This window comes from Takifugu flavidus, chromosome 2, assembly GCF_003711565.1.
Source record: "Takifugu flavidus isolate HTHZ2018 chromosome 2, ASM371156v2, whole genome shotgun sequence".
Taxonomy (NCBI): Eukaryota; Metazoa; Chordata; class Actinopteri; order Tetraodontiformes; family Tetraodontidae; genus Takifugu; species Takifugu flavidus.
Genome location: NC_079521.1, coordinates 1,483,446 through 1,555,534, shown reverse-complemented (window position 1 = coordinate 1,555,534; position 72,089 = coordinate 1,483,446). Strand labels below are relative to the sequence as shown.

The 72,089-nt window shown below is 44.5% G+C and overlaps 1 protein-coding gene and 1 long non-coding RNA gene across 2 annotated transcripts; one reads left to right on the top strand and one right to left on the bottom strand.

Moving 5' to 3' along the window:
* Positions 1-14,704: 14,704 nt before the first annotated feature.
* Positions 14,705-31,397, bottom strand: LOC130521777 (uncharacterized). Its single transcript, XR_008949444.1, has 5 exons — positions 31,262-31,397; positions 31,041-31,111; positions 20,934-21,086; positions 20,451-20,613; positions 14,705-15,326 (listed from the first exon to the last, which is right to left on the bottom strand). It is a non-coding gene; the product is annotated as an uncharacterized LOC130521777 (long non-coding RNA).
* A 527-nt stretch (positions 31,398-31,924) lies between these two features.
* tshz3b (teashirt zinc finger homeobox 3b) lies at positions 31,925-58,249 on the top strand. The gene is made up of 3 exons (XM_057025566.1): positions 31,925-32,066; positions 32,503-32,997; positions 53,114-58,249. The coding sequence occupies exons 2-3, from the start codon at positions 32,958-32,960 to the stop codon at positions 56,686-56,688; spliced, it is 3,615 nt and encodes a 1,204-aa protein (XP_056881546.1). The 5' UTR covers positions 31,925-32,066; positions 32,503-32,957; the 3' UTR covers positions 56,689-58,249.
* Positions 58,250-72,089: the final 13,840 nt, after the last annotated feature.

Below are 72,089 nucleotides of genomic sequence, written 5' to 3'. Positions count from 1 at the left end.
GGAAATCATGGAGATGAGAGCAGAGGCCGAAGTAGGAAAACAGGCCACAAATGACCAACATAAATAGGTTTTTAAAGTTGGTCCGTACAGTCTGACGCTGGAGATGCAGCCAGCCTCACCCTGAGACATAGACAGTTGACCTTAGACAGTTTTTGCTCATTTTCCTCATACTTCAAAAATCATCCTGGTACATGATTCGATCTGATCTGGTCTGATTTTTTGGGGGGAATTTGGGGTCCTACTGAAAGTGGCCACAGACATCAGGGAATAATATTTCCTTTAAAGTGTCAACATGGTCTGCCACAAAGGTTTGGTCAGTGGGACGTGTCAAAGTAAGACTCGCATGGATGGCAGGATCTGAGGATTCCCAGCAGAACGTTGTCCGAAACATCACCCCTCCTTCAACAGTGGCCCCTCACCCAGCAAATAACGTGGTATCAAAGAAATGGCGATTGGGCACAGCAGCACACCGAGGTCCGGTTCTGTTGCTCTCGGACCCACTGTTGGTGCCATCAGCGGTAAGTAAGTTCTTCAGCTGATTTGGAGATGCTCCCACCCAGTCGTCCAGCCTCCAGAGTTGGGGAAATCCTTCTATTTCCCTTGTTTTGCCTACTTCAGATCAACGGTATTCTTCGATTAAACCTTCATAATGTTATGTTCATATAAACGTGCGCTCCATATACCCTGATCTAGAACAACGAAAAATTTGTCAAGTTTATGAATATGTGAACCCCCTTTTTGTTTTTGTCTCACAATTTGACCATTTTAGAGCTTTTAATTTGAAGGAGCAGTGTGTAACGTTTGCGCAGCACTCACTCGTATATGAGGTATTTTCCAAAAACCTTCCCAAAAGCAGACTCACGCTGAATTTAAACCGACACCAAAATCTGCTTCGGATAAGGCGGCGGATGGATACAAGGACATGTTGTCTTCTTTCAGCATTAGGAGCCAGAAGACTTTGATTTTAAAGGGAGTGTTCTAAAGGCCTTGAGGCCAGTCGTACACAGCACACAGGCATCCCTGATAACCAAAGAAATGAGCAAAAATAATTCAAGCAGATATCGCAGGGAAAGAAAAGAAGATAGGGAGCGCAGTGAGGGAGAGGTAGATCAATGACAAGGTCGGAAACTAGCACGGAGATGGCAGACCTGGACAAGTCCTGCAGAAAAGTAATATTTAACCCGAGGCTAGAGAATAATTTCACCCCCTCTCAGATCAGTTTAAAAAATCTCTTGCTGTCAGAGCCAGGCAGATTTATACAAATTAATGGCCTTTTGTTGAAAATCTCCCAGCGCTTGGATTATTAATTGTTAAAGCGCATACATTAAACAAAACGAGCAAAAAGTCATTTTCATAAATTATCTCTTTCTGAACTAAAATAGAAAAAAAACTAACAGGGGTTGATAATGTGATACCCTCACAGGTTAAGTGTGTTTCTCTGAAATTGAATATTATCATAATTATGTACATATGATGAAAAGAACCTCGCAGAGCAAAAAAGTAGATAAAGGTGTGGAGGGAGGACAAGTTGGGGGTGTGTTGGAGCACAGAGAAGTCAGTTTAGCAACAAAGAAAGGTGTGTTAGAGACTGAGAAGTACAGAAGTTGAGCTACAAAGCTGTAGAAATGACTAGCGTGCAGCTAACTGTCACCACCAAAACCCAGGACACAAGCTCTTTAATCCAGGTGGAGGCAACATTTCATGCAGGAGGGAGGACAGAAACAGGCAGCCAGGAACAGGCAGGCAGCAGGCCAAAAGCCAAGAAGTGAAACGGTACCAAAAGTCATATACGAGAGCCAGAGAAGGAACCAAAAACACAAGTGAGCTCTCACACAACCAACCTGGCAGAGTGGAAGGGGGCGTGGCTTAAATAGGCCCAAGGGCGGGAAGACAACGAGACACAGGTGAAAATCATAAACTACTTAAACCAAAGTAGAGCTAACACACACAACCAGGAATCTGAACCACCAAAATAAAACAGGAAACACACAAAAACTAACTAAAATACTAAAAAAGAAGAAGAACTAACCTGACATAAGTGGTGAGATGGTGTTGATTTAACCGGCAGGTTGTGTCGACAGAGACACAGACGTTATTTCTGCTTCCAGTCGATATACAGACCGAAGCTTATGTATCCTGCACCTCCCAGAGACAATGACATCGATATTCTTCTGTAAGAAGACAGTAATAATGCAAACAAAAACTGCCTGAAAAATGGAAAATGAGCTCTGAATATGTCCAGTCTAAAGCTTCGTGAGTCTTGTAGTATTAACATTTAAGAGTGTTAGCAGTGTAGCTGACGTAGCAGCTAAATTCAATGAAATGAATACATTTTTTTAAAAGTGCAGTCAAATAGGGACTCAAACTGGGGTTTTAGGTTTGTTTCTTCTGTTCTTTACCTCCTCAGTTCTGTCTTTTCTTGCTCCTCACCTGTCTCATTACTCTGTTTGTCTTCACCTCGTCTCCTGTATAAAAGTTCCTCTCCTCTTTTCTTTCTCCTGTCTTCATTGGTCCATCAGCCTTTCCTTTGTCTGCCTGTTCATAGCTTTGTTTTCTGCCTGGTTCTGACAGCTGATTATGGTGATTGGGATAGAGTTGTTTGTGAGTAAAGAGTCTTTCTCCACATGTAGATAGAGGAATAGCTATTTGTGAGGTGATACGGACCATCTCGCACCACTTTTCAATATAAAGGGCTCAAAACATCAATGTAATTCCTCACTTTTCAGTAAAACATTTTTATTTATTTGAGCCCTAAGAACAGTTTGGCTAAGTCTAGCTTCCACTATCTTCAGTGTATCAGAGCCATGTGACAGTGACAAAATCCAGGTCATTTTTGAGCTATGAGTGGCAGTAAATACTGCACGTCACATTCAAATCCTTAGCTAAATGATGGCACTTGAAGCGCCACTATATTACATGGATGGAGAGAGAGATAGAGTGAGTGGGGGCTTTATTTCCTAAATTTGCCCCCCAAGACAAAGACTGTTTGATATTCATTCATCCGCCGGTGGCACACTGGTGGGGGAGCCTGAGAAAATCTATTCACTATGATAATGAACAAATTGTCATACACTTGGCTCTGTCTCCCCTTGACAGTGATAGTTATCAAAGAGAGAGATTGAGGCAAAAGCCCAGTGTGTGTGTGTGTGTGTGTGTGGTGTGTGTGTGTGTGGTGTGTGTGTGTGTGCCTTTTAGATTGTTTCACTCCTCCAGAGAAGTGGATGTCATTACAAAGACAAGCCTCCTGGCAAGAAGCTCTTGTCATGTCACAGCCTGAGAGCTTAAACGTTGTCATACCTGATTGATACACAGTGCTGCTATTTCTGGATCCTTTTAAAAACCTGTTGTGTACATTTTTTTTTACATTTTTTCTTTTACATCACATGTGATTGTTTTAATAACTGAAGATTGTGTGGACTTCTATTCAGCCTTGTTGGAAGTGGGACAACTTCGAAAGAATTTGTAGAAAAAGACCTCTGAGTGATGGGCTGGTATTGTATGTAGGCACCTCAGATGTGTCTTCCTGATTGGAAAATGAGGGAAAATATGACATATTTTATGAGCTGCTACGTGTCACTGACTGCATGGTCACTTTGAAATGGTGCCATCCATTATCCCATCTGCAGGTGATCATCACAGAAGAGCCCAAAGGGGGGTGAGGTCATCCAAAGTGAAACGCCCAACATGTGGGTTAATCAGATCACGGCTCACATCTAACATGGAGACCAACCTATTCACAGGAGAGACACTTTAATTGGACATGGGACATTGTGCCCAGGTGTACCTGAGGACATCTTCTACCATTTACGTTGCCTATACGTTGTATATACGCGTTAGTTGAAGAAATGCTGGAAATAAGAATACATTAGAAGAAAGGTGTTATTTTGGGATGCAGCTGGGTCACTTATGGATATAAAGGACATTTAGGTCATTCGGTGAAAAGCCCTGCTTGGGAATTCTCACTGCTAAAATATTATTACATGAATCTCAAGACCAACAAATATTTTTCAGACTTCTAGGATTAGAGATAACTGCCAGACGTTTATGTTTGATCCTTTATGTGCTGTTCAGAGAGGATAATGACAAACTTTAGCACTTCAGTCGTGGTCAGAGATGCCAAATAATAATATGTCTAATAGTATTTGTTACATTTTCAGTGCACTATTGTGTATTGCACGGTATGTACCCGCATGTGTGCAATACTTTGACTGACATTATGGTTGTATGACAGTGATATTAAGGTTAAGATTAACAAGGTAAGGTAGTTACACGTTAGCACAGGATGTCCAACATGATGCCCTTGTATGTGGGAAGCTGTCTCGCAAGGGTTTGCTCTAAAGGGCAGCTAGTAAATTGCCCCGAGGAAATAAAGCACAACAGTAATAAAAAGGAGGCTGTTGGTGGCTCTAAGAATGCCTCGTCTGATACGATGCATACATCATCCTGGTGCCTGATTTAAAAAGTGTGCATTCTTAATTAGGCAGGGGAGGTTATAACATACACATAAACGATAAACATGCATTATGTATGCATGTTAGAATGCACATGCCAGCAGCAAATCCCTGTGTATTAGTGGTTTAGCATCATCTACATCCCAGTAGCAACACACATCGCCACTGCTGGAGTCACCAGACAAACTCCAGAAGTTTGGAGCTAATCCCAGGAGTCAGCGGAGGGAGGGGGGATATAGTCCATCACAGGGCAGCCACATTATTCCCTCTCATCTAGGAGCAACACAATCTCGACAGCTAACTTCACATGCATGCTTTTGGAGCGAAGGAGAAAAGTAACTGGAAGTAACTATAAAATTAAAACTGACTGAATACGTACAATTCAATGAAGATGGAAGCGATGCGTTGATGGGCGGGAGCCTTTTTACAACTGAGGCTACGTCTTTGTCTTCAAATGCTGCATTAAAACACTCTGTTTGTTTCCCCCTGCAGCTTGTCTCCTTGTCTCTCTCCAACACAAACACACTTTTCCAATGTTTTCCTTTCCTTGTAAGTCGTGCCAGGCAGGACGCCTAAAGAAGGACCTGCAAGCACCAGAGTTTTTAAGACACGATGATACTGTTTGTTTGGACTGTTGTGGCGATTACCCTCCACACTGTTGCTGTGAAACTGAGCAGTTAGCATGTGAGGAGATTGGAGTCCTCGTCTATTTAAAGACTAAAACATTCACTTTATTCATGCCGCTATCAAGTGTCAAGTGCACTAACACATTCTGACTGTGTAACACTGCTTTTGAAAAGGGCAACAGATATTGAAGAGCACCTACAGTAATCTCGCCTTCAGTCCTATGCTATATAAAGTACACTTTGTTCCTCTACGTAAGGAAATATTTTTAAAATGCAACCAAATAACTATAGTCCTGTCAGTTCAAACCTTGTAATAGTTTCTTTTAGTGCTGTTGATGACAACTTTATTTTGGTGTTGGCCACTAAAAGGTCCTCATCTCCGACTTTAAATATGATAAGCTAAAATAAACCTCCTAATGGGAAACACAGCAGACGGATGCACACAAATAGAGGTGAACATTTCCCGTGCATGTCAACATTGTTCCAGGCGCTGCGTTCTAGATGTGTGGAGAAACTACGGCTCCCAGCAGCCTCCTCTGCAGCTGCCTACAGCAGCCCAGTGATGGAGAGCTGAAGCGCTTGGGTGGATGGGGGCTGCCGGGGGCTCGCTGATATACATGCCGTGGCCTTAAGGAGCTGACGGGCCCTGTCATAAGGCAGAGGGCCCCCGCGACACGCTGGGATATAAATCTACACACGAGATAAAGAAAGTACATGATGAATGGAGCCGGTGCATATAAATTCTTAAGAGCCTCCATTTTAATACCGGTCATTATTCAACAAATTTTTCTAAGAAATGCCACATGGGCAGGAACAAGTAATTAGAGGGAGAAAAGTGAAACTGTCACCGGTAATGGTTTACTCTAGTGCCTCACCTTATCAGGGATGGGGGGGGGGGAGGGGGAGGGTTGGGGCTGGGGGCTCCTGCTGCAGCGACCAAACTGCCTTTAGACCAATTCTAAAGACTAAGTGTTCAGGATGCAAGAACCTAACCACCGTCTCATTTCTGCTTTGAAAGCACTGCTGAAGCCAATATTGTTGCCCCCCCCCCCCCCCCACAACCTCTGTCTTGCTCTTTTTTCCTTCCCCTCTCACAAGTGGCGAGAGGCTTCAATAAATCTGCGGTCACGGGGGATATTGTTAGTGTTGGCCAGCGTGCGATTAAAATGAAGCTGAATGTATGGGTGACACTTTGTTACAATTAATCAGGAGATGTTGATTAATAAAGTTGGTCAGATATCCTCCCGAAACTGAGGGAGGCTTCGCCACATTGTCAAGCTGATCATTTTATTCATTATTTTTGATTAATGTACCCTGATACCCTGACTCTTGTGGGGAGGGGGGGGGGCACTTATCTCCTATGCAAAATCATAAATACTGAATGAGTGTGTATGTGGGTATAACCTTGACTGTGGCACGGGGATTTGAGGAGGAGGGCGGGTGGTATGGGGAGGGGGGGAGGGGGGGTGTGCACGTTCAGCAAAATAAACTGCGAGTGGGGATTAAGGACACAAAATGGGTGGTGTTGGGGGGGGGGCACTTTGATGAACATCACCTCTCTGGACCTGTCCGTCTTCGCCGGACGCCCGTGATTAATTAGTTTGTTTAGTTACTCAATTAGCCCAGCCAAGCAGAAACAAGAGCTGGTGAGGGAAAGGGAGGGAGAGGATGGAGGGATGAAGGGTCAGAAAGAGGGGAGAGGGAGGGCAAGAAGGAGGGGAAAGATACGGGGAGAGGGTGAGCTGAGAGCCAAACGTCTTCGCTCTGTCTCCTCTAAAAAGGAAGTTGAAAGAGTTCTCACCAAAGGTCCGTGCACAAGTGTCACGTGCGTCACATGTGTCACGACTGCTGCTGCTGCTGCTATTATTGCTGCTACTACTACTACTACTACTATTGCTGCTACTACTGCTGCTACTACTGCTACTATTGCTGCTACTACTGCTGCTATTGCTACTACTATTGCTGCTACTACTGCTACTACTACTATTGCTGCTACTATTGCTGCTGCTATTACTACTACTGTACTATTGCTGCTGCTACTACTGCATCTATTGCTGCTACTACTGCATCTATTGCTGCTACTACTGCATCTATTGCTGCTACTACTACTACTATTGCTGCTACTACTGCTACTATTGCTGCTGCTGCTACTACTACTGCTACTATTTCTGCTACTACTGCTGCTGCTACTACTACTCCAAAGGAAGTTGAAAGATCTCTCACCAAAGATCCGTGCACGTCTGTCACGCCATCCCCTCCTGCTCTTAACGACGAGAGTTATATTCCCATTTAATCAAGCAGGTGAAGTTGATATTTCCTCTATTTTCTGTGAGAAAGTGTTTGAAAACATATGTTTTATCATATTTAATCAAGCACTGAGCTGAAGATGATCCATGCTGTCACAGCAAATTGGTTTGAACAACAAACAAACAACCAACCAAACAATTCTCTTTGGCTGTTTTCTTTGTTCTCTGTTCTGCTCCTCTCATATCCATGTTTGCAGGCTGGGATGAACGTCTGCTTTGGTAGTGCGTGTGTGCGTGTGTGTGTGTGTACGTGTGTGTGTGTGTGTGCGTGCGTGCATGCGTGTGCACATTCACGGGTGTGCATGTGCATGCATAGAGGCTGACTTGTTTGTGTCAAGTGTAGTCACAACACTGACAACAGACATCTTTGTGTGATACGTACACATCGGTTGAAGACTTTAGCCTCCCGGCTCTTTGTTGCTGCTGCTACTGCTGCTGCTGCTGCTGCTGCTACTGCTGCTGCTGCTGCTGCTGCTACTGCTGCTGCTGCTGCTGCTACTGCTGCTACTACTACTGCTACTACTGCTGCTGCTACTACTGCTGCTACTACTGCTGCTGCTACTGCTGCTGCTACTGCTACTACTGCTGCTGCTACTACTGCTGCTACTACTGCTGCTGCTACTGCTGCTGCTGCTGCTACTACTGCTGCTGCTACTACTGCTGCTACTACTGCTGCTGCTGCTACTGCTGCTACTGCTGCTACTGCTGCTGCTACTGCTGCTGCTACTACTGCTGCTGCTACTACTGCTGCTACTACTGCTGCTGCTACTACTGCTGCTGCTACTGCTGCTGCTACTACTGCTGCTGCTACTGCTGCTGCTGCTACTGCTACTGCTACTACTTTTATTACTGCTACTGCTGCTGCTGCTACTACTGCTGCTGCTTCTGCTACTGCTACTACTGCTGCTGCTACTACTTTTATTACTACTCTTATTACTACTAAAATTCTTTTGCAATGTTTTTTGTGTTTCTCTCAGTTGGAGAGTATTTTGTAATTTCCTGTATTGTAATAAATATGTTATGCTGCTGCTTCAACTACGTATTTGGTAAGTTAAACTGTTATTATGGGTTCTGATATTATGGGTTATGGTTTATTATGGGTTCTGATATTATTCTGATTCTTTTTTTTACACAAAGGGTTTTTAAAACAAGGATTTAAAGAAGATTTTGTTCAAAAGTTTGAGGGGAGGTCGTCTGTATGTTATTCTTGAATATGCACTGATTATTACTCGCTATAATTTTACTTTTAAACAGTGACCATCGGCCCATGAGATCATGTTTGCTCATTACACCAAGAGTCTAAATTTTAAAATTCCTCCTTTTATCTGAATGTAGCCATTTAAAATGCGTCTGTAGTTTCCTGACTGTCAGTGTTGCAAATCCCTCCTTGACACCAGTGGACCGAATTTCCCTTGGACCAGCGTTGCTCCTGGGTTTAGCTCGGCTTTACTTTCCAAACGTGTCCAACATTGAGGGGATTGTTTGAGGCTCTGCACCCACACCTTCCCAGGGCCCACATGCATGCACAACACACAAATCCGCACTTTACCAAACCAAGTGTATCAATAATTGATGCCTATCTTTGTGATGCATTTGGCAACTTGCAAAAGCCAGACAAGAACTGCCAATGTGTGTGTGTGTGTGTGTGTGTGTGCCCCTCATCATCACAGAAAACATGTTCTGTCCCTTTCAACATCCATCACAAACTCCATATGTTGCCCTCGTCGCTGTCGCTTGCCTTTCATTCTCAGCAGAACAGACAAACACACAAACTGGTTCTGATGTCAAACAATGGACCAGACAAGCTTTTAGACCTCCCCTGCTGACAGTCGAGGGGACAGAGTGTGGAAGACTGCAGGAGGGCCATGCAAGTTTTAACAGACAGCAAGAGAGGACTCAAACACACACACACACACACACACACACACACACACACACACACACACACACGTATGTACCAGTATACTGTACAGGAAACTACAATAAATACCAGCAACCTGAATTAACTGATGATTATCTATTTGGGAACAAATTCTCCTAAAGTATGCTGAGCACTGACATTTCACCAAAAAACTGATTTTTTTTTTTTAATTATATGAAAACAGATGATCAAGGGAGGACAAAAATTAAGAAATTTGCCCTTGTCAACACTGGACCTGGCCGTGTCATATCTCTAAAAAGCTCTGTTTGAGGTGAAAGAGGACCTAAACGATACCTGTGTATGTTAATATATACTGAATAGGGAGGAATAATGTTTTTGCTGGTTATTAGAGAAACATCTCAGTCCGATGTAAACATCTAGTTTATGATGTTGATGTTGATGCTGAGGAGTTCCGTCGCGTCTCAAGAGGAACGCCGTGCAGTATTTTTATAACCAGGACGAACGCAGACATGGAATGTGGGGCTCTGCTTTTTGTCCACAGGATCAAATACTTAAAGGCATCAACACTGTGGCCAAAAGGCACATCAACAGCAGCACACAACACAGGATGATAACAAAAGACAACAAGCTTAAAGAAGACAAAAAGAGCATCTTGGGAGTTCTGGACACACCGAGAACTGAATGATCAGTCACTGATCACTTGCTGTGTTTGTCCTGACTGCAAAGAGAGACGAGGATTTAAGCATTTTCACTAATTACATCAATTGTGTTGTTTATTTGCGCTGATTCCAAACATCCTAACGACCCATCCTGCAGGAGAGCAGCTGCAGGAAATGACAACCGAAAGACAACAGGAGGAGACGACAATAACAAACATTCATCAACACCACAAGCAGGGGGAGGCTATTCATTGTCGAGGCCGGGAAGAGAAATATCATCAATATTTGACATTGTTTTATGGAGAAGCCACTTGATTTCGTCCTGGGTCCTGTGCAGGTGACCAGCAACAATCAATTACCATTGACAAGATTTGTGAGCACGGAAGGACTTTGTACTTTGTTTCTCTGTACTTTGCCTCTGTGATGTTGCCCCCTCTGAGATCACGGTCCCGAGTCCTTAGCGAGTGCTCCATCTTCTCTCAGAGCGCTTGGCATCATTAATCTGAGCCTGCCAGTATACAGAGAATATCGGAGTAATTATGTGGCGTGGTGGTGAAATTCAGGTGAGGGGCAGGCGGATGGACTGACCTCAACCAGTAGTGTCATATGTGCATCTGTGTGTGTCTGCCTAGACACACACATATATATATATTGTATACTTATCACAATCCTCAGTTAGCATGTCGTTTCATTTAAGTCTAAGAACTTTTATTAGCAAGCAAGGGTTGTTATTCATAAGCTAATGTAGCTGTAATTATACATACAGGTTGTGTATTTTTAGGGGATGGAATTTGCCATTTGTCAGACATCTTTAAAGCAAAGATGGACACGTAAATACGTGTTAAGGCAAAGATGAAGGGAAAATAGTGAACTTTAGAAAAGTAGGAGTCTCTTTCTGTTGTTTCCTTTCATGTTTTAGGTTTGACAACATTAACCTTCATCGAAACGGGTTTCTGGTGCATCTGATGCACTTTTGGAGCTTTGAATTCATCGGATTCAGTCAACGGAACCACAAAGAAACAAATAAATAAACTAACCAGCAAAAAAGCTCATATTTAGAAGCTAAAGTTCTTAAGAATTCTTCGCACCTTCATAGTGAGGACAACACAAAGTAAGCTATTAAAATGTTATATTTTTGATCAAAAACAGCAACAAAGAAACCAGACTGTAAATGAAAAATAAAACTTTACAGATGTTGTCGTGGCAGAGGAGTCAGATTTTGTGTCTTTACACCAGTGTAAATATCTGTTATTTTCAAATATTTTGCCTGTCTAATGCTTTAATATCGCTCCATTCTACACTGTGAAATATATCGTTGCTATTAGTGCGCAAGGGTTATTAGCGTTATTTGTCTGGTCTCTATTTTTCATGATGGTTTTCCCACCACTTTTCAGTCCTTTTACAAAACCGAAAAAGTCCCATACATCACGCGGGGCCAGATTTGAGCTGCAAAGTGTTTCACTTGTAGATTATGTTGCACTTAAAGCGTGCACATTTATCCTAAGAGAGTTGAGTGTGACCTACAGTATCAGCAGAGAGGATATTTTTGCATTGCTACATAACTCACTTGTAATGGCGGCGTGAATTGCTGGTCACTTTAGACCGGCGTGCCTGTTGTGGTGCAGCTCGGGAAGTGCTCGTCGCTTTGAGTGCGGCAGCCCTGGGAGGTGATTTGTGACTCTGGAAGTCTAATGAAGTGGTCGGTCTGCCACCTCGCTTCTTTTGCAAGATCAATTTGTCGTCAGGCTGCGTTCAGTGGCCGCACTTTATGAATGATGGAAGCCTCCTCAGGCCATCCATATACCCGAATCCCCAGCATCGTGACATAACCTCCCCCTCCAACTCCAGGAGGCAGAGATTCAGCAATCTTTCATGTTTGGAGAAAAATGCATTACTTTCATCCTCTGCACAATTCACATGCACACTTGGTCTACACTGTATAAACTTTTAAGGTTGCTAACGCTAGCTGAGCCCACACTACTAATCTGGGACAGTTTTTGGTTGAACACTTAAACCAAATCTCCTAAACTAGATTCAAACCTTATATTTCTTTTCACACACACATCTCTACCAAACTGAAATGATAGTTTTCTGTGCCATTATTCAATTAAATTAGTGAGTCTCAGACGCAGACAAACATCTGACACATCATATTTTCCAATAGAAATCCGATTTAAGAAATAACCTCACAGTACATGCTAAACTACTGTATTTCCAAATCTAAACCACATTAAGAGTGCATTCTTCTAGTCCCAAAAAGTTTTCATTTCACCTTTTTACTGTAACAATGTTGTGATGCGCAAACGTGCATAAACTGTAAATCACAGGAGACTCTGCTGCTGCGCTTGCAGAGTTCTAAATTGCATCTCAGAAATAACACTATGGGGTAGCATTAGCATACCATATTAAAGTTGTGTGTCTAAAATAGGAGAAGGGGATTCTGGTGCTGCCACGTGCTACAACCTTGCTGTTTAAATGATTTTTGCTATTAAACTCTTGTTCCATTTAATGGGTCGCGCGGAGTTGGCAGCAACGTACACTTTTAAGCTAGCAAGTGCGAGACCTTTGCCCAGCAACGTCTGCGGATATCTGAGCAGAACGGGTACAGAGCAACTCTCTGGCTTCACTTTCTGATTGTTACACAAACCAGAGAAGAGTTTCCATTATTTGCCATTCAGCAACCTAGCGGCGGGTGCATTGGTTATGGTCTGGCCAGTTGTAGTTGCACGTCTGGCCTCTGGGGCTGGAACCCAGCATATAGGGAGCTACCAGCAACTCTGTGATTGCATTGTTCTATGCTGTGAAGGGTTAAAGAGAGAGGAGGGATTGGAGGGAAGCCATAAAGGAGGGCGTCGAGCAAACGGATGGGCCCTGCCGAGCCTTGCCCATGTCATCTGAATCATCTGGAGAGTTCCCTCCCCCAGCGAGTAGAAGGTAGCGCTCCAACACATCCCAGGTAGCAGGGGCGGGTATTAACGTACCTGTTGGCCCCTAACTTTTGGATGATGTAGATTTCCTGGTGGAGAGACGAGCTTGCCTTCAGACACCTGAACAAACTCGTGGACCTCTTGTTGGGGGTCGGGCAGGACCCAATATATAATTAATGTTCATCTTATGATCCACTCTTCAAACAAGCCGCTAGGTGGTGCTTTATGTACAGCTGTGCAGAACATCCAGAATACGTGGGCATGGCGTGCTAAGGTGCTTAGCTTAGCTTGCTGCTAGTGCTGTCATGCTAGGAGTGAAAGGGATGATATTTTGTGGAATAAATACTGTTTTTTTTGTTTATGGATTTGTACAAGTTTGAAGTTGTTGCCAGAGAGTTCCAGACCACCGTGGCCAGAGGAACGGCTTCCTCCTGTTTCATATGATTCCAACCAGGCTTCCTGTCTAATGGGAGGCAGAGTTGGAGAAGATCTGGAGTCTCCTCCTTCATCATGAAGATCCTCCATGCCCAGAGCAGAAAAGAGGTGTGCACACAGATATACAAACACAGGTTCTAAAGGGGCGGCACACGGTCACGGAAGGAACGACCGTCAGACAGTGGTGAACAACACCTGGTGTTTGGTTGTTTATTTACAGTGTTAAAGGAACTGTGACCCTTTACTGTCCATCCATCCATCCATCATCCATCCATCCATCCATCCATCCATCCATCCATCCATCGTTGCTCTATTGAGTGTTGTTGCTGACCATGTTTGTCCCTTCATGACCACAGTGGACCATCTTCTGATGGCTACTTCCTGCTGGATGATGTCACATCTCACACTGGTTTCTGGACCATGACAATGAGGTGACTGTCCTCCAGTGGCCTCCACCAGAGTCACCAGATCTGAATCCAGTAGATTCAGGGCTGTGGTGATCAGGAGCTTCAGATCATAGTGTGATGCTCTCAGGTCAACATGGAGCAAAACCTCTGAGAATTAAGGTAGTTCTGAAGGCATAAGGTGGAGCTAATGAAACCAATTACCAATGACCTCAGCCTGTTCTACAATGGCTCTTTATGGTTTCCTTTCTTCAAAACACATAAAATAAATATCATTTATAATGTGCATCTTAGAATTCTGCAGCTCTTTCCACCTTCTAAACCAAACAACTTCATATTTATTGCAGAAATCTGCACAATTAATAGTCTTCGATGTTGTAACAACAATAATAATACTAATACTATAAATAAAAAGAATAATAATGGGACTGGCTGAACCACAGTACCCCCCGATCCCCCCAATCTTTCCTCAACATGGGATTAGATTGACCTAAAATATGTGCACCAGCCACCGCAGCCATGCTAAAGCCCTCTCCATGCTTCCCCTGAGTGCTCTGCATTTATTTTTCCTTCATATATTATTCAAGTACAAATAATTAATTCAGGATATCAAATCAAGATGTAGGAAATAAATCAAGAGTCCTTTTGAGTCTGCCTCTCATTACAGTAAACCTGGAGCCTGGAGAGGAGCTGGCCGGGCCCTAAAGACAGACTGAAACACTTACGTGGCATCCCGTCCGCTGGAGACGGTGATGGCCTGCGCTGCTCGGCCATGCTGAAGTACTTAGGCTGCATCCGATTGTTTTTGTTAAACATCTATATAAAAATGAACCACATGGCAGGCTGGAGGGATCTAATGGTCCTGGTTAATTGGGACTTTTCTCTACATATGTGCTCTGTTTCATGTTGTCTTTTTAAAAAAAAAAAGAAATATGATTTTTTTAAATTCTTTTCTTGATGCTTTTGTGTGCGAGAGACAGACTTGAGATATTAAAGGAAGGAAAAAAAGGGAACTTTTCTGTCGTTGGTTTGATACAAATGTTTATTTTTGATCCATTTTACAGCCAGAAAAAGAAAATGTGATGCGCTGAACACGTCTTCTGGAGAGAATTCCAGCAGCAAAATACGCTTTTATGCAAGATTGAGCAGCCTTTAGCGTGAAGTACCAACAGATGTTATTGTGAGAGCTTCGTAGTTAGCGACATAGGTACAGCAGGTATTATCTTTAGTTGTTGTTGGTTGACATCAGGTGACATCTCTCTTCTGTCAGCTTGTGTTGTGAAACAATATCAGCCCTAATTCATCCTCTCTCCCTCTCTTCTAGGCGGATACTTCAGCTTAGACTTAAATCTGGAGCCAGATGTAATGATGTGCTAAAACCACCAGTCACACAGCAGTGTGAGGGTGTCTGTGTGTGTGTGTGTGTGTGCAGTTGGGCAGATTTATCGAGGGAAATGTATCTATATTCTCCCAGAGCCACTGTGAGGCTGAGCTCTCCATCGCAGTGATAATTCGCAGTTGTTAAAGTGACACAGTGTTGGTCGGCTGGCCCGTGAAAGGAATGTGGGGTCCAGGCCGGACAATTAGAGCTCCATATTTCACGTGCACTCTGGAGGGAGGGATGGAAGGCGAAGGGCTGGAGGGTCAGAACAGACACGCACTCAGAGATCCACTCAGGGACAAACTGAACACACATTTGCAAATGCAGGCGTGCAAGGCGGTGCACTTTGGAGTAAGCAGACATAAGCAGATAACACATGGCTCACATTTACAAACAGCAAAACACTTTTCAGATATGTGCATAATACAAGCTAATTCAATTTCCTCTTGTGGCTCATTTCATGAGACGAATATGACTGATGGGGGAAAACAATGTGCATCGGGCTCCTCTGGATAATGTTTTACATCATTAACCATCACTTCCTCTGACACTGCCTCAATGTAATTTGATCTAATTGGACAACAGAGGAACAGTCACCCAGTACAGCCCATAATAAATGGAACCCATACAGGTACATCTCTCCTTAATACACTCAGAGAAAATGCACATTCTTAATATATTTATTGCCCATTTGGGTAAACTGTCGGCCAGCCAAGGCTAAGGTGTTAAAACATGAGTCAGTATGAGTCCTTTATGTTACCGTGAATAATTGTGGTAATTAATGACATGTGGGTGTTAACCGGAGCCATCTGATGGACCGCTGAGCCTGCAACCGGACCCGCCGGAGATCTGGGAACGTCGTTAAAACTCGGAAAATGCCACATTCTCATTTACATTTCATATGTGCAAAATGGATCTCTTTATGGTCCTATGAAATTCAGTTGAAGGGGGAGCTTCCAAACACACACACACACACCCACACCCACACACCACACACACACACACACACACACACACACACACACACACACACACACACACACACTTGCTAAGTGTCAGGGAACGTGGTCTTTTTAAGATGGCTGGATAATTAACCTCTTTCATCCTCTCTGGTGTTGTGCTGCGGCTGTACATTGTTGTTGTTGTTGTATGTGCATTATTCCTTTATCAGATACCTCAGAAACTAACTACAAATACTCATACTGTATTCAGATACACGCACACACACATACACACACGCTTGCCATGGATTTTCCTTTATTTGCTGTAATTGGAAAATAATTCAGGCGATATCAGTGGGAATCAATAAAGAATGAATGAAGGGAGAGGGTTCGTCATTAGAGGCAATAAAGAGGAGAGGTTATGATAAAGATGGCAACGTGGAGGCACAGAGGAGACAAGCATCAAGGATGCCGCTGCCGCTGCCGCTGCCGCTGCGCTCGCTGTGGGTTCGGGCGGGAGATATTTTTCACGTTGCAGAAATAGGAAAATGGTGAAATGATCAAAAAAGATCACTTTTAACCTCTTCATGTCCGCAGCCAGCAACACTGACGAACAAGGCTCTGCATCCTAATTCATTTAATTAATATTGCACATGCGGCATAAAGAACGTAAGACCCCTGTTTTACCCTGAGATCATTTTTTTAAAAAGGCCCATCGGATTCAGCCATTGCAACAGCTGGTGTCACCATCAATCATTCCGAGGGGTAATTATATGACACAACCACACTAAAACACCTTCAGTCCCTTAATAGGATCTGAGCCATGGAGACGCAACCCTAAGCTTCCATCCCAGCCCATACCACTCATCTAAAGGCCGTAAAGCTGCCAGAGGAAACAATACTGCCGCTCTTCTCATCGCTGAGGTTAATGGCAAATGGGACTGTGGCTGCCGGTGATATTGTTGGATAAATGATTATTGATCAGGTAAAGGTTGAGCTAATCATTAGGCTCCTCTCCGTCACGTCTCTCTGAGGAGTTCTCCGACGATCAGGATTCCTCCGTATGATCGGATCTGATGGCTGCACGGATCAGCACGAGAGGTGTGAGAGGCTGGGGGAGGACGTGGAGGCTGGAGATGAACTCATCGTTTGGGAAAGTGGCTTGAGCTGTTGAACCGCATCAATAATACAGCGACAAAATTCAGGACCAAGTGTGTTTTAATACAAGACAAGATGAGAGTTTAGAACATACGCAGCAGTGTCAAGTGTTTTATGTTTGACTGGACGTTATTTAACAGTGAAAATTGCTTTTATGTAGAAATGGGTCCACTGAGCTCCCGCAGAATTATTGTTATTGTTGCTTCAGTTATTCGGCTAAAGGTCTTCGGACACGTTCTATCCACTTTTCAGACATCCGGTGTATCCCCCAATTTAGTCCACAAACAGCTGCAAATAATTTGATCAACATTTCACCTATTTGTTAATTAAATTCTATTTTTAGAAGGAATGAATTAAAATGCTTATTTCTTTTCTTGCGACGACATGACGTGTGTGTGTGTGTGTGTGTGTGTGTGTGTGTGTGTGTACAGGCGTGTATGCGGGACATAAATCCATGTTCAAATTCATCATGGGATGTCCTCTGGGATGTTGTCACTAGCAGCAGGCTTGGATTCCAGTGTTTTATAAGGAACGGCGCGCAGGAGTAAAACACTTCACACACACACACACACACACACACAAGAGGAAAAACAGCCAACGTGAAACATCCGCTCTGAAACCAAGACATGGTGACAAGGAAATGCCTCAGTCCTAACGGCTCTATTTATTGAGTCGTCGTTAATATTCCTGGCAGTGGGACTTTAACCGAGCCCAGGCCGGAGCGTACATCTGCAGCCAATCAGTGCAGCAGAAAAACTCCTTCTCTCCTCCATTTATTCAACAAGCCCGGCATTGGGAAACACAATGTTTATTTGAAGTAATACTTTACTTTGAACTACTGCATGGCAATATGCAAGCATTTCCACTGCAGCGTGGAGAATTTGTTCTGCAGATTAATGAAGAGCTGTTTTTTTTTTTCTGACCTCTTTCTTTGTTACAATAACCACGAAGTGTCTGTTTGAATGTAAAACACACAATAGTGTTTCCTGTAGTTTTATCATACGCGACACATGTTATTAATTTACTCATTTATGACCCGAGGCTCCTCACGGGCCTGGGTTTTATTATTACAGCTCAATGTTCTGTAGAATTCTTCAAACAATTATCTCTTTATCTGAAGACATTGGAGTCACCACGCAGCTCCAATTCAGATTTCAGGTTTCGGGCAAATTCTCGGAAGATTTACAACATTTTTCCCGTAGATGTGGCACAATTTGGTGCGTTTTTCTACAATAAATCAAACACTTTGAATGTTAAACAGGGACTTTATTGACGTTTCTGTTGTGACTTACTCACAGGATATCACAGAACCTTTTGTTCAGTGGCGTCGTGTCTCAACATCCTGGATTTTCCAGAAATGTGAAGCAACGGACTGATCAGGATCATTTCTTGTTCTTGTTTACACGGTTGCCGCTGAGGTTCAGCCTGGGTCTCGCAGAAGCATCCATGTAAATACAGACACAAACTGGCCAAAATCACACCAAAATCACTCCAGAAATACTGTTGAAGTTTATCCTGAATTGAGCCAAACACGTAGAAAATCCCTCCATTTTTAATTTGATCGTCTTATGAGAGAAGATCACACACTCTCCTTTAAAAAAAACCCAAAAAAAAAAACACCACTTGCAAATATGTGTGTGTCTGCACGCGTGTGTAACTAAATAAAAAAATAAAAGCAGTAGTTACAGTAGCTGACTGTTTCTCTGCTAATCTGTTTTGGTGCCTTTAGTTTGATCTACTAGATTCACTTTTTCTGTGCCGTAGTTTTATTTGGGGCTGTTTCTTCTGCGTCTGCATAAAAAGTTTTACATTTTTAATTCACACAGTCTGTGAACTGTATAAATACTGTAGTGTGTGTGTGTGTGTGTGTGTGTGTGTGTGTGTGTGTGTGTGTGTAGGAGAGGACACATGGTCTCTGTTTGTGCTGCTCTGTCAGCCAAATACTGTAGTTGTTTAAATACGGAACTATGAGGCCTAAAATGTCAACAAGTTAAGAAACAACTGTATAAATGAGTTTTGTCTTTGTCCAGTTCAGATTCATTGACAGAATAATGATCTAATGAGGCCAAACGCAACTGTGAGACTGTTTTGCAGAATAACTCTCACACACACTTTCTATTTTCTCACACTCACACAATCAACTTTTAGTTTCCCATGAAATACAAAGATAAAATTAAAAAAAAACAACAAACAAACAAAGCTCCATCCGTGTTTAACGTGTCAGTCTTTTAATCTGTCTATGTGTGTTTGGAAAAATTACCCAGTATGCAATTCCGTTTATTTTATTTTCACCTCTAATTCAATTTTTAGCAGGATGCAGAATGTATCTTAATTAGTTAAAAATGAACCGTGAGCTGTTGTTGAGATTTATACCATAGTTCTCAGCGATTAAACGGGCACCACAGTGACGCCTTCAGGACAGAACGATGGACATTATGAGTCTGTTTCTCTGGGGTCCAGCTCGGAGGTGAAAGCCCTCATCTGCTCCTGTCAAACGCTCTTCTTCTCTTCACGTTCTTCTTAATATCTCAACATCATCCCTCCCTCCCTCCCTCCTTCCCCCACCCTCTGAGGTCTATTCTGCCTTCCTGCCCCTGCCGCCTCTCATTTAAATATTTCATCCAGTTGTCTTGCGGCTTCTGCGGCGTGCCAAGTGTCATCTAGATCCGAGGACCCGACACTAAAGTGGAGCATGGAAGGCCTTTTTAGTGTCTGTGTGCTAGCAGACGGGAGGCTAAAAGCGAAGGGTTGGGAGACGCCGCTCGACCAGGCTCTCAGGCATCAGCCGGTGATTGGAAGTGAAAAGGTGGAGAAGACATGGAGTGATAACTAATGTACTTCCTGTGTACCTCCCCTACTCTGCTGTCACCCCCTCCACACACACACACACACACACACACACACACAACGACACACACACAACGACACACACACAGCACAATCTTTCAGCGTAAAAGGTAAAAATGAATGTGTGAAGCATCGTTTATGTGTGTGTGTGTTTGGATGTGTGATGTTAGGAATCTGTGTGTGAATGTGAACACAATAGCACTCGATGAAGAGATTTGCGCGTGCACGTAGGTGTGTGTGTGTGTGTGTGTGTGCCACGAAGTGATGGTGATGCGAGTGTAGATGAGCGCAGGGTGACGGGGACAGCTGGAGGAACGAGGGAGGAGAGATGAGTGAAAAGTCCACTTAGGAAAGAGTGATGCGTTCGCTCTGCATTAAGCGTTTTGTGCACGTGCGCGTGTGCGCGCGTGCGTGATTGCAGACGGTGTCATACCTGGGAGGACGTGCTCCGGCGGCACCGCATCATTACCGACGCTTCTCCAGCATTAACATGCGGAAGAAAGATGAGCGACGAGACTGGAGGCACCATGTGTCCAAACATGGCTGCTGCTACACACAGTCAAAGCTGTGGAAACACAACCACAAACACGATTTGCCTTTTAACACCCCCCCCCCCCACACACACACACACACACACACACAATGGTCAGGTAGTTCAACACCTCGCCCTGACAAGAACAACGAACCTGCCTCTAGATAAGCTGATACAGGCAGTGACGGGCTGAAATTACTGATTTATAAATGAAGACGGGGAAAAATGTGTTGGTTTTTAAAACAAAAGTAGAATTTGTTCCTGCATTCCCTGAGATTTAGGCACCGTCACAGCTGGAGGTAGAAGGCGGGGCTAGCAACTGCGTTATTAAGGCAAATAAAGACATGAGCACCACAATGGGATCTGGGATACCCACAATCATACCTCCTCCTTTCTTGTCCTTCCTGGTTGATAACCACTGATCATGACTGGGAGCTTGTGCTGGGCTCTGCAGCCTAGTCCACTTGTACAGAAAGTCCGGCCCAGAATGAGCAATCTGCTGGCTCTCCCAGCACAGGGTCAGGGGCCCACAGGAGCCTGCAGGGGACCAGGTGACAAGAATACCAAAATAAAATATTTAATATTGGAAATAAGAAAGAAAAAAAACACTGTGACATGCATATCTGCTCTTTGAGTGTTTTTCAAAGTGACGCAAGAAACAGAAAAAACATTAAACGGAGAGAATTTCTACAGTGGTAATGACACATAAACCAGTCCGAAAATAACAGGACGACGATCCGACAGAGGTCAAATCTAAATACCAGTAATGACATCAAAGTTGCCATAACTCAGATATCCAACAAGTGATCATTAATCCTGTGCTTAAGAGAAATATTCCTGCTCCTTCACACACACACGTTCAGGAACACACACAGCGCGACCGACCCGCCTCTTTATGATCTCTCTGTTCTGCTCGCACGGCTGCTCACTCACCCCTCCAACATTTGCTTGACCTTTAACCTCTGCTCCATCCCCTCAGGAGAAAGGCCCTGCCCTCGGTGGCACCTTTGCATAGGTAAAAGCCCACACACGCACGCGCGCACGCACGCACACACAACTAGCTCCAGACGCAGATGAATCCGTGTTTGGATTTAGCCATGTGGGTCAACTCAAATCAAACTTGTGCTCATCCACAGCAAGAGATAAAAGGATATATCACCTCCTCAATCCCTAAAACCAGTGGACACGTGCACACACACACACACACACCACACACACACACACATATATACTTTATATACGTGTGTACAAAATATATTTATCATATACGAGGGGCACTGAGCTCCTGAGCCCTCAGCTTAGCACTTGATCCTCTCTGGGGGTGGTTGGTACTTCTGAGGCTAAACCATCGCAAACTCCAGAACCCCACACACACGCACGCACGCACACACACACACACACACACACACACACACATGCAGAGTGAGAGAGAGAGAGAGCAAAGCCTGTGAGGCCCGTTCATGGTGATCTGCTGGTCAGCATCTGTTTACTGTCAAGAATGCTGCTTCCTATTTTCACGACTATCACTCATCGCTTGCACCAAAGGGAATCTCACAGTTAGCGTTGTGGGGGACACATCAAGAACATTACATCAGTAAACAGTCCTCGGTGACACCAAATGTCCTACAGCTAGCTTACCTAGCTCTCCGCAGAAAGATGGAGATCATTTGAGCACGCTGACCCCTCCGCTGGCCTTCTCTGCTGTTGGCCAATCTGTCAGGTGCTTCAGCGCGGCGGCTAAGCCAAATTCGGACAGACGTGCAGCAGACAGAGATGCCAACTCAGCTAGCATCTCCAGGGGGCCCCGGGGCTCCTGACCGCCTGTTTATAGCAGACAAATCATGACCCCGACAACATCCTTTTAACGCAATATCGGGAGCTCATGCTGAGGTAGACGAAGGAGGTCAAACTGTCCTGACACGAGGTGTCTGTATTATTATTATTATTATTATTATTATTATTATTATTATTATTATTATTATTATTATTATTATTATTAGATGGAATCAAACTGAGCTTATATTGCCGAGGTGTTCTGTGTTGTGTTTTCCTTCCCTCCTCTGACCTGTAATGACTGCAGTGTTTTCTGTTTTCGTATGTTCAGGAGAAACTATTGAAAGTTCATGTGATCCAACCCGTGTAATGTAAATATAAATATATACACGTATCAACTGTCAAGCAACCAATCTGTTTCATAAGAAGCAGACTTCAGATATTACAGGAACCGCTCGCAACGCTGTGTTGAAACTTCAGCTGTCACAGCGCGGCTCTAAGGTCACATCCATCCCCATCTGCAACAAGTCAGCATTAAAATCAAAACCAAAATGCACAGGATACATAATAGGGAGTAATATTCATTATTGTTGGCCCACTCTCATTTAAAAAAAAGGAAGTCACAGTGAATCAACAACAGCTGTGTGCACAGTTCTGGAGCTACATGTGCTAAAATGTCTGCACACCGCACACAAACTGGTGACTGACGGGTGTCCACCAGTAACAGAGAGTCACCAGTAACAGAGTCACCAGTAACAGAGAGTCACCAGTAACAGAGAGTCCACCAGTAACAGAGAGTCACCAGTAACAGAGAGTCCACCAGTACAGAGAGTCCACCAGTAACAGAGAGTCACCAGTAACAGAGTCACCAGTAACAGAGAGTCCACCAGTAACAGAGTCACCAGTAACAGAGTCACCAGTAACAGAGAGTCCACAGTAACAGAGTCACCAGTAACAGAGTCACCAGTAACAGAGAGTCCACCAGTAACAGAGTCCACCAGTAACAGAGAGTCCACCAGTAACAGAGAGTCACCAGTAACAGAGAGTCCACCAGTAACAGAGTCACCAGTAACAGAGAGTCCACCAGTAACAGAGAGTCCACCAGTAACAGAGTCACCAGTAACAGAGAGTCCACCAGTAACAGAGAGTCCACCAGTAACAGAGAGTCCACCAGTACCAGAGAGTCACCAGTAACAGAGTCCACCAGTAACAGAGTCCACCAGTACCAGAGAGTCCACCAGTACCAGTGTGTCCACCAGTACCAGAGAGTCCACCAGTACCAGTGTGTGTAGCTGATCTGGGCCCAGCCCCGCCCAGTAACGTGGATCCTTGGGACAGGAACCACCAGTCTGAGGTGGAGCGCTGCCTGTTTGTTCTGATGGTCTCACAGCTGATAAACAGCCACGTTTTAACCTGATCTCCAGAGTTTAATGAATAAAGGACGATATTTCCCTTTATTAAATTCTCTTTCCATTCTTGGTCATAGAAACAAACATTTTTAGGTGGTTTACATAGAAAAGCAGGATAAAATGGCCTCCTGGTTTCTACTTTTGAGCAGGTGAAGGAGGAAAATTCAAGTTGTGACGCAGAAACAAAAGGAGAAAACAAACTGATAAAAGCGAACGTGTGTGAAATTCATGAACGGAATGTCGGGGTTTTATTTCGGAATCAGATTAAAATGTCGTGATTTTTTATCAAATCAAACACGAAGTGCAGGTTCCCTCACATATCCACGGATATATGCTTCTCCTGGACTCTTAGACCTTCATCTTTCCTTCCTGGGGGGGGATCTGTGGGAATCCAACAATCTTTATCCTGATTTCACCTGCTGATTATTTCAGCTATTTATGATGTAAATTTAAGCTATTTATGATGTAAAAAAAAAAAAAAGTAGGAATGAGAGCGTTTCATTGAAATGAACAACGTTCAGCGTCGACGGCTCCTCACACACGCGGGCGTGCGTGAGAGGAGCGTCGCTGTAAAAACAAGGTTTTTGTTGTTTTATTGGGGGAGACAATTTGTGTCCTGGGTGAGAAACGTTGGACAGAAGACGTGAGGTGTTTCATGCATGAGCTCACAAGTTGAATTCAATGGTTTGGATTTTTGGAGCCATTGAAAAGGGTCATTTACATTTTTGGGGGGACGATGTAACTTCGTACATACAACCTGACTTTCCTTTCATTTCTAAGTATCAACCATAGTAACAAACACCGACAACAAGATGAAGAAAACAACACAGCTACTCACTTACAGCACGATCTAAGGTCCAACCCTGAACTGGAGAGTAAACAATCTTATTAACAGGAAAAATTACCTTTAAAATCCTTCCAACATGTAGCCTCAAATAAATGTGATAAAGAGAAACAGGTGTATGCATTTGGGGGCTTTTTTTGTTCAAAAAGGCATTTCCAGGAGTCTTGGTGGTCCCTGAACCTGACTTTGAGAGAGCACCATTTTCAAGCAGTGTAGCCAGTGAAGTACAGTAATGGAGTGTAGTGGCCTGAAGTGAAGCTATGAAGTCTTCCTAATGACTCTAACACATGTGTGTCTGGCTTTAAGCCTTCTCATTAACGTCACTGGACACTGTATACTGTGTGTGTGTGTGTGTGTGTGTGTGTGTGTGTGTGTGTGTGTGTGTGAGAGAGAGAGAGAGAGAGAGAGAGGGAGATACGCTGGTGTTTGCCAGTACAACAAGGATCTGGTGATCTCATCTCCGTTTAAGTCTGCTCTCCCTGTGGCTCTGAGTGTGCGCCCGAGTGTACACGTGTGTTTGTGCACATGCGTGCACACACGCTCTGACATACACACGTACACTTTATGTTGAGAGGGTGGAATCACATCGTGTTTTTTCTTTATTTTCAGAAGTAAATGTTCGGTGGATGTTTCAGTTTCATTTTCCTTAATTTGCAGACGTGTGCATGTGTGTGTGTGTGCGCACGTGTGTGTGTGTGTGTGTGTGTGTGCATGCGTGTGTGGTAAACAGGGTGGTTTACTCTGTGGAAGGAGGAATTTCCCCCAGCAGTCCCCATCAGTAATAGTGCCTGTAATGAGCTGCAGCTGTCAGCACACACACACACACACACACACACACACACAGATGCGCGCACGCACACACACACACACACTCAGAGGAGGAAGCAGTGACTCACTCAGCAGTGCGCCGTCACACAGTATGCCGATAAACAGTGTAACTCATCAGACGCCAGACACAAACATTTCCTCTGAAATACCTACTCAGGCTAAAAATATCGCTGTGTGACTTTACTTCATCGTTAGCAACGCGTCGTCGCACCCGACACACTTGTTACTTAACAATTACGCCAAATGGAAATGTTGATCTGTGTGGCTCTCCTCATTCATGGTGGAATTCTATAGATTATGAGTCCAACGTGACCCTCGACCTCGGTGACGTGGGTCATCTGAGGACTCATGGGGAACACTTAACAACTATAAATGACATTCACTGTAGGGAGACATGGGTTTAAACTCCAAAAGACCTAAACTGACACCCCTGCCATAAAAAGGATAAAAATAGAAGATTTTTAAATGTGTCCCTGGGTGCTGGTGTTGCTGGGTGGTTCTGGTGGTTCTTCCCGTTTTAATGAACAACAAAAGGAGTGAAAAGTGTGTTACATATTGACCAATGTGTCTCCTTCTGTTATATGACCAATAACCAGGGTGACAAAAGTTGGTTACAGCCACTTTAAAAGAGGGGGTTCCATAAAAAATGTTGGGAGGGAACACAGCAGAGTGTAATTTACAGACTCATTAGTAAAGATTCAGCTGGGACTATTAGAACCTTGGTAGCGCAGCCCAGCTAATCATCCCTTCCTTTCCCCTTTGAACGATGAACAGGAACCAAAAAAAAACGCACAACTTGTGTTTTGAGGTGGCGCCCTGTGACCTCTGCCATTGTTTTAAATCTCATTTCACTCTGACTTTGTAGATCAGACCTTAATTTTGAAGCGCGGGGCGCAGGACAGTGATGAATAGGCTACATCAAGCGGGGCTTAAATTACCCCTCTCCCTGGTGGCAACACTGACCGCAAGGAGAGGTGTGTGTGCACGTGTACCTGTGTGTGTGTGTGTGTCATGACCTAGTAACAGCAGACAGAGAAAGAAAGCGGACTGGTCAGCACTTGCCCTCTCAACCCTGTGAGCTTCACAGCAAGCTCAAGGAGGGGGGGTTCTTTCATTTTCCAGCACGTGCGCGGTGTTGTGCTAATGCTGCCTGCTGGAGAGTTTAGAAGAGGTTATTCCAGGGGTTTCTGAACCCCACCTCCTCTGCTTTCTTACCATGCAAATATTGCGTCTCCTGGGCAGACGGTCAAGAGTGGCGGCGGCTGAAGACGAGTTTGGGAGTTCGCCGGGATGTCGATAAAGCCTTAACGCTGCATAATAAAAGGGCCCCGGCTCAAACGGAGGTGGGAGAGCAGGAGACTTTGGCCGGCAGCCACAGGCAAGGCCTCAGGCGGAGAGGGAGAAAATCAAAGAGTGACAAAAAAAATCCAAGAGTGTGAGGAAAAGAAAAGAAAAAACCCAGAAATGATGCGGCTTTGTTGACCTGTCAAGAAGATTGGTCACTTTTTTATTAACAAGACACCTTAAGATGTGTAAATGCGTGTATTTTACAAGTTGGTCAGCTTATTATTGCTGCAGATTTTCCCAGATCAACATTATTTTAACACCGGGAATAATCCACTGATGCAGGTCTAATGGCGAGGTGATGTACAGACCGCATATCCATTTCTTTTTCCGCCTTTTCCTGCGTTTTTATTTCTTTTTTTATTTTCCCGAGTTGCTCTGCTGACTGTCCCTCCCTCCCTCCGGCTCTTTATCCAGTCTGCTAGAACCCAGTGTTCCGTGAAGCCGCTGCGCACTACGAAGCCTCTTCACGCCAGCGAGATCGTGGTAGCGGAAGAGAAAGAAGGAAAATGAGTAAATCGTAAAAGGAGTGAAGTGGTGGAGGTCAGGGACGAGCCACCGTGCATGTGTCCCGAGTACGGCCCGACCCAGCTCCCGGTGCTTTACAAAATAGACAAAACAACAACTAAAAAAGAGACAATAGAATTCGAAAAAGTGCTTTAGAAAAAAAGATGCATTTGAAATTGATGTGTGATACACATACAGGTGAAATACACTTTCCTCATCATCTGTGCATTTACTGATTTGTGTTATAAAATAAACCCAAAACTAGAGAAACTGGCGGAATGCTGCGTGCGCATTTTGGCGCGCGTCGTTTCCGCGCTTCGGTTGGGTCTCTGCGAAACTTCGGCTGGTTACAGCGGTGTGGTTGGTGCTGGTTATTGAAGAGGAGGGGGGGGGGGGGGGGGGCGAGCCGAACGACTTGGGATGGATGTTTTTCGCTGCGGTGGGAGCGCCGGGACTCTGCGATGCCCGCGGACACACTCTTGGAAAGCTGGTGCGTAAAAGCAGATGGGAGGTCCAGATCCACACGCACACACACGCAAACACATGCAGACGCTCTCTCTCTCTCTCTCACACACACACACACACACACACACCACACACACACACACACACACACATGCACGGACAAACAACCAATCTAGTTTATTGACCTTTATGCATAAAATAGTTTCCAAAGCCCCCGAACTGCTGCAGCGCACCGGGTTTCTGTCAACTGCTGGTTGGGATTTATACCAATAACTTGGTTATCAACTTGACCGTTGACATCATGAACTTGCTTATTAACGTCGCCTTTTTTCTCCCCACGTTAAATTTGAGTTGTGTGTTTATTTCCTCGTGAGTAACCCAGACTTGCGTGTCTCTGGGCGTCCGATGCATCCGGAGATCAGGTTGCTGGAGTTCTGCTTCACACGTTTAAGAGACTGATTTAAATCTTTTCATACTGGGGCTGTTATGGCTCTTTCAGAGACATTACGTGCTGCATTTCGCGCTGCACCAAACGCAAAATGCTTCAAATACACTTAGAAAATAATAAGAGTAAAACAACGAACCCGTAGAATTCGGTTTTGTCCGATTGGCCTGAGGGAAAATGACTTTTAATCTAATGAGAGCGCAGGTCCATTTGAACTTGGAACTCTGAATTTTCCTTCATTTTTGATCATTCATTTGTCTCACTGTGAGCATTTAACGCGGAACGCATCCAAACACATAAAAACTTTTTATTCTGTTTAGTATTTCTAGCATTTAAAATAAAGCAGAACTCCGCCGCGAATCACTTTAGCAACAAATGTCGATACTTAAGCGGCTGATTATTGGTTTAAACGTTAACAAGTGTATTAAATTAGCTGGGTGGTATTTTATTGTACCTTCGCCTCACACTGGTTTAATGCAGAAAATAAGTTTTAGTTGATCATTTAAAAAGGCAAGAAAACTCTGGCAACGTGTGCGGTTCTTTGCTGTGCACCTCTCTCTCTCCCTCTCTCTCTCTCTCTTCCGCACACACACACACACACACACACACACGAACAAACAACCAATCTAGTTTATTGACCTTTATGCATAAAATAGTTTCCAAAACCCCCGAACTGCTGCAGCGCACCGGGTTTCTGTCAACTGCTGGTTGGGATTTATACCAATAACTTGGTTATCAACTTGACCGTTGACATCATGAACTTGCTTATTAACGTCGCCTTTTTTCTCCCCACGTTAAATTTGAGTTGTGTGTTTATTTCCTCGTGAGTAACCCAGACTTGCGTGTCTCTGGGCGTCCGATGCATCCGGAGATCAGGTTGCTGGAGTTCTGCTTCACACGTTTAAGAGACTGATTTAAATCTTTTCATACTGGGGCTGTTATGGCTCTTTCAGAGACATTACGCGCTGCATTTCGCGCTGCACCAAACGCAAAATGCTTCAAATACACTTAATAATAAGAGTAAAACAACGAACCCGTAGAATTCGGTTTTGTCCGATTGGCCTGAGGGAAAATGACTTTTAATCTAATGAGAGCGCAGGTCCATTTGAACTTGGAACTCTGAATTTTCCTTCATTTTTGACCATTCATTTGTCTCACTGTGAGCATTTAACGCGGAACGCATCCAAACACATACAAACTTTTTATTCTGTTTAGTATTTCTAGCATTTATAATAAAGCAGAACTCCGCCGCGAATCACTTTAGCAACAAACGTCGATACTTAAGCGGCTGATTATTGGTTTAAACGTTAACAAGTGTATTAAATTAGCTGGGAGGTATTTTATGCTACCTTCGCCTCACACTGGTTTAATGCAGAAAATAAGTTTTAGTTGATCATTTAAAAAGGCAAGAAAACTCTGGCAACGTGTGCGGTTCTTTGCTGTGCACCTCTCTCTCCCTCTCTCTCTCTCTCTTCCGCACACACACACACACACACACCGTATCACTATAAATGGATTATAAATCTAAAAATAGATCGTCTAATAACGCATAAATTCTAAAATAAAATAAGTTTACTTCCAAACTTCCAATACACATGAAAGTAATAAACATTTTCTTATAAAACGTTTGTGAGTAAAAAGAAAATACGTCAGACAGTTGAAGCAAAACTTGAATTTGTGGCACAAAACAGGGAAGTCATGATTTTATCTTTATATCTGCCTCTCTCCTTGATCTTAATATTTGCGCCAGTTTGACCGTGTCGTGTTTTTCCTCCTCACACTGAAACACTCTTGGAATTTTCCTGTTCCATCAATTCATCGTTTTCATTTAATCACACACACACTTTAAACCACTTTCAAGCAAAATCAAGACAGAAACAGGATCGTGTTTGTTCAGATGCGATGCGTCCACTGCCGGAATAAATACAACGAACGTTACTGGCGCATTCTATTTTTATTATAGCGGTTTAAGAAAGGTTGGATTTAAAATGCAGGGGTCATTTTGAGTCTGACTCAAACCAAAATACAAGACTTAACTGGCTCAACAGCAAACACCTCTCACGCGTGATTCTTGTTCTGTTTTATCTATATTACCTTCTTATTTTCGTAATAATGCCACGGAAAACGCGCTGACCGCCACATGAAATGAGTCGGAACATCCCTTTAAACTATTTTCCAAAATACTAAAGTTAAGGAAAGTTCTTCCGACGTGCGTGTTTGATATTTGACGCGGTGACTGTGAGAGACTGATGCCTTGATAATCAAAATTCGGATGAATGAGAGACTCAAAGTTCTTCTCGGAGGAGCGGAGGCGGACGCGCCGGTCGAGGCGCCCTCTGGAAAACGGACTGTGTCAATCAAAGCGAGAGGAAAGCTCCCCGTCGCCCGTGAGCGCGCGCGGGCCAGGCGTGCGCTTGCGTGCGGGATTGAGTGCGATGTTTGAGTGCGCACCGGCGGGTGGGAGGGGGTATTGCGTCGCCAGGAATGCGCGCGCGGCAGCTGCGTGTGTGTCTGTGTGTGTGTGACACTGATGGATGCGCCAATGGAAAGACGGACAGATGCTTGGGCGGATCTAACGGCATGCAGCGGTGGAGCGCCTCACACATTTGCGGCGAGATTAGGGCGAAAACATCTTCGATCCGCGGACGCCAACCGATCAGCCAGATCCTTCAGCGAGCCCGGGGAACGGAGGGGAAACGAGCTACCTCGCGGTTCAAGTCGCGGAGCAGGAAGGAAAGAGGGGCTGCGGAGTTCCGATTCCCAGCGGATCCGCCGAAGGGAGCCGTTTCTCCGGCTGGAGCGTCGAGGCGCAGCGGCACCACATCTGGCGCACGAGAAGACAGAGGGAGCGAGCACGGCGGCTTTGGGGGACTCACCTTGACTGCTCTCCGTGGTTTTTTTACCCTGGCTCTCCTTTGTTCATACCGTAGCTTTAGCTTCAGATCGCCTATAAAAAAGCAGATGATTAAAAAAAATAATAATAACTTTAACCAACTCGAAAACTTTTTTCCGCGCTGCGAGGTGAAGTGTCGGAAAGCGCAGCAGCCCCCACAGTAAGTAAAATAAAACGATGCAAGCGATGGGGATCCGAGCTTACCTGTGAGGGGAAAAAAAGAACTTCATTCCAAAAAGGGACTTGCTTTGCTGAAGGTTTACGCTTCTCCAGCACTCGGCGCAGCGCACCGCTGGCACATCTGCTTCTCTGCGTGGCCGATCGCTTCAGTAGCTCCGATCAGGCCACGCAAAGGCATAAAGAGCTGGGGAAGTGCCACCAGCGGCCAGCAAAGTGTTTGACAGTGGGCGCCTGAGCTCGGCTGATCGTGCGCTCCAGTCAGCCCGCGCGCATGGGAGCAGCCTGAGCCCGTCTCCTCCCTCGCCTCCGCCTCCTCCTCCTCGCGTACATTATTACAACAAGGGGGACCCAATCAAGCACGTATCTCGTCGATTCACGCACCCACCGGAGGAAACACACGCTCCAGCACGCGCCCACACGCGCGCACAGACGCTGACTGTGTGACTTGCCCCTCAGCGGAATTTTTTTTTTAGAGCGCCATCGGACAAAATATCGTAGCGGTGCCAAGCAGGGGGACAGCGTGTGGGCGACCAGTCCCAGTCGTCACCTCTTCTTCTTCCTCCACCTCCTCCTCCGCTCTTCGCCTCGGATGACGGTCTAGAGAAGACCAAAGACCAAAAAAAAAAAAAAGAAAAAGCTGCGTGTGGCATTTCTCTCCTCGCGCTCGTCACCAGCAGGAGTTGCCGAAAGCGAATGGATTTTTATGAGCTGCTTTCAGGCGCGTTTGAGCTGATCCACCGCTCCTCTTCCAAGAATCGTGCGTGACCGCTGGGAGAGGAAGAGAAAAAGGCGACAGGCTCATGGATCGCGCACAGTATCAGCCCGTAAAGTAAGTCGGATCGCTCTGCCCGTGATTCATCTGCACGTGTGTGTTTCTTCTTTCTTTTCTTTCTTTCTTTTCTCTTATTTTCTTTCTTTACTTTTTTTTTTTTGTGCCCCCGTGCCCCTGTCATAGCAACAGTCTTCAGTATGACTGACGCTGTGGGCAAGAACCCAAAAGCTTCCGATTACCTTGCTTTTCTGGAATGGACGGGTTGGCTCGGTTCGATTCGGTTAGTGACTGACAGAACAGTCGATAGATAGATAGATAGATAGATAGATAGATAGATAGATAGATAGATAGATAGATAGATAGATAGATAGATGTGAGCCTCTCAGGGACCGGGGGCTTGGGGTGGCTCCGGCTCAGGCTTGTGTCTGGATGTGTTGCTCTCTTTGTTTGCGCACTTTTGACTGACACGATCTTTTATTTTTATCTCCCCAAGCTCGCCTGTTGCAGTCTTCAACGCCAAGTAAAGAGGATCACGCAGAGGCATTCGGCGCTCCCCCCCCACCCCCACCCCTTCCACACCCCCCTCCTCCTTCCTATGTTTTCGTACCGCGGACCCCCCCTCTGTTCCTGCTCCCACCGCGTCCATCCATACCGGATCGGACGCGACAGCGAGTGACGGAGAGGTGGAGCGGGCAGGGCACGGCTCAGTCTCTCTCTTTTTTAGTCTCACCGCATCTGCATCTATTGTTCTGTTTTCTTTTATTTGGTGTTGAAACACAGCCCGACCTCAACTAGTCCCCACATTTACACCCCGATCCATGTGGGAGCTCTGAGAACGCACCCGGGGGGGTGTGTGAAACTGTATCAAAGCTCCGAGGATTCCCCCAGGCTAACCTCGGACCAGCGGGGCCACAGTCGATCAGCCTACCGGGCTCCCAGGGAGCCGACATGCCGCGGAGGAAGCAGCAAGCGCCCCGGCGCGCCGCAGGTACGCTCCGGCTCCAGTTAGCGCGCAACTGGCCTCTCTCTCGGTTCTCATCGTCTATTTATGTCGGCCTTTCCTCCCTGTTAAGTTGTTTAAATTCCTTTATCGGGTTCACATTTTAGAGCCCAGACGTGAGTTTCAACAGCCTGACAGCATCAGATAAAGCTGTGGAAAAACTTGGAGTTTTGATGTATAAATTAGTGTTCACGTATGTGTTTTTTTTGGTAAATGAATTGCTGTTGAGATTAGATAGTTACAGCAGCACACCAGCAGCATCTGGCAAAGGTCACAGGTCAGCCAGTCAGATCGAGGGTTCGGGGAGGACGATCTTTCTGCTTCTTCACCTCAGGCATCCCGATCTTTCCCAAGTCTTATCCATCTTCTTTGGCACTTTGTGGCGACTCCTCCTGCTCTTCCTTCCTTGATTGGAGATATCGAATGCGGCGTCAGGGATCTCTGTGTGAGATTTTCAGTTGAAATATTCGGGGTAGTAAACCTCTGGTAGCACTCTTTCAGATGGATTGATGGAAAATTAGTAGCCTTTTTCTCTTTTTTCTGTTAGAGTGGATTTGATTTTTTACAAGCCTGTAATCGCTCTGCTGTCCTGCCCATTAGTTTCTCCCAATTATTTATTTTTGTTCTTAAGAACTGGATTTATTTATCCGTTCTTCACGTTTCAGAATGCTTTTCTTGCTACTCCTCTCTGGGAGAATCTCAAATGGTTTTAAGATTTGCTACATTGCATTTTCCTCGCCATTACATCCACCCCCCCCCCCCCCCCCCCATCTGCATGTGTTTGATTTGTTGGAAAGACTTTGTTCTTCTCCTCTAAAGATTATTTTAGAGCCCTCAGATCGAGTGGGTCCTGGAAGAACACTTTAATGGACAATTGCCATCTTTGATTTGACGTGTGATTGATCACCTGTCTTGTGGCCAAGCTTTTGAACTGTTCGTTCCCAATAAATGTCAATAAATCAAGTCTGGCCTTACAGACAAACTTTTAGCAGATCATTTAATCGCCCTCCCCCAACACGCATCAGCTGAGCACTCAGATCTGCTTCCATTTCAATCAATGACTCTCAGAATGACCAGTTTCTGTCGGTCTATTATTGTGGCGACTTTAGACTCGTTCCCCCAAAATTCTGTTGCAACTTTGTTTTACTGTAACGACGGCTCACAGGCACACTGGCGCGCACCGGCGCGTGCACGGGCGGCACGCCGCACTGACTTCATGGTGTAAATCTACCAGCGCTCCATGATTTTTGTGCACACAAAATTGGTATGAAAAATGCAATTTTTATATTAATTCCAATGCAGACGGCTGGTTTTACCATCAGGAGAGCCTGTTTCTATTTGATTCCGTTGTCTGGCCCCTGACAGCCGCATTCGTCAGTGGTTCTAATGGTCAATCAGAGGCTGCAAAGACTGGTAGAGAGATAGAGAGAGGTAGAGAGATAGAGAGAGGTGGAGAGATAGAGAGAGGTGGAGAGAGAGGTAAGGAGAGGTAGATGGAGGAGAGAGATGGAGTCAGCTGTGTTGGATGTGTCTGGGGCTACAAGCTTTTAGCTGTAAAGCAGATGGATGGATGGATGGATGGATGGATGGATGATGGATGGATGGATGGATGGATGGATGGATGGATGGATTTGTGGATGGATGGATGGATTTGTGGATGGATGGATGGAGAAAAGGTGAACATGAAGCATTTTTTACTTTATTTCTTATGCGTGCAAGCACAAACAAGCAGGGGAGCTGTTTCGCTTTAGACTCATGACGCTTTCGCTCTCCCCCCCCCCCCCCATTTTTTCACCCCCCCCCCCCCCCCCCCCCCCCCCACTTCTTCTCTCTGCCATCCCTTACTGGCGCACTGCTGCTGAGTTTTAAGAGAAGGGCATGGCCCGCGGAGTGATGACACATTGATTGTGCTGTACTGATGGCAGGAGTTATGGGAGGATGGCAAATGATCAGCCTTGATTAGGAACTTGCGGAGGGGGGGCGGGCAAAATGCCCCCAATTTTGAGCTATTTCACCTTAAAATCTTCCCCTTTCTTCCCGTTTTGTCTATTTTATGTGGCTGTTAGTACACCCAGCCAGCAAATGAAGCGTCCTCATTACATCAGGTGCCTCAGTGACTCATTCAACCATCACATATGGTAAAATATCATAAAACAACCCATATGTGGCCAACGTTGACTGGAATATGGTTCCATGGTCAATATAAGCTTACACTTTCTTTCCGAACAACTCTCCCCCGCCAACGCCGCCGCGCACGCCCACCACAGTGACAGAGCACGCTCGGCTGTCGAAAAAGAGGAGTTGTTTTGCCAGCTTCATTAGCGTTCTCCTAATTAGCCGAGGGTCTGATGGATCTCTGACAGACCTAATGATTGGAGATGACAAGCTCCGCACCCTGTCACGCTCGCCAATTAGGTCTGTGGCATAGTTGGATGTAATCAACTTGATCTTACACTGTCCTCATCTGCCTCCCCTACACACACACACACACACACACACACACACACACACACACACACACACACACACACACACACACATACACACCTTCCTTCCTTCCCAGTGCTTATTTATATACTCTGTACATGTGTGAAACATATGGTGTTTTTTCGCCAAAGGTTATTTATTTTTTCCAGCACTTGTGATATCAGAAAAGGACAAAGCTCAGGTTTTTGTCTGCACTCTTCAAAGCCCAACCAGACAAAACAGCTCATTGTTAAAAGAGGGGAAGCTTGAACTTCAAACGGTTCCTGTACATTATTATTTTTATACCTAAAAATAATGTTTGCTGCTTTAGCTGTCAAACCAACAAACACAAACGCATTGTTTTAGATTTATGTACCGCGTGTGTGTGTGTGTGTGTGTGTTGTCAGACATGTTTTTCTCGTGGCGCTGAGCCACAGATTGATGACGTTGACACTGGTCATTATGAGCTACTCAGTGACACTTTCCCAGTATGGGAGGGTTTCTTCAGCAGTGTTGATTCTACAGAAACACCTTTCATCAGCATGGTGTCCAAAGAGGCTAAGCATGATTTATGTAAATATTAGCATCAAGACAGATCTGGTTCTGTCCAACAGAGATAGATGGTAGCGGAGGGGCAAAGCAGCTGATTTCTCTGATTTCTGTCTCCCTCTTTGTGTGCAGCACATCAGCGAGCCTGCGTGTGATTGATTGTAGATGAGAGCGAGAGATTAATCATGCTTGATGTGTGTTAATGGTGCTCTTGTGGTGGATCTAAGTTGAGATGCAGTGGCCCAGTTACACATACACACACAGAAATGAATGTACCAAATTGTTATTTATTTCTAAAGAATCCCCAAAGCTAACATTTTTTTAGAATGTTCAATTCTTTAAAACAATAAAGTCATGTAAATGAGAGCGAGAACAAATCTTGAGCAGTAATTTTCATTGCTTTGGTTTGCACGGCTGACACAGAAATGATAAGTATTCGTGACAGAATAATGCTTTTAAAAAATAAAAAACGCTATGTCTTTAGGAACATTCTGGATTGAAAGGAAGTCATTTGTGTTATTGTCAGAGTCTGGTCAGTGTGGTATCGCGTGAATGTCGCGGCTTCAGGAACTGTCCCACGAGAGTAGCATCCCTCTTTTTTTCATATCTTTGTTTCCGTCAGGTTTCTTGCCTAACTTTGTTGAGAGTGAGTCTTTCCCAGGCAGATCACTGACACTGTGATTAGTTATGGCCCTCTTCTACGTTCCTCCGTGCTCCTGCTGCCCCACACTGCTGCTGCACAATGAACCACGGGAGGAGGAGGAGGAGGAGGAGGAGGAGGAAAGAGCGGAGAGAATGTGGGAGAAGTGTTTCATAGTTAAATATTCTATCATAGGGAGAGACAGAAAGGTAATGAGATCGCAAAAAAAAGATTATGTGCTGAGGCAGAGAAAGTAGGAGCAAATGAAAAAGCAAGCGCGTAGACAAACGACAATCATAAAGAGAGAGGGAGACGGGGAGGGAGGAGGGGGGAGGGCGGCCCCTCACCCCCTCTCTTCCTTTAGGATAAGTGGCTGATGCTTTATAAACAGTGTGTCTTCCCTCGCTTGCCCAGAATCTTCTGTCATGGCTCCCATTAGGTTGACAGCTGTCAATTAGAGCCCCCTCGGTCGACTGTGCTGCACTTTATTGCAGGCAGTTGATGCTGTCATTTCGCTCCCGGTTTTGCCTTGAGCGCTATCACAAGCGCTTTAACAGTCAATAGCTGATGCATCAGCAGTTATTTCTTAAATTGGCTCACAAGGCTGCATCTTTTCCTTACCCTCACTTCCGCTCTTCTTCTCCCTCTTCTGCCTGCGTTTGACGTTTCCTCACCAAAGATGAAGAACCCACTATAACGTAACGCTGAAATCTCCGCCGCCACTCATCAGCGACACGTTTAATGCTACCAGTGATCTAAAAGGCCTTCGTTAGGGTCCTAGCGTGACTTAAATATACGATATGAAGTCAGTGAGCTCAAAGGTTCTTGCTCTTCTACTGCGCTCGGTAGCTCCAGTAGCTCCCTGTGAGTTCTGAGCCTCCACTGCTGGAGACTGTGCATGGATCCTGACGCTCCTGGAGTCAGCCAGAGAGCAGCGCTGATGGATTGCAGCAACATTTTTTTCTTCCTCCAAACTCGTGAATCTGCCCTAAACTTATGAAATAGACGTAGATTACTCATGAGTGCTGTGTCAAAGCTCTCTTATACAGTATAACTTAAGGCCAGCAAGACACACGGCTTCTGGTGATGGTTGGATGGACGTTTATATGTGACCTCTGACCCTGTCTGTCACATTCTGGAGTTTAGGCTGTATGTGTGTGTGTGTGTGTGTGTGTTTGTTCTTGTAACATAATGAGTACCAAAGATGCATTCTGCTTACTGACAAAGTGAGGACACTTTTGGGAAGGGAGGACATTTTGGAGCTGGGTAGTTCATTATCTCTAGGAATGACCTCACAAAGGTAGAAGTCAAGATTGTGTGTGTGTGTGTGTGTGTGTGTGTGTGTGAGTGAGTGCATGTTTAGGGCACTTGTCAGCCAGAAGCTTGAGAAAAGAGGCATTTTTTTTAACCTTTGTTTCATTTTGAAGGTACTTTCTGCAGGTTGTTTGAGCTCAGTTTCCACCTTGCTCACAACACACAGATTCCTGCACATTTTGGTGGCTTATTGTCTGTTTGAAGAGCTAAAAAGATTTCCTGCTGACTCCAGCATTTGCTATGGGCCTCGTTTTCTGGCTGTTTGGCCCGTAACATTTCATCAAGATGTGTGTTTTCTGTGTGCTCATCTTATGAGTGCCTGAGTGTCATCTGGGCTGTGCTCCAGGTCTGCGTTTCTTTTTACACCCAGTCGGGGGGGGGGGGGGTTCCCTTTATGTTTGCAAAATGTGTGCATGTGTGCTTTTGTCTTTGTCCTGGTACAGTCAGACCCTCTGCTTCCCTTTCCCACGGAAACTTTGGCTAGGAGACCTAGACAAGACTGGCAGCCATCAGTCTGTGTTTGTGTGACTGTGTGTGTGCGTGTGTGTGTGTGTGGAGGGGGGAGGGGTTCCATGACAGCCACTGGAGCCAGTGTGGAGGCTCTGGTAATCACAGTTAGGGTTTAGAGCTGATATCCTTCTCAGACGGACAGTTCTGCACTGGTCTCCACACACACACACACACACACACACACACACACACACACACACAATAACTGGGCCCTCTTTGCTCTGGTTGAAATGCTTGAACCAGTCCCAAAGTGTTTGGTGAAAGGAAAGACCAGTTTGGTCCCGTCTTCGGTGCCTGGTATGAGGGTGTGAACCCGCCGGTATCTGTTTGTGTTCCGATGAGGTAGGTGAGAGAGAGACAGAGAGAGGAAGGGAGAGAGTCAACCTTGCTAAAAGTTAAAAAAAAAAGAGTGTAAGAGGAGTGAGATGAGAGGAGGGAGGCTGTCTTATTTTATACCGTGAGGGCCTGTTGCTAATTAATGTTTCTTGGTCGGTTTCTGTCGGAGCTGAGTAATGTTTTTGATCTTTATGCCTGATAACTGCATACCTAATGAGATTTCAAAGCTGGTGGAGATGGGAGTTGCTGCTCCCTGCAATTATTGACAGATGCCTTTTCTCCGCCACTGGCTGCCGCGCCATAAATCCTTCCTCAGTAATGAGCTTGAGAAGTGCCACCCTGCCAGTGAGCTAATGAAACTGAGCAAAGGGGGGCTGCATGTGTGTGTGCGTGCGTGTGTGTACATGCATGGAAAAGTGTGCATCACACTCCTGTGACACATTTTTCCTCTTTAAATGCACTCTGCAGATGTCAGCCACCGTGCCTGTTGGCGACAGAGAGAAAAAGAGGCAGAGGAGAGATAGTCAGCGAGGATAAACGGGAGGTGCTAATACAAAGTGGAATCTAAACCCCTCTGTTTCTCTACTTTATGAGAAATTTCAGGGTGGTGCTTAAGGGGGTAAGTTACTCAGGTTACAGCCTCATGTCAAAGCTATTTGTCTAGGTTGTGGCTGTTTCATTTGAAATACTAGTATTGCGCTTGCCAAACGGGTCTGTGATTGATATCATTTCACTCTGCTTGCTGCTCGCCTGCCCAGGCCCAACAGTCACTTCTCGATCCTTTTTATTTCTCAGCGAATGCAAAACAGCTTAAAAATTAAATAGCCCGTAGGGAAATAAGGAAGAAATGCAAAATAAACCAGGTGTGTGTTTTTTTTTTTGAATCAGAAACCTTTAGAACACTTTATCTTTGGCTGGAGATGATTTATTGTCTCCCGAATGTTCGCGGGCTCCTGCCGTTTAATTCTTCTTCTATCAAACTGCGCAAACATAAATGTGCTCTGCGAAGCCGTGTGCGCGCGCGTACGTACGCTTTTGGACTTTTCCAGAAAAGCCGAGGAGAGCAGCGGGTAGACGAGCGCCGTCTCCCTGCCAAACAGTCGATTTCCCCCTCTCATCGTCCTCACCATACATCACAGACCCACCCTTCTCTCCTGACACAATGACGCGTGTCATTTATCAAACAAGGCCTTGCCAGGGCCTGTGTGTGTGTGTGTGTGCGTGTGTGAGTGTGTGTGTGTGTGTGTGTGAAGGTTAGTCCTTTCTTGTGCCTCTGAGGTCCACTCCTCTGGGAAAGGAGGAATGGAGTGAGCGATGAAGAGTGAAAAGGGGTCTGAGAAAGAGTATGTATGTTACTGGTGGTGAATGCCCACACGTGTGTGTGTGTGTGTGTGTGTGTGTGTGTGTGTGTGTGTGTGTGTGTGTGTGTTGTACATGCTGTAAAAGGCAGGACATTGTGGGGGTTTTGAGGTTGATGATTGGGTTAGCATAAAAGGTTCGGGTTAGTGCGAGAGGCTGGAAAACTAGTGTATCAGTTAAAGTCCTTATAAGGATAGGAGTACAAACAGGTGTGTATGCACATGTGACGCACAGCTGTATTCCATATCCTTGATGGTGGATGAGGGGAAAAACATCATCCACATGATATTGACATAGCGACTTAAAAATATAGTTTGCACACAATTACTCACGTTGCACATCATAAATACGTCTGGATTGTAAATCAGAGCTGCATTAATCTCTGTGATGTATGTGCAGACACACTCTCTGTGTGTCAATAACAATCCGTGTGTGTCTTTCATGGGTCTGCGAGGCTGCTCGGAGGCATGTATCAGTCACAGTGTCTTATCTAACGCGCAAACCCGTAGCTGTGCACGAGTTCCTCTCGTGGGTTTAGTCAGTACTCCGCGCGATTCAAAGGGAGGCCTTATCGAAGATGGATGCTGCGTGGAAAAAGGGCCTGTTGATGGATATGAATCTGGCCCTGCCATTCATCACTGCTCTATTATTTAGACTGGATCGCTACAGAGCCGTAACCTGAGCTGCAGCTGTGTGTGTGTGTTGTGTGTTTGAAAGAGAGGAGGGTCTGGGGACGAGGGGACAGTTGTGATGTCACCAATTGAGCAGAGAACCTCGCAGGAAGACGTCACATAACCCACGTGAATTGAGATATCACAGTAATGATAGATACGGGACTTTTAGTGCTCTTCTTCCTTGATTAATTCGGGGAAAAAAAAAATCCCGATAAAGTTTCTCAGTAAGCATGCTGACGTTCCCACATGCATTTGAAGGTTCTGGAGGAGAACGCTTTAAAATAACTCGTTGCTGTGTTGCTGTTGGGTGAGCTGGTGTGTGACGCGACCATCGGGTTATTTATGGGTCCAGAGGCCGGGGAGGCTGGTGCGAACACCTCAGGACCGCCGCGCGGTTCTGTGCGATGTTTACGGTGGTTCCTCGTGAACTCACGCCTCTTTTTTATGAACTATAACTTGGCTGGACCCTTTTGTATTTCGTACCGGATCCAGTCACTTCGTGTGAACTCTTCCCAAATAATTATCGCTCTAAAGCGCCGCGCCGCTAATGCTGTTGCTTAGCGCACATGCTAACGGCGCTGTTGCAAATTTCCCCAATTGTGGGAAGAACAGAGGATCATTTTTTTCCTGATTATGCTCATGGGGACGCTAAAAAACAACAACAACCCAGCTCCAGATGATAGAATCCTTTATTCGTGGTCAGTTGAGACTAATCACAGAGTTAAGGAAGAAGTTGATTTTCAAGCTAAACCATTTATCGATATTTTAACGTGTAAAATCAAGATTAAGGATGAAAAGGGCTAAACTAGCATGAAAACATCAAAAACAGCAGAAGCCACCACCTAACTGTTTTAAACCGAAGCAGTTATATTTTCCCATTCTCCCTTTCTTCTCCATCTGGCTCACTTTTCCCAGGTTTCTATAGCGCCACAGTGATTTATTGTGGCCATCCATCTCTTGTACTCATCCATCACCAGCCGGTTGCTAGGCAATCATGGCAGCAGCTGTTTGCTTTTGAGTTCAACAGAGGGGCCGTCAGTCAGCGGCGGCAGGTGAAAAGCATTACGAAGGCGCTGTTGTCACACCAAATAATTAATCAAAGACAGCAAAGATAATTAAAAAGATATGACCCTTGCTGGTACTTGGTTCTGGCTTTGTCTGGAAAGAGAGAATGCGGAGAAAACGGACAAATAGGACGGGCGAGAAGATGACGCCGCTCACGCCGGAACCCTCCGACGCTCGAAGAGACACGGTGGAGTGGAATGAGTGAGCGCCGATAAAAACGGGCCCTTCTGTTCGTCAGCGGCGCCGCTCCGTTTAATTACCAGCAGATGAGCTGGAAATGTTTGTGAAATGAAGGAGAAGCTCTTAAACAGTTTGGTTTCATGGGTCACCTGCCGGCGCCACTGTGCAGTTACGGCTGGGTGGCCACGTTTGAATGTCCTAAACGAGGACGGGACATTTGGGGCGTTGGGACGTCTGAGGTAGCGCTGACCCGCCGTTGTCAAGCATGAAAATTGGGTTTTAAAGCTTTGCTCAAGTGGTGCTGCAAGTGAATGAGCCCCCCCACCGAGTCCACGGACAGGCTCAAGACGGGTTCCGAGCAAAAAGAAATGGAACAAATAAAAACAAACTCCTGGATTTGAGTATCGGCTTTCAACCACGGCTCCAAGCAAAGTGTATTTACTTTGTTAGAAAAGTGAGTCAAAAATGGAAACGGACATGCGTTTGTGGTTCCTTTCACACCTTCTTCCTCCCTACTGCACCATCCACACGGGCCCCTCTGGATCAGGAGACTTTACATTAAGTTCTGTAGCGTGCCAGAGAACCCCCCCCCCCATCCTAATGAGTCATGAAAGTCCGTGACAAAATATCAATATCTGGGATGAAAATAGGCTGGAGGAGAACTCATCACCGATGCTGCCTGCTTGTGTCAACACTCACGCGGCTTCATCTGAACCCTGAAGACTTCCTGTTCGCTACGGTCCAGATCTGCGTGTTTCTGCTTCGCGTCTTCTCAGAACCTCCTCGTCTTCGTCTGCTCTAGACAGGATCTCCACCACAGACCTCCTCTGCTTCGCATCTTTGATCTCAGCTACGTGCTCTGGCGACCATCGCCGTTATTATCTGGAGCGGAGGTCCTCGACACGGCCGGTACCGCCCGAGGGGCCGTCCGGGCATTGCTGGGGGGGGAGGGGCCGGGACGGAGGTCCCGTGGCCGTAAATTGGGATGTTATTCATCACAACGTCTGAGCTTCTGTCAGTCCAGTGTTTGTTTGGACGAGAAATCCAAGATTTTCCGATAAATTGGTGTGATTTTCCGCTGCTTTTATTTTGAAAGGTCACGCTGAGAGTGACGGTGAGGAGTCCTGTGGTTTCCACTGATGGAGAAAGAAGCTAGCAATGCTTGTCCATCAGTTGGAACGTCGGCTTCAGCGAGGTGACACAAGCAAGCAGAGTTTTTTTTCTTGTTTATCGTGACAGGATACTTTAAATTGAGGATCTATGAGAAACTTTAGACGTTGGAAAGAGAAAGGAGCAGGAAGCAGCACACAGAACTCCAAGTTTTGCCTCCAGCCTTCCCCCAGGTGACACTGCTGCTCTCCCCTCATCTCTCCTTCCTCCTCCTCCTCCTCCTCCTCACACGTTAGAGCCTGCTAAACACAACACAGCGCAGCAGCACAGACATGAACGTCGCTACACGAGCTGCTTAGGAGACGTTGGCTCCGTGAATGACAGGCGGTCCACACTCAGGAAGGCCAGACTGCTCCTTTCATTAGCACTTATACCCCAGTCGATGCAGACTTGATTGGTTAACATGTAGCTATTGATTCATTGAGCGGTATAAGCTCGAGTGTTTAATGCCTCCCCAGCTGGTTGTAACTGTACAGGCAGAATTATCTCTGAGACACGTTTAACTCATAGCAAAAGGCGCGGAATGCTAATGCTTTCTACGTCCAGATTTACTCCCGATCTCTAAAAAAAAGAGGTTTGGGTGAGAAGTGTACAGAAGACCTGATGGGTTTTATTCAGAATCCACATCCGGGCAGCTCTGCGTGTTTAACTCTGGCTGTTTCTGGATTTATTCATTCCGTTGTTAAAAACAATACATAATAATGCTTTCAGCGAGACATAAAATCAAAATTAAATGAGCGGTTTTCCTCGAAGTACAATAGGAAATTGGACTGTTAAATGAAGAAGTTTGTTTCAGTCTCATTTCCTGACGCTCACTTGACTGATGCCCTTTGCTCATTCTTTCTAAAAGCACTCTAATTAACCTTTACGCACCGGTGGGTGACGGCTGATGACAGACAGTGATTATCTTCCATTTGGAGTTTCTTGGTTCTCAGAATTTGAGCCTTGACATAAAAGTGAGTAATGCCTTTAGTCCATACGTTACATTTGACCCCGTGACCTCTTCACAGCCTCCGCAGCTTGTTCCTAGCAGAGTTCCTGCATCATGTACATGACAGCGCATGCTAGCACGCTTCAAAAACCGAGAATCAAACCTACAACCTTGTACTACACGGCGCCCCGCAGCCCACTGTCGGTGTGTGTGTGTGTGTGGTGTGTGTGTGTGTGGGGGGGGTCCTGACATTTGACCAGCCGGCCTCATTCGGGGCAACGTTGCCACATACAGTACACGCGTGTTCCAGTCATGCAAATCAGGCACGTTCGGAGCGCCGTGACACGAGCCACAATTGATTAGTGCGGGTTACAACCCGCCCCACACACACGCACACACACACACACACACCTAAAGGCGTACTAGTCTTAGAGTAGAATATTTGTTTTCTTTCATTCATGATTCCAAACACAAACTTTAAGAGACTTCCTGTATGAACTTTGAAATGAAGTCCTAAACAAGCAGTTGTGGAAGTAAAAGCTGCAGAAACACACACAGATCTATGAACTGGAACGAGATTTGCACGACAGGAAATACTTTCCTCTTGTTCTTTGCTGCTGTTCAGGCCCTAATTATGGGATTCAACCCTAAAATTCACAGCCGCCCTCACAACACACGACCGCCACCAACACGCGACCTCGGTGTCGAGGCGAGAGGAAATGTAATGCTTGCCGAGCAACGACACCAGACACATTATATGAAACATCAGACTAATTTGGCAGTCATATATATGGTAAATACAGATCAAAGCCGCTTTTTTTTTTTTTTACATTTCAGGTTGTGACTCACAGGAGGGAGCTGACAGCTTCAAAGCTAATGCTAGCACAGTATCAGGCATCGCCCCCAGTATCAAAAGGGCTAAAGTTCTGAACGCTAGCGGGGGGCTGGCTCAGATCTGGACTCGGACACAATCACACGCGTGATCCTTTTGCCGGCGCTGCTTCCCGACTCCAGCAACAGTGACATGTTTGGTTAAGAATCTCATGCGAAGCCTCGCTCAGCCAGTCACATGTGAGCGCTGGGAGCCAGACAGCTGAACGACAACAGCTGGAAACGAAGCCGGTGAAGAGCAGAGCTTTTAATCAGGAGTGGGGAAACTCGTACATATTCATTCTTCCTGTGACTAGTTCAAAGGAAGCATGTCTCATATCTTCATCTGTGACGATTATTAAAGGCAGTTCAGCGACGGAGCACAGAGCTTCTACGGAGGAAGCAAGCAAGCAAGGCTTTGTATGTGTGTGTGTGAGAGTGTGTGTGGACATTTGCTTCTAATAAATATAATATTACAACTAAAGGTTGGATGGTCTCCCTAAACTCAACTTCAATAACTTCCACATTATTAAATATGTCGGGATAAATAATGATGCCTGAAGATCAGTCAACAAAGGCCAAGTGGGTACGAGTGTGTGTCTGTTCTGTGTGTGTGTGTGTCTTATATCTGTAATGCTGTAAACATTTTAATGGTACTCTCAACACACACACACACACACACACACACACACACACACCTAAAGGCGTACTAGTCTTACAGTAGAATATTTGTTTTCTTTCATTCATGATTCCAAACACAAACTTTAAGAGACTTCCTGTATGAACTTTGAAATGAAGTCCTAAACAAGCAGTTGTGGAAGTAAAAGCTGCAGAAACACACACAGATCTATGAACTGGAACGAGATTTGCACGACAGGAAATACTTTCCTCTTGTTCTTTGCTGCTGTTCAGGCCCTAATTATGGGATTCAACCCTAAAATTCACAGCCGCGCTCACAACACACGAGCGCCACCAACACGCGACCTCGGTGTCGAGGCGAGAGGAAATGTAATGCTTGCCGAGCAACGACACCAGACACATTATATGAAACATCAGACTAATTTGGCAGTCATATATATGGTAAATACAGATCAAAGCCGCTTTTTTTATTTTTTTACATTTCAGGTTGTGACTCACAGGAGGGAGCTGACAGCTTCAAAGCTAATGCTAGCACAGTATCAGGCATCGCCCCCAGTATCAAAAGGGCTAAAGTTCTGAACGCTAGCGGGGGGCTGGCTCAGATCTGGACTCGGACACAATCACACGCGTGATCCTTTTGCCGGCGCTGCTTCCCGACTCCAGCAACAGTGACATGTTTGGTTAAGAATCTCATGCGAAGCCTCGCTCAGCCAGTCACATGTGAGCGCTGGGAGCCAGACAGCTGAACGACAACAGCTGGAAACGAAGCCGGTGAAGAGCAGAGCTTTTAATCAGGAGTGGGGAAACTCGTACATATTCATTCTTCCTGTGACTAGTTCAAAGGAAGCATGTCTCATATCTTCATCTGTGACGATTATTAAAGGCAGTTCAGCGACGGAGCACAGAGCTTCTACGGAGGAAGCAAGCAAGCAAGGCTTTGTATGTGTGTGTGTGAGAGTGTGTGTGGACATTTGCTTCTAATAAATATAATATTACAACTAAAGGTTGGATGGTCTCCCTAAACTCAACTTCAATAACTTCCACATTATTAAATATGTCGGGATAAATAATGATGCCTGAAGATCAGTCAACAAAGGCCAAGTGGGTACGAGTGTGTGTCTGTTCTGTGTGTGTGTGTGTCTTATATCTGTAATGCTGTAAACATTTTAATGGTACTCTCAACACACACACACACACACACACACACACACACCCTCTGACGGGCTTTTCCATTAATATCAAGTGATTGAGCATAACATTAGCAGATCGAGTGGAGACTAAGATGACAGAGGAATTAAAGACCGATGTGCTCACTCAGTCTAGAACAAGGACAGAAAAAAACACTTTGATGCTTTGATTTCTGACGTCCCTGGCACGCCAGCAGACTCGTTTCTCTTTCAAGCAAAGACGTACGTGATTGTTCGGACTTTTGCGAGAGACGTTCCCAGATTTAAACGTGCTGGTACAAATTATTGATCTCTCAGCCCTCACGAGAGCGAGGTGTGTGTAGCTGTGTTGTGTGTCTGCGACCAACCAGACCCCGGTTGGTTATTTTTCCAACGTGGGGGCACATCGGCTTTTATTAGCTTAATAAATCACCTTTGTTGTCAATCAAGCTGGAGAGAATAATTGGATATGGTTGAAGCCTTGTGTGATGGATTATAAATCATTCAAGATTAAATTAAAAGATAATGCACAAACTTAATGGTTTGTGTTTTGCAGTCTAAATTGCCTCCGAGCTGTGCTGTTTCCTAGCTTTATTGCCAGCCATTCCTCTTTCGCCTAAACCCCTCACATTTTACACCTTTTATTGCTTCACCGTTGCTCTTTACATTTCTCTGCTGATGTTTTTTTTTTGCAGACAAAGGTTTCATCTTTTGTAAATGCACGAGAGTCCACGTGCGCTGCTGTTAATGAACTAATGAAGGTGGCACAGAGAAGCTAAATGGAGTAATTATTGTGGGACATGGAGGGTAACTAGAGTGTTTATCATTGGACATTGTACTGTGCAATCAAATGAGAAACTCTTTAACGCGCTTCTCTTATTTTAACCTTGATTATTGTAAAATGAGTCACCATAAGATAGAGATAATGAAGTTTGTTAAACATAGTGAAAGGTTTTCTATCTATCTATATACACCACCCAGCGCTTCCTGATAAATGACTACATGATCGGGTAAAAACCTGAACCTGGGGAAGGTTCCCAGCCCAGGAGGAACTGCTGAAGATGGCTGGACTGTGTATATTCCGCGACGGCGGTCAGTGGATTTAAGCGTTCCTGTTTGCGTTGGAACTGAGTGTGCGTTATCATAATCGCCTCTTCCCCACCTGACAGCACTTTAAAGCGATCCTGTCATTCTGTTTACCCCGAGACCACTGTGTGCATTCACTCCCAAACACGCACGTGTCCGCACGCGCAAACACGCCGCGGCTGCGCTAACCTAGCCGCCGAGCCCGCTCGAGCAGGCCCAATGACATCTTTTCATTAGAGCTGTCCAGAGAGATCAGAGGAGAGTGGCAGGAAATAGATACCCAGATACAAACTGAAATGCACTCCAACGAGACCGTAAGCGTGTCCTGATAGCCGACCTGTGTGCTTGTTTGTTGGGGAATGAGGGGTTCCAAGGTCTGACATTGCTGCAGACAGCTAGGGTTTTATTTGCGATATCAATGTGCTGTAAGTCTGAAGGGCGGCAAACACAAAAGAGCAACGACGACGAGTTACAGTAACCAGAGAGGAGATAGCCGTGTGTAACTGGCTGGTTTAGTGGGGAGCGGAGGAGGAAAAGGGGGCAGAAAAGAGAGCAGAGGTGACAGAGTGGTTCTGATGGAAGAAACGCCGGATATCTGTCAGCTGTGCTTAGCTAACTCTGCTAAAACACTCCAACATTCCCAGGGAGGACGTTGACTGTGTGTCCGAATGATCCCAGTTTCCAGAAATGCAGTGAAATTACTGACTGATGACAATTGTGCTGCGTGCACCACTGTACCATGCAATCATACACCTCCATATCATATAGAGCTGATTTCTAGAACTCATAGTTGTGTGAAAGGAGGCTATTGAGCACAAAGACTGAAATATTGACTGATAAGTATTCCAGCGCCTGTATGTGTGTGTGTGTGTGTGTGTGTGTGTAGGCGTGTGTGTGTGTGTGTGTGTGTGTGTGCTGGGATGCTGCTACAGCCTCAGACAGCCTCTCTCAGCATTGCCACTCTAAATCTAATCTCCCCTCTCTCGTGCACTCTCATCACTGCTGTATATGCTAATATTACCTCAGGTTTTCAGGAGGAGTTTTGCATTTTTATGTGCTGTTCATTCCTCCATCAGCCTGCAGCTCGTTGTTGTTTAAACGCTTGTGTTTTTTTAAAGACGTGCCGCCATCGTTTCGTGCTATGGAAACGTTCCATACGAGCACGTTTTGCCTGTTTTATCACCAAACAAAAAAAGCCTGTTTTGATTTTTTAAGATCTTCCTGTCATTCCCCTGTGTTCACTTTTGCTTTAAAAAATAAAGTTAGATCGTTTCTAACACACTTAAATATAGACGTGTCTCGAGAGAGATGAACTGTTTTACTGTTTTACATTTTTAGGTCATTGGGTCTTAATTTCCAGTGAGACCAGTTCAACAAAATTCAAGATATACTGTTTAAATAAATAAGTAAAATCATAAAAAAAAAAAAAATTAAAAGATTTTAGGGGTACTAAAAGCTTCTGTTTGTGACAGATTACATTTACAGTGTTTTTAGAAATACGTATCGTAAAATAAACTTTGAATCTCACTGTGGATGTTTGAAACGGGCGCTCCATTTTTTAGCCAACCAGATCGATCAAACGCCTCACGGGATCGATGGCAAACGCCGCCCGTGGCGTTCCACTTCCTGCAGACAGCCTTGGCCCTTCACGCACCCTCGCTGCAAACACTCACAGCCAGCCCGCTCGTTTGTCTGGGAATGTCAAATCACAGTAATTAAGCATTATTGATCCCAGATTCAATTAACTTCATTAATGTGGGTTCCACTGGTGATTGGGGAGGGATGGAAAGGAGATGGTGAGGGAGGAGATCAGAGCGTTAGCATACATGTAGCATACAGACACAAATGAGTCTAGCTGTGTGTGCCTCTCTCTCTCTCTCTCTCACACACACACACACACACACACACACACACACACACACACACAGCGAGGTGCGTGCAGAAGTGTAAACAGACTGCTCTGACGTGTCTGATAGTGCTGTTAAGTGGTTATATAAGCGTGATCAACTGTTTCCATCAGAACATCTGCAGAGTGCACAAGCGTTTCCTCACTTCACAAACTGACAGAGCCGCACTTTTATAGTAATGGGTAAAAGAACGCTTCCTGTCGTTACTTGGCAGGTATTTACTGTAATAACAAATATTAGCGGTTATTTTGCTGCTCCTCAAAAAATAATAAAGGCATATAAATGGAATTTGAATGTATCAACAACAATCCACAATGAGATCAGGACACCTTTTCTACCCTGCTGGCTGTTTATCTGGAACACGTTCGGCCTCCTTCTCTGTCTGCTAATTAAAAGAGCACCTGTATGCCCTCCGCATTTGGCCCGGGCTCTGTCTCCTCCAGAGCGTGTGTGTGTGTGTGTGTGTGTGTGGTGTGTGTGTGTGTGTGTGTGTGTGTGGAGTGGGAGGGGGGAGTCCATATTGGAGGTATAGTGTTATGAACCTTGTAGCCTGGAATCAAGCCAAGAGCCTTGACATCATCTCTGCATGTGTGCCTGTGTGTGTGTGTGGGGGGGGGGGGGGGGGGCCGGAGCCTGGACTTTCTTCCAAGTCCCCTACTTCTATCACACTTGTTCATCTCTATTTTTTTCTTTTTTATTGACAGAGAGTGGTTTAGTTTGAGCCATGTAACTTCTGGATGTTGCTTTTTGTTGTTTCTGTTTTGTCTATTGGTGGCTTTTCTCTAATGACTGTCTATGGATCTTGGGTTTGATTCCCAGCCAAGACTTTAAGGGACTTGTACTTATGCGTATACATTATACGCATACGTGCTGTGTTTTCATCAATAATTTAGAGAGAGGACAATTATGTATCATAATGGGACCAAGTTCAGTGAAATTGTCACATATGCTGTATATATTGAACAGTAAAATGAGTCTGAGCCTGTACCAGAAAGGCAGATTACACCAGTCACCAGCTCGTTGTAGGGTCAACACCCAAAGACAGTCACACTTATGTTCCTTAGGATACCTCAGACCAATTTAGAGTCGTCGATTCATCAATCCCACCTCATTGTTATGTGGGAGGAAGCTGGAGGAAAAAGAGCCCTGCCCCTAGGGGATCTGAACCCAGAACCTTCTTGTTGTGTCCTGACAGTGCTAACCAGCTTGTTAAGCCTGCAAACAGAGTGTGTGTTTGTCTACCACCTGACGTGTCGCAGCCAGCACATAGACATTAACTTGTGACGCGTCTGTTGCGTTTTAAAGAGGATTTCAGAGGCCTTGAAGAGCGTCGCCGCTGTGTTCACATCCCCTCGGCCAGCGTCGAGTTGCCCACCACAGCTGTCAATTTGGCGGAACAAGAACAAATGGCATGCACATGTGGGTTCAGCTGCACGTATGTGCGGGTGGTTCTGAAATGCAGTGAAGGAGAGCGAGTGACAGAAAGGGAGAGAGAGAGAGAGGTGGGGGGGGGGCTGACAGAGGGGGAGTCGAGGTATGTGAGAACCAAACAGAACATTCTGGACCGGCAGCTCAAAGGAACCAGCAAAGATTATTAGAATCTAATAAAACAGACAAAACTAATGTGACAATATCTAATATAGCTACGGACCAGCGGGTGGAGCCAATTTAGAACATGGTGCAACACACTGCGAGTTAACTATGGGGCAGCTAGTACTTTTGTGTGTGTGTGTGTGTGTGTGTCTGTTTCTCCAACGGTGTGTGTGAGATCTGTGATGTGCTCCAGGCTATCTGTGTGTTGGTGCATATGTTTGTCCCACGGCAATGTTGCAACCTGACAATGATAAAGCTGCCTCCCTGTGCTGCATCATGTACTGACACACACACACTCTTTTTCCCCCTCCCTCACACACACACACACACACACACACAGGCATTTACTGGTGAAAACAGCAGCTGAGGTGTGTACTGTGATGCTGTACATGACAGTAGTTGTCATGTACAAAGTAAATGTAGGGAAGCTGTCTTTAATCACACCCTATTGTTTAAAATGGACCGTCTGCTTTTCGACATTAGCGTAACGTGTTTTGCATGATTTAAAACGTGCGTCTTTGAAAGTGCTCCCAACAGACATTTCTTTTTTTGTGTTCCTATATCCCAGCTCAGGTGATAGAAGATGCTTTTTTCTCTCTATTATTCAAACATTATCCTGTATTCGTCTGCTTGTAGAGCAGTAAAACAACTTTGTGTTGTGTGTCTCACGCAGGCTTAATCTGTGTTTGAGCGTGCATTACATCATTTGTCGATGTTTTAGCCATCGTCAGAGAGTTGATAACAAAAGAAAATATTCATAGGTGTACAAAAAGGGCACTCCTGTGATATGTCTTGGTACATATTTTCTTTCAGCTTTCTGTTGTATTATACATGAACGAAGCAGATTTGAATATAAATTGAAAGCCTCCAGCCCACTCCCCGAAGCTAAACTGTAAATAATAAGTATAAACTTTTTGTAATCTTTGGTAATTGAAGCAAATCGGTTTGTGGAGAGGAGATTTGTTGCAGGCAAATGTACATGCATTCATTCTTATTTACGAGGAGGCGAGGGCTGAACAGTGTAATGAGTGAAAATGCGTGCTTAATTTAAATGGCAAGTGTGTCTGTTAGGAAATGCATTAGTCTGCAGAAGAAGCGTAAGATGTATTAATTGACAGACAGGAACTGCTGGCTGCAAGGTTGATGCAAGTAATTTATTACTTCAGAAACGAATGTCACCACAAGAATGTGCTTCATTAATTTCGAATTTAGTTTTAATTTCAAGCCGTTGCCCCTTGAGAAGAATAAGATGGCAACTTGTGTTTGAAAAGGCATTTTTCCCCTGTTCCTCCTACCATCACTGTCTTTTCTCCCCCACCCCCTCCAACTCATCTCTCTCTCTCTCTCTCGCTCTCTCTCTACATGAGTGTATATATATTTAAACCATAGAAAACCAAGACTTGACCGCAGCATGGGAGTAGCAGGTGGGGGGAAATCCATCCGGAGAGGTCAAAGACAATTGTTGTATCAGCTTTTGATTAGAAAGACCTAATTGTGTGACATCAGAGGGCGTCGGCGTGAGTCCACTTTCCTATTGAAAAAAACAAAAACCCAACAACAAAACCCCACAAAAGAACAAAGAATGTTGGATGCATTGGCAGCCGGGTTCTAACAAATCTGTTTTGTCTTTCTCTTCTTGACATGTGCAGCATATGTCCCTGAAGATGAAAAGGAAGCAGCCCTCTTAGACGAGGACCTGGATGGAGAAGACTCGGCACAAGAGGGGGAGGAGCCTACCACAAAGTTCATAGGTCAGGACAAGGACTTTCTGCTCAAGGACAGGCCAGAATCCACTGGCTTCCAGGGGTCCCCTAATGCCGCTGACTTTTCGGGTCAGGAACTGGACAGTGAGTCTCACCTGAGTGAAACCAGTGACAGAATGTCTGATTTTGAGAGTTCTTCTTTTAAAAACGAGGATGAGCTTCTTCTCTCGAAAGAGCCTTCAAGTCTCACGTCCTCCTCGGCGTGCGTGACTACTGCTGCCGCCGTCCCAGTCAATGGAGACGAAGCCACGGCGGCATCTGTGGCTGACAGTCTTGAGAAAATGAAAGCTATTTACACCTCTTTCCTGACCAATTCTTATTGGTCCAGCCTGAACGTCAACCTCAGCCAGCCTCCTCCAGAAAAACCCCCACGCAGTCACAGCAGCAGCAGCAGCAGCAGTAGCAGTAGCAGTGGTAGCGCAGGCTACGACTGGCACCAGTCAGCCATGGCTAAAACACTCCAACAGGCCTCACAGAACCATCATCACAGAATAGGCTTGGTTCAGCACCCCGTCGTAGCTGTTACCACTGCCTCTGTAGAACCCAACCTCTTCAGTACCGTCCAGCTCTACCGTCAGAGCTCCAAGTTGTACGGCTCCATATTTACTGGCGCGAGCAAGTTTCGTTGCAAGGACTGTAGTGCAGCCTACGACACACTGGTGGAGTTAACCGTGCACATGAATGAGACGGGCCACTACCGCGACGATAACCATGAGACAGATGGTGAGGGTGCTAAGCGGTGGTCAAAACCGAGAAAGCGCTCCTTGCTGGAGATGGAAGGGAAGGAGGATGCCCAGAAAGTTCTGAAGTGTATGTACTGTGGGCACTCATTTGAATCTCTGCAGGATCTCAGTGTCCATATGATAAAAACTAAACATTACCAGAAAGTGCCTCTGAAAGAGCCTGTTACACCGATAGCAGCTAAGATTATGTCTTCGTCTAGAAAAAGAGCTCCCATAGACCTAGACATCCCTAGCTCCCCAGATTCTAATGGAGGTAACACACCCAAGCCCACTGCCCTCAACGACGCTGATATTCTCCAGAAGGTCACAAATCCTTACATCACTCCAAACAATCGCTATGGCCACCAGAACGGGGCCAGTTACGCGTGGCAGTTTGAATCCAGGAAGTCGCAAATTCTGAAATGCATGGAATGCGGCAGCTCTCATGACACACTTCAAGAGCTCACTGCCCACATGATGGTGACAGGACATTTCATCAAAGTCACCAACTCTGCTATTAAAAAAGGGAAGCCTATTATAGAACCATCAGCTCCAGTCCCCATGTCTAACTCAACACCAGAAGAAAAGGTCCAGTCTGTTCCCTTGGCTGCTACGGCCTTTTCCCCTCCACCTGCATTGGGGCCTCCTCCTGCTAGCATCTCCCCCACTGCCATGGTTACTGAGATAAAGAAGGAAGATAAGGAGGAAGAGTGCACTAAAGAGTCCATCAATCAGAACGGTAACAACCACAGCCAAGAGAAGACAATGGCAAATGAGGAGGAGGCTGAGGAAAAATTTGATATTTCTTCCAAATATACTTACCTGACTGAGAAAGACCTGCAGGAAAGTCCAAAAGGGGGTCTTGATATTTTGAAGTCCTTGGAGAACACAGTGACCTCAGCTATTAACAAAGCACAAAATGGTGCTCCAAGTTGGGGCGGTTATCCCAGTATCCATGCTGCGTACCAGCTACCAAACATGATGAAGCTCTCCCTCGGAAACTCTGGGAAGAACTCTCCGCTCAAGTACTTGTTACCCGGAGGGGAAATCCTTTCTCCCACTAGTAAGATCTCCCCGTCCACTTGCCAGAGCTCCCCCCTCCCCAAAAACAACTTTCACGCCATGGAAGAACTGGTCAAAAAAGTCACAGAGAAAGTTGCCAAGGTAGAGGAGAAAATGAAAGACCCAAGTGGAATTGTGATGGGATCTCCTCTTAGACCTAACACACCCTCACCCTGCCACAGTGAAGTCGGGGACATGGGAAGAGGAGACTCGCCAAAACTAAATAAACATGTCGCCTGTAAAACTCCCGAGAGTTCAAGTGGTGTGGAAAAGGGAGGCGAGGGAAGCGAAACCAATCACAAGATCTCAAATGGAGATATTTCCATTCAGGAGTCTGAGGAGAATGGAATGGACACAACTCAGGCGGCTTCCCCCACGCCTTCATCCATATGCAGCAGTACGACCATCATCACAGACCACCCGCCTCCGGAGCAACCATTCGTCAACCCTCTCAGCGCCTTGCAGTCGGTTATGAACGTCCACCTGGGCAAGGCCGCCAAGCCCGCCCTTCCCTCCCTCGACCCAATGAGCATGTTGTTTAAGATGAGCAACAGCCTGGCAGAGAAAGCAGCCGTCGCTGCTTCCACCCCACCAGCACAAACCAAAAAACCCAGTAACGACCATTTGGACCGCTATTTCTACCAGCAGCACCTGAACGACCAACCCATAGATCTCACCAAAGGGAAGCACGCTGACAAAAATGGCAGCAGTGGTTCCTTGGCTTCGACGGCAATTTCCTCAACCATCTCCAGCCCATCCTCTATTTCTCCACCATCAGCTCTGACAATGACCAAAGCCTCGGCGGCGGTAGCTTCTTTCATGGCCACCTCCCCTTTGAGAGAAAACGCACTCTCTGATATTTCCGATATGCTGAAGAACTTGACGGAGAGTCAGTCGGTGAAGTCCGCCACCCCTACGAGTCTGTCCGAGCGCGCCGACATCGAAGGCGTGACGCAGGAAGACGCAGAAGATGTGAGTCCAGCGCAGAAACGTAAAGGGCGCCAATCCAACTGGAATCCTCAGCACCTCCTCATATTACAAGCGCAGTTTGCCTCCAGTTTGAGACAAACGAGCGACGGGAAGTACATGATGTCAGACCTGAGCCCGCAGGAACGAATGCACATTTCGCGTTTTACCGGCCTTTCGATGACAACCATTTCTCACTGGCTGGCTAATGTCAAGTACCAGCTGAGAAGAACTGGTGGAACCAAGTTTTTGAAAAACCTAGATTCGGGTCACCCAGTATTCTTCTGCAGTGACTGCGCATCTCAGATCCGCTCGCCATCCACCTATGTCAGCCATTTGGAATCCCATCTGGGCTTTCGCCTGCGTGATCTGGCCAAGCTTTCTGGCGAGCAGCTGCTCAGCCAGATATCTCAGCAACACCACACGAAAGGACTCTCTGAAAAACTGCTCTCTCATCTCCATCCCTCCAGCCACCCCTTACCCTCCTCCATATCAATTTCTCTGCCCTCATCTCGAGCGCCCTCCCTTTCTTCCACTCAGTCGCCATCGCCGTCCGCTGACAATGACGATGACAGCGGAGGCGTGCATCAGTGCAAGCTCTGCAACCGAACTTTTGCTAGCAAGCACGCGGTGAAGCTGCACCTAAGCAAGACTCATGGGAAGTCCCCCGAGGACCACCTCATGTACGTGTGTGAGCTCGACAAACCGTAGCACTGACTATGGACAACATGGAAGTCATTGGCATCAGCTCACACTTTGAGGAAATGAAAAGATGAATAAAATGAGCGATCTGCACAAACTAGCATTCAACTACTGCTTTGTGTTTTGGCACATTTCTTTTCTTTTTTTTTTTTGGTTTCTCCTGGATAAAATTTACTCACTCCGTCTCAAGACCAGAGGGGGATTTGTGACTTTCTTCTAATTGTGCAGTTGTCATAGAAATAAATGGAGGTCTAAAAAATAGATTCTAAAAGGAAGTTGTGTGTATTTTGAAAGTTGTGTAAATGGAATTCAGCTCCTTTATATTGTGGCATCACATGGGCGTGATGGGCTGCATGCATAGATAAAACAGTTTAGTTCAACCTTTTATTTAATGAAATCTGTGCACTTTCTCTGTTTTCTTTTTCTTGATTTCCTGCTTGCTTTGTCTTTTTTGGGCTGAAGTCAGCATTTAACCCTCTGAGTACGTTCAAGCACTTCTATACCTAAGATTCAAATATTGCCGAAGAAATTTGATACTGGGAATATTTAAGCTGATGTGAAAATTAAATGGACAACGACTGCACTGAATCTGCAACGTTTGTTGAACCGGCACAGGTTTCAGTCTCGTTGAAGACGTGAAAAACTGTGTTCTGTATTTTTCCCAGGAATCCTTGCAGGACTTGACAGAAACATTGCAGCTGTGCATTAGAGGAAACAAATTGGAATCTTTTATTTTGGTCTGTAAGGGATCAATGTTAATTCAGGTCTGTGTAAATTGTGTATATAAAAGCATATTACATCTAAATTATGCATTGTTTCTATATTTTTAATTTAAAAAAAACAAAGGATAACAATTATCTGTTGGTGCACATTGTATGAAGACAAAATTGTTTTGCACAATAGTTTTATAAATGTGTTATTTAATGAAATTATACAAAAAAAGGTAGCAATGACATGAATCTTTTTTATTCCCAATTCGTGCTCAAAGGGTTAAAGACTCTTTTTACCAGATACTCAACATGTCTTCGCAGTATGAACATTAAAACTATTAAAAGCTGTACAAAAGAGATGTTACTTTATAAAGATATTTGACATGTTAACTGTTATTTATAAGCACTCTTGGTTGTTTCATATTGCTGAATGTGTTTTTTGTTTGTTTGTTTGGTTGGTTGGTTTTCCTGTCTAATTTCTCTGCCATAAATCCACACTGAAGCTTTACCTATTTGGGAAATGAAAGGTAGCCATGGTTACACTCTTCTCTTGAGTGACAAGTTCTGCTACAGTTTTGGCAGTTAATTTATTGAAGTAACTGACAGCTGCCAGTGTAGAGACAAAAAACTACAAAAAATAACAAAAAAAAACAATAAGAAAAGAAAAAAAAGAATAAAAAAAAGCTCTGTAAAATATCGGCATGTAAACAGCACAGATACTATAATGCATTCTGTGCCATTAGTCTGTTTTCATTTTGTTCTCTCATTTTCTGTTGTTCTTGACAATGAATCCCATTATATGACTTCATATAACCTTGTTTTCTACTGCAGCATTAAAAAAGAAACAGTTTTTGCAATAACGCGCGTGTGTGTGTCCACGTCTTGTGTCATGGCGATCAATTCCGCGTGTACTGTGCAGTCCCTAATGAGCACATTAGACTGGGAGTGTGTCAGTGTCTGTGACGAGCTGCAGACTAGCTCACGCTGACTGTCAGCGGCAGGGCTGTGAGGGGGATGCGCACATATACACATGCACATATGCAAACAGGGACTCCTCATTTGCAGGGTTTCTGTCATGGCTTAGACAAGATATTAACTATGAAATGTGTAAACGGGAGTCTCCAACGCAAGTAAATGACCACACAATTGTTTAATAAAGGGAAAGGAGTCAGAAGGCCAATCTATCATTGGGCAACACACCTTCCTATACAGCTAGCTGCATCATCGCCACATCCTTAGCATCCACATTATAACTCGTCCATGCAAGGTAATACAACTGACAGACAGATTGACTTGGGTTATATAACATGAGCTGGGTTAACACGTCCTCCTCAGGCTGGATTTTGCCTCTCCAGAGCTGTTATTAAATAGCAAGGACAATCAAGAGAGTACATACTCTATATACTATAAAGAAAATCACAATAAGACAAAAACAGAAGAACTCTAAATGTATGCACTCTTTTTTCTTAACATGCAGACAGAAGACCAGACCATGCATGCACACTCGCACACACTCACACACAGAGGCGCATACACACTCTTATCAACAGCCAGGTGTAAGGAGTTCATCCACACTGACAAGGTGCCACTTTGTGTGAAAATGTCAGCCTGATGTCTGGCACTGTCTGTGAGGCCCTCATTAGCCTCAAAGATGCGTGAAAATAAAGTGTAAGGAAGCTACTTTATACCCCCTCGTCTTCATGTCTGATAATATGAGGCAGAACTTACTCAGGTTCAGAACTATTATGGAGCGGGTGTGAACTCTCATGCAGGAACATTTTCCCCATTTATAGTAAAGACTGTGTGGATGTGTGTACTTTTACACTAATAAAGGTTTAGTAGGACATAATAAGATCACAGGTCACAAAGATTTGATCCTAGTTATGAACACATCAATTCAAAACCAATTCAGTAGATAAAGAAACAAATTCAAAGGCAACTGGAGCCGTATTTGTGGAGGTCACGGCCTATTAGCAATGTGTTCAGATTTACTGGGATGATGTCATACTTCACGGTATCGGCCTGATAAATATTGTGCATCCCCAGTGGAGGTTAGATGTCATCAAACACTGTCTTATTGATGTTACAGAACATGGCTTTAAAGATATTATTACCATGCCGCAAAGATATTTTTTAATCTAGTTTTAAAGAAGTTATTTTAAATATTGTCAATATACAATCAAACAATCTATGAAAGACACGGAGTAAAATCAGGCCCAACTGTGAGATACGCTCACCATACCGCCGCCAAGAACCAGTCAGAGTGCTTAAATTGACCTTATTGGCCATTTCTACTGAAGAACCTGGTACGGCTGCACAGAACTTAACAGAACCTGCAGAATCCCCTCAGGTCTAGATTGTGGCATCATTTGTAGCCAAAGGTTGTTGCCAGAGTTAAGGAAGTACTGAACAACAGCTCTGAACACTGGTGTCAATGCAACATTTTGTTTTCTTTTTCATACACACATTCGTAGAAAATTATTGTAGAATTATTGGGTTTTCAATTTGTCATTCTGGGGTATTGAGCGAGGAGCGATTGGATGATTAGATTTTTTATTTTTTTTATTTTCTCTAACTAGAACATAATCTGAATATTTCTATGGCTGATAATACCAACATACCATGTTATAACATACATGGTATGTTGGTATACACAGCAGCAGCATACACAAAACAACCACGCACACACACACACACCACACACACACACACGCAGAGACATAGAGCCTCTGTGAGAATAAGCTGCTAATATACTGTACACCTTCAGAGGTGTGTGACAGCTCCAGATAGGTTTATCTACAGCCAGGAGCAGGGGGGAGGATGGAAGTACACAATGGAATTACACAGCATAATGCAAACACATGCCAGAGCAGAAGCAAATGAAATCTTACACTAAGGACAACGGTAGCCAGTCCAAAGTTTCTTAATCTTTCATCTGTCAAGTTTTCTTCGTTGTTATACAGACTTTTGTGAGATTCCATCCTCATCAATAGTACTTGTTAGTAACGTTGACCAGCTCCTGAAGGTCTTTTGGACATTTACAATAGATAGATAGAAACATTAACTTCAACCTCAGCATTGTCTAATCATGTCAGCAGTACCTGGAGGAGCAGCTGTTCCTGGAGAAGGTCATCACATTTGGACGGTTTAGTGTTTGCTTCTCTGGTTATCCGAAACCCTTCCGGTCCACTTCGCTTCCTCAGTGTTATTATAAATATGTTATAATGTTATAAATAAAATGTGTACATGGTCCATCTGTCCTTCCCTCCCTTCCTGCCTCCCTCCATCCACCCATCCATCCATCTACCTTCAACCATTATTACTGGGGTCACAGAATTTTGGTCTGATATTTGGTCATTCAACAGAGCGACTCCTCATATAACCACAACAACAACAACAACAATAATAATAATGGTACTTGTCACAGAAGTTAAAAATGGAAACCCCAGTTAAAGAGCTTCTGAGCACATGTTTTACACGGTCTTGTGGTTATTAACAAAGACTTTTTTTTTAACAGGCAAAAAGCACAATTATCTTTTCGACTCTATAATCCAACAATTTTCATCTGTGTTCCTTCAGGTCTTTTTTCTCCATCAGATGCCAGTTATATAGTGTTCATCCTCATGGTCCCATGGTGGTGCTTCTCTCTCTCTACTGCAGGTACTAAAGTGGCAACAATGTTCAATCATTTTCAGTGTGCACCTTGAAGTTCTCCCTGTGGGATGTGATTGTGTTAACTTGAGAACAACCCTACCAACACCACCATCACACCGGTCCCAACTCTAACAGAAATTAGAGAGGGAATGACTTTGTCCTGCGTGTTGCCACATTTCCAACCTCCATTTATGTGTTTTTGCTGGATTTTCAAGATATCTTCTCTTAAATGGAAACATAAATGAACTGACCACAACAAGTGACATCAAAATGGGTATTTTGTAGCTTTTTGTGCGATTAAAATTCCACTTTTTATCCTCTTTTGCATTGTGAGATAAATTGCTTTGAAAGTAAAAAAAAATAATAATCAATTTCTCAAGTGGATCTGGCGGCACCACATCAGCAACTTTGGCATACTTTGTGTCTCCTTCCCAACAGAAATGTATCAATTACATATGATACCAATGATATTATGGGGTAAGCTAGTCGGGAATTGTCTGTGTGATTAGCGTCACTGTTTAGTTGGAAGTTGAACCTGCCCAGTCTGAGGTCCTGACTGTTGTTGATCTGATTTACTGAAGGGTTTCTTTCCCTCAGCCCTGACCAGTCTCCCTGTTCCAGCCACTAGAAGAACCCCCCCACATTAAGATGCTGCCACCATCATGTGTTGCTGTAGGGGTGGTATTGGGCAGGTGATGAGCAGTATCTGTTTTCCCCCAAACATGAAAACTTGTGTTTGGTCACTCTCACATAAGGTCCAAGTGTCAGAGAAATGGCTCACTTTGAAAATGACTCCCTTAGAGTGACCATTCAATGCTTTATAATATGATACTGCTCTTACAAAGAACTTTACCATCTAAATTTTGTGATTGGTCAGACGGTCAGTTGTAGTCCTTCCAGAGCTCTTCTATTTTAAAATGTTCTAGGCCACTGTGCTCTTGGAAATGTTCAGTGCAACAGATTTTATTTATTTAGCGGGCTTCCTAAGATCTGTTCTTTGTTACAATCCAGTCTTTGTGCTCTGGAGTCTGTTCTTTTGACCTCATGACTTGCTCATTGACTCTGAAATGCACTGTCAGCTGAAAAATGCTGCTCACAATGTTTCTGTTTTGTTTTTTTTAACTAATGTCCATCTAGTTAAAGTACCTACAGAGGCTCCTTTTCCAGTTTGCATGTGGTCATACACATGAATTATTATAGGGCTATAACCTGTAGCTTGTATTAGTTAAGACAAGGGATTCTGGGATGTTTTTTATGGATTAAAAATTCTTTAAAAGGCCTTCATATGAGATGTATAAATTGACAATATGTGTATTCTCGTTGTGTCCTGGCATAACATTACTTAAGGAGAAAAATACCCAAAGGGGCATTCATCGTTGTGGATATTTTTTCGAGTCACTTGGGTCAAAATTAGCATCAACACTGTTTGGTACCATAAAATCTCATGACTTGTAAAATATTCCATGCAAAAGTAGAGCTATGATGTACATGACCTGCTGGAATGACAAGGGCCAACTCTGAACGTATTCAGAATCCATCAGTCTCAGTACTATTATATCACAAAACCAACCCACACTTATGTAGATGGTAAAGTAAGGAGGGACATATTAATCGAACTGCGTATATGTGACATGGCTATTTGACATGGTATTCTCAGTTTAAAATAATGTAGGATCGCCTAAGTAGAGAAAAGGAAGGTTGGGCCTCATGTCATTATCATAGAGGTCTTATTCATTTTAATGTCAACAAGGACATTAAGTTCCCATTCGTGTCATTAAATTGTCTTAAAATTCTTACAACGGTAGTCAGTGTATGTAAGTGTGTGTAACTGTGTTGCCCTGTTCATGTCCTGGAGACGCTAGCGAGGGAAGGGAAGAAGCTAGGGATAACAAAAACATGCACATACACGTGTCACTTTTGCAATTTCAAGTTTGGCCTCAATTGTTGAATAGAATTTAATTTAAGAAGGGATTATTAAAGGGATGTTAAGAAATAGTTGGATTAACTGTGTTGTGCCAGTAAAACTAGAGAAAAACAGAGGATGGATAAGAGTGGTTTTATGAAATAAACAGGATTGATTTGGGGGTCGAATGCAATTTACTAATATATTAACTTTTATTCTCATTATTATTATTATATGGTTATTAAGTTGTTAACTTTCACAACTTCTAAGCATTTACAAGAAAAATGTCATTGGACAGAGGGGACATACAGAAGGTCAAAGGCTTTTGGGAATTCATCAAACCGATTATACAGTATCACCTCTTCACTGAAAAGGCTTTTAAAAGCTCTATCCCCCCCACCCTAAAGATCCAACAAATCGAAGCAGGCTCCTGATGCACTTACTGTTGAACTGTTTGCACCAAAAAGCCCATTGTGACATAATGTTGCACAGTGTGGTAGTTTAAATCCAACCAGTCTATTCAAGACAATCACCCAAGACATTCACTTTTGCTACACTACTCCCAAACTCACTAAAGTCTATTCTATTCTAAGTGTACATATCGGAAATAAGCACATCTCATTAGCTAAAATGAAAACAAAACAAACCAAAAAGACAACCTTGTTTGCAGCTCGGAGCATAAGTACTGGTTAATTTGGACTTTGAGACACCTGCGGGGTGAATGATCGAGTGGCCATGTGACAGAGCTGGCTAAAGTTTGGCGTTAAAAATGTATAATAAATAAAATAAACTCCTTCACATGTCACATCACGGTTGTTTACCTTCTGCTTCGCAGCACTGAAAAGGCTCATCATCGCACATCAGGAAAATCCTTTGAATTGCTTTGTGAGTGGGAGTGTGTTCAGATGCTGTTTTCATTTGAGTTGCAGTTGGAGAGTTTGGCAGAACCAATGGACCAATGGAATCAAACACCCGTAAGAAAGTGACAAACGCAACATCTGCATTCAGCCAGAGTGCATCCTATGAAAAGCGGATTGTCTAAATAGAAAGATAACTCCTGCCAGGAGCATATTACAGAAATTCAGGACGATTTTCTCAGTAATTTGTCCGAACCAATACATTTCTAGAGTGAGGTCCAACAAGGATCTATTGTGGTGCAAACTAACTGAAAGAGCAGCGATTCCACGTCCTCAATGATCTACGATACCTCAACAAATAAAGCAAATTTTCAGTTTCCAGCCTTGTTTGACCAATAGGACGATTGTTGCCACAGTGTTTGTACTTGCTCACTTCATGTAGGCAACCTAAGTTAATGGTTTTAAGGCGTACACATTGATTAACTTTCCACAAACTCCCTCTGACAGCCTGTAATCAATCAATCACTAAAATCAACAACTTTATTAATTGCGGAGGGGGCAATTACTTAAGAGCAGCACATCACAGCCACATAGTAACACATAATGGCATTCATGACAGACCAGACAATAAACACCAAACCTGGAGGCAGTACTGCAACAATATACTTACAAGGAATTTAAGAGTCTGGCTGCCATTGGAACAAACTATTTAAAATAACGGTTTGTTTTGTAGCCAGGCATGGCATACTAAAAGAATTCTCCGGCAAGAGATAAATGGATCCAAAATCAGTTGGGGCCAACAATTATAAATAATAAACTGTTTGATTTTGACAACCAAAACTCAATGGCTCCTGATGTGGAATAGAATGTTGTTTATGAGGAACATGGAAACAGGTGTAAATACAAAGAATCCGGTTTGAGCTGTCTCCAGGCTTTTCTAGTCTTTTCTTTTTTGGGGGAAGGGGGGGGGGGGTATTGCCAAGACCACAATTATTCCCTCTCCTTGTATGTCCCTTCCATTTTGCATGTGTTATCTGTTGTTGCTATGCTTCTTCTTTGTTTTTGTTTTCTGGCTTGGAGGATGAGATTCTAGATTGGTGGTGTGACAGAATCATGGTGTATGTGATGTGTTTCTCTAAGAGTATTGGAGCACACCACACACAGTACCATCAACACTATTCAATGCCTGTTTTCTATCCTCTTGTGAGGGGACTCTAACAGATAAGATATCTCTTCAGATTTAGAACACCGTCTCTAACACACTGTTGTTTAATGATGAGGTCATTATCAATACCAAGGGGCAGGTATTCTTTAAGATATTTCCAGAGAAAACATGCAAATATGAAACTTGTCAAAAGTATTTGGCAGTTGGGCATCATTTGCCAGCTTAATTTTTAGAGGGGTCCTGATGTCACTTTCCCAACTCACTACAGGCATTTCTGGTAGCCACCTCCAAGCTGCCTGAAGGGCTTTTCCCTGTGTACATGATGTGTCTCTTCAGACATTGAAGAACAGCAGACACAATATAAATAAAGATGATTTAGTTTGATTTTTGATTTTGATTTGGTTTCTTCTTATTTAGGACAGTTTTGAGTGTTTTAGGGATCATTGATGTCCAAAGAGAAGATGTCTCAGTCTGCTTCATTTCAATTGTGGTCATGAGGGGAACGTGCCAGCGTGTCTCTAATGCAGCCATCCACACCCCCCCCACACTCATTCCAGTCATCTGGGGTCCAGATCTTACCAGGGTACCACTGGAATATTACAATTACCGTGTAGGTGTTCAGCAAGGCAAAGGCCACCTCACTGCCACTGACCGTATGATTGGGCCATTGATCTCCAAAATCTCCACTACCTTGCAACAACAAATGCAAGAAACAGGAGATGGAAGCAGCTCTATGGTTCCTGGTTTCCCAGAGTCCCTCTTCCTGCTGACAACAGCTGCTGTCGATGCAGCATGCCCACGACACTTTATCCTTCTCTGCCACTGGCCTGTCAACTTTCCAGTGTGGGGACCAACCAGGGCTCAAGCTCGCTCCACCCTCCTTCAATCCGTCAGCCATTATGAAAGGCATTCCGTTACATGAGGCATTCCCCTTCAGATCAATCCACAGACATTATGGCCCAAGGTCATTGGTCCTTTCACAACTGAGAACATTGTCACCCCGGTGAGGGCCTAACGTGCCCAGGTCTACAGGCATCCACACAAATTTCTAATGGTAAGACATTTCGCCTTCTATCCAGAAGGCTTCTTCAGAGAAGAAAAAGAGTCCATTTGACACAGAAAACTTACCTTGGATAACTATGACCTGAATGATTGAGAATCTACGCAGACATCTGCCACAAGATTATGTGTTAATGACATCATAGCCGACCTGCGAGAGAGGAGAGGAGAGGAGAGGCAGCCATAATGTAACAGTGACAGAAACCTGTGAAGTCATTGTTGCTTCTGTCTGGCCTATGGCAACATGGCGAAGATGGTAGCCAAGTAGTTACACCACCATGTATACAACTACAATGTAACTACAGAATTACTGACTATAAGCTTTCTCAAAGGAGAAGGTTTTAAGTCTAACTTTAAAAGAAGAGAGGGAATCAGCTTCCCGTACCTGGACCGGGAGCTGTTTGCACAGCGGGGGGCTGCTAGTTAAATATTTGACCCAAAAGAAGCAAACCAGAATTCTACGAGCAGAGCGGTCTGTTGGGATAATATGGTGCTATTATCTCCTCCAAGTTAGTCAGCTTCTAATGACCTTGTATGTCAGAAGAAGAATTTTTAAAAGTATTCTCAATTCAATGGGCAGCCAATGAAGAGAAGCCAGCACTGGAGTAATGTGATCCATAATGATTGGCCTGCCAATCTGCCACACCTGCATCCCATCTGTCCACAATCAGCCACACCTGAATTCTATTCACCTGCATCAGTCACAGAATATAAACCTCAGCCCGACACGCCCTCGCTGCCTGATTGTTCTCAGCTTGATGCCAGATTGTCCAGAGCTATTTTCTGGACCGGTTTCCTGTTGCTGACACAGCATGTTTCTGACCTGTCTGTCTCACCTCTGCCCTGGTAATCCCCTCCTTTTCTAGCTGCCCTGAGAAAAATAAATGTTTTTGTGTGTCACACCTCTGTTTTTTGATTGCTGCATTTGGGTCCTTGTCTTTGTCAGTGATCCCTTCTGTCAATAACTGTCAGAACACTAGCTGCACTATTCTTCAATATATATATAGCCTGGAAGTAAAATGGTGGACTCACCTTTCAGTATCAGGCTGGGTCAGTATTTTATGATTCTTTGTAATGTCTGGGAAATGTTGAATGGTATTTCTGGAGACGGTTCGTATATGCAAGTTAAAGGATGGATCTTGGTCAAAAGTTGCATCGAGCTTCTATCCGGCGAGGCAATTACAATTTAGCGTGAGGCTCTAGTTGCCGTCAACCCTCAGCTGTGCCTTACCAGTGAATTGGGTTGCAGCGCCACCTGCTCTGCCTCAGCACCCTGTTATGTTTATTATCACCCAGCGGTATTTTAATTTAGTCAGATCCAATTATGAGCCAGAAATTAGCCATTAATGTAATCAATTACACCTCCATGCTTGTCACATAAGAATGTGATGCAGACGTAGAATGTGTGTCTGGTGCATTCACGGTGCAATGCTAGGTTTATTGCAGTCATGGTTGGCGGAAAGGGTGGAAGAATAATAATTATTAATTACAAGGAATGAGAGAGTGGATCTGTTTTTGACTGGTGCACATCAAATTCAAATAGACCTACATCAGATTATGAATCACATTTGCATAGATTTGGCTAATATCTTAGCAACACTTCTTTGTCTAAAGAACCCACAGTTCTGAGGCATCAAATTATTCACACACTGAACTGAATCATACCTAAATTTCCTTTTACTCTTCCAGTGCCCAGAATGTCTCTATAGGTGTTTTACTGTCTGACTCTAGAGCAAGCAGTTTTAGGTGTCAAATTCCCTTTTAACAGCCCCATTTACACATTTTCAGAATTCAGTGTAAAACAGATTCCACAGGTGGAAAACGCCATGCATGTAGACCATCAATTTGCTGTAGTGCACAAGCCAGGCCAGTAGTTGGCGACATTGAACCAGACCTGCATATGTGTAAAAGTCGCACATGATCACCGATTGTCGAACTCATCACAGCCGCTTAGACAGCCATCGGAAACAAACTCCCGGAAGCAGAACGGATTAGGCTAAAGGTAACGGCTGAATTAGCTCGTGCACCAATTGTCGAAATGATCACAGTAACGTTTTCTAGTGGACCATTAGGGTCTATTGCTTCTACAAACAACCCTAAACTATAAAACCTAAAAACTTGGGACTAGAAATTGATCGGGAGTCATGTTACCCTTTTCTACTCTCAAAGTAAGACTTTTTTTTTATTGTTATGTTATCTTCTAGGGGTGGGGGTGGAATGATAGTGTGGGGATTAAAACTCACAGCAAGAAGGGCCAGGGTTCAAATCTTGGAGTACGTATGTCCTCCATCTGGGCTTCCTGTCACCAGAAACCAATAATACATTTGTTTTATTTTTTCCATTTTGCTGTCTGGCACCTTCGCGCAATGCAATTTATTTCTCCCAGTATGTTCATCGTTAACGAAGAGACACATAACGCAGCCATAAAAGTCGCACTGATGATGAAAACATGTGTATCGAATGTGGTAGACTTATTGTTGCAGAGTGGCTGTTTTTTGTTGTGTTTTTTTTAAACCAAATGCTTGCAAATTTTGGTCAATAGTAGAGCAGTTTAAGGTTTATACATCCCATCGCTGTGTCAATAGTCTTATTCCTACTCCGGGAGGGCAAGAAGAAAAGTATATTGGAGTTGTTACAAATGTTTATGAGCTCTGGAAAATATTGAAACATTTTACTGAGTGAAAGACAAAGAAAAAAAGAATAAGAGGTGCCTGACAGTCTGGGCAACTTAAACAGACACACATAATAGGATATTAAACTTTAACTACCCTATATTCATTCCAATCATCCAGGAGAGAATTGACTGAAACTTCAGGCTGCAAATTTCATTTGTGTCTCATCGGAAAGGTTGAATTTATGTGGCCTTTTTGTTAACAGAGAGGTATGTCTTGGATTACAAAGTTCCTCAGGCCTTTTTGCAGCACTCCCTCCCTCTCTGTGACATATGTCTTCATTTGAGAAGGCTCGGCTCATGTCACGGTGGAACTTTACTGGCAAGAGTCCGTTTCCCCCGGGAGGACTGTTGAACAGTGTACAGGAAATAAAAAGGAATGCCAAGTTACTTCCTAATGCCATGAGTGATTTCATTACCACAGACACTGTAGTAATTTAGAGCAAGCAGAAAAGAAGGGGGTTTCAGCATGCAAATACTTACCCTCTAGCTCACCACATAACTTTGAATTTATTGGAAACAGCAGGAAGAAATGAAAACACATGGAGATGTAAAACTGCATAGAGGTACGGGAGGAAATGCCCTTAAGTGCCTCACACCTCCGGGGCAGCTTCTTTTACAGCCTGCTAAAAGGGTCTTGCTTAAAAAGACCCACCTCCTCTTTCTTAACCTGCATCTTGACCAGGCAATCAAACGCCTTCCCACGTGTAAATTCATATTGGAGGGACAGTTGTGAAGCAGCCGGTGGGGGAGTGGTGTCACCGCAGACGGGGTTTGACAAATGCCCTTATTAGCAACCACACTACGACGTGTCGAGAAGAGGTCTAACCACGTGTGTGAGAGGTATTGAATGACCATCTATAGCACATCATATGCACACATATTCTCTCCCGCCATAACTACCGGTGATTGTTCGGGATATGCCTGCAAAGGGCAGATGGAGGTAAAGGGGACATGCACTCCAGCGTGTCGGCGTGAGCATCTCCCTGTAAATCAGTGAGATGGCGTGAGCTCTGTGGCCCAGCTGTTTGATATGCAAAGAGCTTTTCTATGCAAATGTGTCTGGACAGCTTCAGACACACTGCTGTGGTGGCATCAAGGCTCAGGTGTACTGGGGGAAGGAGGTTAAAAAAAAACAGAATGTAAATCACTGAATGAAAAAGCGAGAGGGATTGGCACCTGTGACATTTCTCTCCCACCTGCCCCTGCCGTCACCCAAATGCTGGGCTCGTCTTCTGGAGCAGCCCAAATATGTGCTGGATGGGCACATTTAAGGCGTTTTAAATGGTGAGCACACATGTTGAAAATGTCTCCATCAAAAGAATCTCTCTAGACTGTATTTCCTGCTCCTTTCTTCATGTTGTGTGTATGTAAGTCAGCCGCCCCCCTTCTTTTCAGGGGTGGATCTTGAAGCGTGAGTCTGCTTTAATCCTGCATGCACTGCTCAGTGTAGTGCAGGCATGCTCTCGGCATGACTCCCATTGTGGCGTTTCCCTCATTGTGTCTGTGAAATAAAGCTTCCTCTGTTGTCTCGCCAGCTTCCTGCTTCAAACACCACATGGCTGCTCGGAGGAGATCACCCTCCTCCCATTCTCCCCATTTTCTCCATCTATCTTTTTTTCCACTGTGTGTCATTCTTCTCAATTGTTACCATCACCCGTTCTCTCACTCTCCTCTCTACAAACACTCCTCCTTTCATCCCATCTTGGGAAAATAAACCAGTTCTTTTTTAGCTCAAGCTGTGTCGAAGGATCACGAGGCAATATGTTGAGCTTGCGCACGCGTGCGTGCTTTCAAATTTAATACACTCTGAATTGATATTGTGACTATTTGAGTTCTCAATTAAAGGACAAATTGTACAAATTGGTGTCATCTGATGAAATTTCTCCATCTATTTAATTGTATATAAACTTGATTCTATTTTTAGATGACCAAAGACTAGATCAAATATTGCTTCAGGCGGACCCCATTTGAAGCTTCTGGTCACGTCTTGAAGGTTTCCACAGGTGGGACATTTTTCCACTCCGAATAAGTCCAAATAAATCATAAAGAGGAGGTTTGCTTAACTGAACTTTAAATAACTTCTGCGCAAAGGTCAGAGCCCGCTTTTTTTGGAAGTAATTAAAAAAAATGAAAGTCGTGGTTCCATTTCTCCCTCCCTCTCTCGCTCTCTCCCTCTTACAGAAAGACACATAGCTCAAACACACAGGCTAAGGTGAGAAAAGGGCCCAGTGTCAGACGTTAATATCACCTTTGGTAACTAATCCAGGTGTCATCTGCTCATGCTGAACCAGAACCAGACAAAACTATTTCCCACCGTGGTTAATGATAGAATTTCCATTCTTTTCTTGGATGTGTTGTTTGACAGATAAAGCTGCTCATGCTGAGATCTTCCTGATGTTGTCATTGAGGTGAGCGTCTTAATGACATTCTAGCTAGTAGTAGTATCAGAAGAACACGAGAGGAACTGATTTCTTCAGCCCAAAGACTCCGACGATGTTGCTGCTCACTCACTATTGTGCGTGATGCAGGAAGTTTATCAAATGAGTTTTTGTTTCATGCGGATTAACAATAATTATTCATCTTTTACAAATACTTTAGTTAATCCCAACACCTTACAGTGTATTGGGAGCAAAAACCATATTGGAAGCTGAACTGGCAGCTGGCCCGGTTTTTTTTGAGGTGATGATTGTGGCTGGCTAGGTGGGTTCTGGATGACAAGAAAGAGGAAGAGAATTAGAGCTCCTAGGTTGGTCAGAGTAATACTTTCAAAAGCACCTCCCTCCTCCTCTCTGGTCCTTCTCTCAGGCTTGTCACTTGCACTTTGCGCTGATGGCTGATGGACCGAGCCAAGACACTCGTCTCAGGGCACTCCTCTATATATTGTTAATTTAATGCATGATGACATGGCCAATTATAGCGGGCCCACACGCTCAAATAGCATGTCAAAACCTGTGTATCAATCTATTAAGTCCTGTCTCGTGGCACATAACAAGACACCTAAAGCCCATCATTGGTTCTGGAAAAAGTGCTGACCTCATGAGAAACAGGCCCCTGATCCCCTCCTCAACCTTTTAAAAGTTTATTAAAAAAACAAACAAATAATGGCAAAAAAGAGTGTGAACTTAGCCATACGAGTAGACGCTTAAATAAAACTATAACTGTCACATTTGGGATCTAGAGCTGAAGTGCAGTGCACCAAAAAAATCCAGTTTACTGGATCTTGGAGAACTTTGTGTGTTTCCCTGTTAGCACCTCCTTCCCCCTCATCAATCATCATACCCGCAGTTCTATCCCTGCAACTGATGATAGATGCGATGTCAGATGGCCAAGGAGGTAGTTTTTTTCTTAAAACACTAAGAAATGGACACCGACTGTGGACCGTGACCGA

Coding starts and splice junctions, on each gene's coding strand:
- tshz3b (XM_057025566.1), top strand. CDS start 32,958: ATGCCGCGGAGGAAGCAGCAAGCGCCCCGGCGCGCCGCAG. Junction 32,998..53,113: donor AGCGCCCCGGCGCGCCGCAG/GTACGCTCCGGC, acceptor TGACATGTGCAG/CATATGTCCCTGAAGATGAA.